Source organism: Aethalodelphis obliquidens, unplaced genomic scaffold (genome assembly GCF_003676395.1).
Source record: "Aethalodelphis obliquidens isolate GAN/ISIS:26980383/991018 unplaced genomic scaffold, ASM367639v1 scaffold71, whole genome shotgun sequence".
Taxonomy (NCBI): domain Eukaryota; kingdom Metazoa; phylum Chordata; class Mammalia; order Artiodactyla; family Delphinidae; genus Aethalodelphis; species Aethalodelphis obliquidens.
Genome location: NW_020838015.1, coordinates 3,373,267 through 3,445,355, shown reverse-complemented (window position 1 = coordinate 3,445,355; position 72,089 = coordinate 3,373,267). Strand labels below are relative to the sequence as shown.

Here is a 72,089-nt window from a genome sequence, read left to right as displayed (position 1 = left end):
AGGTAGCAAGGAGGAGGGTGGGGTTCCAGGTAAAATAGATAAGACAAACAAAGTCATTAAGGTAGCAAAGATCCTTAACGTATAAAGAGCTCTTCTAATTTAAGGAAAAGAAAAAGACCAGAAACCCAGGAGTAAAAGGGGCACAGGATATAAGCAGATATCATTCACCAAAAAAAACAAAAGAAATGTAAATGGATCTTAAATATGTGAAAAGATTTCCAGACATAGAAAGAGAAAAATCCAATAAATTCCATTTTCATCTCTCACATTTTACAAAGATGAAGAAGTTTGATAATTCAGTGTGTGGCAGGCAGAATTCTAAGGTGGTCACCCAAATCCCCACCCCATGGTATACCATCACCTTCTCCCAGTTCTTCACTCATGTACTAATCTAGGTGTTGCTGTGAAGGAATTTTGCAGATGTGATAATGTTCCCAAATCAGGTGACTTTAGGATAATCTGGGTGGCATGATTTAATCACATGAGTCCTTTAAATCTAGGTATAGAGGTCAGAGACAGGGAAGGCAGAGATCCAAAGCACAAGAAGGATTTGATTAGCTGTTGTTCACTTGAAGATGGAGGGGGCCATGTGGCAAGGACTGTGGGCAGTCTTTAGGAGCTGAGAGTGGCCCCCAGCTGACAGCCAGCAGAGGCAGACCTCAGTCCTACAACCCTAAGGAACTGAATTCCGCCAACAACAAAAACAAGCTTGGAAGCAGATATTTCACCAGAGCCTCCGGACAAGAACTCAGCCCTGCTAACACCTTATTTTTAACCTTGTGAGACCCTGAGCAGAGAACCCAGCCATGCCATGCCAGACTTCTGAACTACAGAACTGTGAGCTAATAAATGGGTGGGGTTTTAAGCCACTGAGTTTGTGGTAATTTATTACACAGCCATAGAAAACTAATATGCTGTGTTTAAAAGGGCGTGGAGAAACTGGCTTATTCATTTATTGCTGGCCAGCATGTAAATAAGCATAACCTCTATGCAGGGCAAGTTGACAATATGTATGAAAATTAAAGTTGCTCGGGGCTTCCCTGGTGGCGCAGTGGTTGACAGTCCGCCTGCCGATGCAGGGGACACGGGTTCGTGCCCCGGTCCGGGAAGATCCCACATGCCGTGGAGCGGCTGGGTCTGTGAGCCATGGCCGCTGAGCCTGCGGGTCCGGAGCCTGTGCTCCGCAATGGGAGAGGCCACAACAGGGAGAGACCCGCGTACCGCAAAAAAAAAGTTAAAGTTGCTCATCCGTTTGACCCAGTAACTCCACCTTTAAAGACTCATCCTACGGGTATATCCACACGTGTACAAGATGATCGACAAACAACAACATCAAACAACAACATACACTGCAGTGTTGTTTGTAACAGCAAAAGACCATCTGCCGCCTAAATATCTAATCGATGGCAGGCTAGCCAAATACATGATGGTATGGCCTCCAAAATGAGACCACTCCAGATACACCGATGTAGAAACATCTCCAGGAATTATCGTTAGGTAAAAATGTAAGGTTTAGGTGGTGTATAGAATCCTACTATATATATGGGGCCCCCAAAATAGATACAATCAGATATGTTGGTAAATGCACAGGATATTTATGGAAGATACACAAGAAACCTGTCCCAAGAACACTTTGGGGAGTGGACCAAGTGACAAGAGGACAGAGGAGGAAGATCGTTCCCAGGTTACCTCTGTTCTCTTGTGTGTATTACCTGTTCAGAAAAATAAATACAAACAAAAGAACAAGGTTAGCTCTGCCCTTGTGGGTACTTGAAGAGAAGGAAACTATATTTCATTTGTTTCTCCTTCCTCCTTCAAAGGGAGGAAGAAGGAAAGAAGGGCAGGAGACAGGGGGAGGGAGGAAGTGAGGAAAGGAAAAGTAGCAGGAGAAACGGAAGGAGAAACTTCCCCTCTGTTCAACTGGCTACTTTTACTTGGTATGAGCGTTATGGTTCATCTTCAGGTACAGGTCCACTTGCAATTGGGCACAGAGACGTCCCCTGTGAGAACAGCGCCTGCCATTTCTTTGTGCTGGCTGTGCACCCTCCTGGCTCTCAGAGCTGCGCCATAAATATTTCCTGCAGGACGAAGCGATTGACTAATGGCTGCTTTATCCACATTCTTTCCCTCGAAACAGTAGGGTGGAAATGTGCTTTTGTTCTTACGTTTGTGAAAGATTTCTAAACTTTTGCTAAAAAGTTGGCATTTCAATATGAGCTGTTGTCTCTTTTTGCCAGCGGGCGCCAGTTGGGAGGAGAAGACTGGGTTGGGGGGCTTGCTTATGGTGACCCAATTTTGAAATTGAGAAAGGACTTGATGGCAAATGGAATAGGGCAGAGAGGGACCCCGCAGACTCAGAGCCCACCCCAGCCCTGGCTGCAAGGACGATCACTGGACAGCTCTCACATGTGCGTACCCTGCATCCTGGTCCTTCTGAACTATTTCCAGTTCTCCACGATTTCCTACACACCTATCCCTTTCCACTTGTTGGCCCCTCTGCCTGGAAAATAACCCTTTCTCCCTCTTTGCCTGACCAACTCAGGCTTCTCACCAGACTTGGTTCAAGGCTTTCTGTTTGGTGAAACTGTCATGACCCACCCCATCTGGATTAGGGGCCCCTCCTCTGTGTTCCCATAACCCCCCGACACTGTTCACATCCCTGTCTTAGTTTGTGCTCCCCCCAAAGCAAGCCAAGAGACATTGAGACAAGGATTTGGGGTGCAGGTCGTTATTTGAGAGGTGACCCCAGGAATCACCAGTGAAAGAGTGGGGAAAGTGAGACAGAGGGAAGCCAATAAAGGATAAGTTTATGAGTTGATTATCACTGAGAGCAACCAGGCTGAATTCCGCTGGGGATCGTCTGATTTGGGGGAGGGGGCGGGAAACATGCTTCAAATCTGTCCCAGTGGAGGACAAGGCTGGGGCATCTCTTCACCAACTCCCATTCCCCTTTGGTAAACACTCTCTCCCTACAATTCCCAGTTGCCCCTCCAGGTTCTCAAACTGAGAAGCTGAGAGAGGCAGGCCCTGAGGTAGAAAGCAGTTACCTGCCTAGCACAGCTGCCGGTGAGCTCAGGAGGCCCCCAGGAGACAGCATCTGTACCACCTAGCATAACACTTTCACATGGAATGGAAGGGTACATTTGTTGTTGTTGTTGTTTAATATTTATTTATTTGGCTGCATCGGGTCTTAGTTGTGGCATGCGGGCTCTTTCGTTGCGGCGCATGGGCTCTAGAGTGCATGGGCTCAGTGGTTGCCATGCCGAGGGCTCTCTAGTTGTGGTGCGCGGGCTCTAGAGTGCGCAGGCTTAGTTGCCCCACAGCATGTGGGATCTTAATTCCCCGACCAGGGATCGGACCTGTGCCCCCTGCAGTGGAAGCACAGAATCTTAACCACTGGACCACCAGGGAAGCCCAGGATACATTTGTTTTTATTTGCTCCCTCCCTGCTCCCATAGACTATATGTTTCATCTCTGCATCCTCAGCTTCAAGCAGTATATTGGCACACATTTTGTGCTCAAAAACTATTTACTGAATGAATGAATGAACTAGCTTGGAGTTTATGTTACTGACTACTGAGTGAGAAGACTGATTTTTAAAAATATTTTTTAACTAGTTTATTTATTTAGGCTGCGCCAGGTCTTAGTTGCAGCATGCGGGATCTTCGCTGCGGCATGTTTAGTTGAGGCATGTTTAGTTGTGGCCTGCGGGCTTCTTAGTTGCAGCATGCATGCGGGATCTAGCTCCCAGACCAAGGATCGAACCCGAGCCCCCTGCATTGAGAGCATGGATTCTTACCCACTGGACCACCAGGGAAGTCTGAGAAGACTGATTTTTGAGGTTCCAGGATCAAACTACAGTGGTGAATGCCAGAATGAATTGTCTACTTTAATAATTCGAGAGAACAGCTTTCACACATAAAAGTTGGCAGAAAACACAGGAGTTTCAAATCATAAAAATCTCAAAACCACTTGGCAAACAGGGCTATGCTGTATCCATGTTGTGCCATGAGGATGAATTATCGCATAAACGGTTGTCATTTCTATAATTTCTCAAAGCATCCGAGAGCCTCAGAAAATGAATCCCCACTGTTCCCTTCTCAACCAGGGCTTTGAAAAGCCATCCCCAAACTTCCCTCTGAGTCCAAATAGAGGCGCTCTTTCTTTTTAGTTTCCTTTTCCAGTTCAAGTGCTATGGAAAGTAACCACGGCACAGCTAAAATGACCCCGGGCAGGAAGAACAAGAAGGGGCAAGTCATGTGGAAATCGGGGGTTGTGTGTACAGCCACTGCCGTCCTCAGAGAGTTGCCCAACACACCCTCCTGGCTCAGTTCGGGGATCTGGACCAGGCAGGCCTGGCCACAGAAGTGACCTGCCCACCTGCCCTTGGGCACTCCCACAGCCTCTGCCATGCTGGCACTGGGATGGGGCCACCCTGCCCAGGTTGCCATGGAAGTAGACGGGGACTGAGTTGATCCCATGACCTCTGGCCTGGAGCCAGGACCCAGGCTCCCCGCTGACAGGGAGTACTCCCCTGGGCTGTCAAAGGCCCTGACTCATCTGTCCTGGCTCCAGTAGGTGTGGCCTCAGCAGGGCCTCTACCAGTAGGGGCCTGGGTGGCCTCCAGGATGCTTTCCTGTCAGCCTGGGATCCAACAAGAGCGCTCTGGTTCCCCCAGAAAAGTACACTCAAGGCCTGGACAATTCAGCCCGCCCACACTAAAATGTAAGGCAAGCATGACTATGAGAAGGATGCAGGGAATGCAACTCTTTCCACAGAGATTAGCCTCACTTGGCCGCCCAGTGCAGTGGGGGGGGCCCTGAGCACTCATGGAACTGAAGCCCTGGCCGTCTCTGGCCTCTTTGACACAGTACTTTTCCAGCTTTCCTGCTACACTGCTGGCCTCTTCGGTGACTGTCTTTCGTCCTCCCCTTAGCTGGGGGTGCTTCCAGCCTTCTGTCCTCATCTTCCCTAATTTATGCGTCTCCCCGCCCTGTTCGTCAGTGAGCTCACCAAGCTTGTTTGCAAGGATCACTTTCTGAGAGCTCAAACTGTAATTGACCTTTGCACCACTCTCTATTTCCCAGGGCAGAACTTTCTAGGGGCTCAATGGATGTGGACTCCTAAATTTCTACCTATAGCCTGACTCCCTCTTCTTAGCCTGAATCCAGCCAGAACAAAAATTTCTGTCCAGGCCATGCAGCACCATGGGACACTCCTGGATGGCTACAGCCCTGCCCTTCTATCTCACCATGCTGCACCTCCAAGACTTCCCCATGTGACCTCCAGTCTCCTCTTAAGGTACCAAAGGTGAATCTGGTCAAAGGCCTCCTGCTTCTGGCTTCCCTTTCAATTTCTCCAACTTTCCACCCTTTCCTGGCCAGAAGCCCAGAAAAGTGACCTCGGGACCCACTGCCACACCTCTCCTGGCCCTGCCTCTATGTTTCTTCCCACAATTCCTGGTGACCAGAAGGGACAAAGGCTGGGTTTTCACTTCCTCTAAATCATATCCTCCTCCTCAAAGACAAGTCCCGTGGCCCCATCGATGGTAGAAGGGGTACTGTCTGTCGATCCTGGAAGAAATACTGTGATCTAAGTTCTCCAAGAAATTCTCTCCGATTCTCGCAAGAAACCTAGGAAAACGTTCCTCACTCCCAAGCAAATGGCTCCTCAGGCTGCCCAGGGAGAAGGTGGCCTGTAGAAATGCAAGACAGAAAAGCCCATTTCGAATTCCCCAGTGTTCCCTGTTTCAAGTGGATTTTCCCAGTTACACCTCATGACAACCTATGTGGCAGTTACTATTATTTGAATTTTACTGTTGGAAATATTAAAGCACAGAGAGGTCATGTGAGTTGCCCAAGTCACACAGCCAATAGTGGCAGAGCTGAGATTTAAACCAGGTCCTGGTCTCACTCGGGAAACAGCTGTGGGTCCATGATTGTATAGCGTTCCCTCTGATTCTTTTTCTTCATTCTCCATTAGCCAACCTCGTTCTAATTTCCCCTTTAAACTCTGACTTTGCTCTTTCCTCTGCAGTCCCCCATCAAGCCCCAGGCCTAGAACCCCACCATTTCATTTCTTGATTCCTGCCCCGGCTTCTCAGTTGGCCTTTTACTGCCACTCCTTGCTTACAGTACATTTTTACACAAAAGCCAGGCTATTCCTCCTAAAACCCTGCTTTCTTCACATCATTATAATCATCTCTGGGTCCACATCTTCAGCTGCAATGCATCCTGGCATTCAGGGAGGACCTCAGCCCACTCCTGCAAAACTGCCTTCCCCAACTTCCCCAATTTGACCGTCCGGTCAGTCTGCGCAGACCCCCAATCACTCCCAGCACATGCCATGCACATTCCCAGGCCCAGTCTCCCACCTAGAATGCATCCTTCTGTCTGCATAATCCTGTCTCTCCTCTAAGGCTCTGCTCAGTTCTCCCACCCCTCCCAGGCCACCCTGACCCACAACGGTCCTCTCTCTCCACAACTGTACTCTTCTCTAAGACCACACAGTTTGACCCTGAATTGTCCCCTAAGAGACCCCTATGTTTCCCCAGTGTGACTGTGAGCTCCTCAGGGATGTGAGTGATGTTGAAACAGGAGGGAAGGGGGCAGGGCATAACCTTTAAAACAATGACATAGCCATAGGACATGACAAAAACTGATTAGAACCAACTAGAACCAAGATGGCAGAAGATTCAACTTCTAGTGGACCTTGAGCCTCATTATACGCTCATTGTAATGCATTAGCATATGCTAAATAACACACCCACAGGCGCCATGACAGTTCCGAGGCTGACCATAAAAGGCCAAAAACTGGGCAGTAGCCCAATTCCTGGAAATCCCCGCCCCTTCCTCCAAATAGTTGGAATAATCCCCCCACTCATTAGCCTGTGAAATTACCCAGCCCATAAGAACTAACCACCCCATATTTCAGGGCCTCTCGCCTTCTGAGATGGCCCACACTCGGTGTGTGGGGTGTGTTTATCCCAAGGCCGTTCTTGCCTTTTGAGAGGGACTGCATTCTGTCTATGGAATGTGTATATCTCTAAATAAATCCACTTCTTACCTATCACTTTGTCTCTCACTGAATTCTTTCTGTAACGAGACATCAAGAACCTGAGTTTCATTAAGTCCTGAGACCAGGTGTGTGATCTCAATTAAAAGATAGCAGGGAGTGAGGGGGAACTTCCCTGGGGGAGCAGTGGTTAACAATCTGCCTGCCAATGCAGGGGACACGGGTTCAAGCCCTGGTCCGGGAAGATCCCACATGCCGCGGAGTAACTAAGCCCGTGTGCCACAACTACTGAGGCAGCACTCTAGAGCCCACGAGCCACAACTACTGAAGCCCCACGCACCTAGAGCCCATGCTCCGCAACAAGAGAAGCCACCGCAGTGAGAAGCCCTTGCACCACAACGAAGAGTAGCCCCCACTCGCCGCAACTAGAGAAAGCCCGCAGGCAGCAACGAAGACCCAACGCAGCCAAAAAAAAAAAGATAGTGGGGGGAATTCCCTGGTGGTCCAGTGGTTAGGACACCTTGCTGTCACTGCCAAGGGCCTGGGTTCAATCCCTGGTCAGGGAACTAAGAGCCCACAAGCCGTGCAGCATGGCCAAAAAAAGGCAGTGGGTTCAAGTCCCAATCTGGGTTTTGGCTGGGTTCAAGTCCCAGTCTGAATTGTGCGGTTTCAGTGTCATACATTTCCTCGTAAACCACTCTCTCCCCAACGTTTAGGGTACTTTACTAAAAAGGCAGCTGGCCAGCTCCCACCTCAGACTTGCTAAAGCAGAATCTCTGAAGGTAGGCCCAGGTGTATGTGTTTTTTTGGTAATAGCTTAACAGGGATCTAGTTTACATACCATAAAATTCACCCTTTTTTCTCTTCCAGCTTTAGTGAGATACGGTTGACATACAGCACTGTATAAGTTTAAGGTCTATAGCATAAGTTTATGGCTTACATAAGTTTAGTGAATAAGTTTAAGATACAAAGAAAAAGAAAAAATTTTTTCCTTGTGATGAGAAAATTCACCCTTTTAAAGTATACAAGTCAGTGGTTTTCAGTATATTCACAGTTTTGCAAGTATCACCACTAGCTAATTTTAGAACATTTTCATCACCCACAAAGGAAATTCCATACCCATTAGTAGTCACTGCCATCCTCCACCTTCCTCCAGCCCCTGGCAACCACTAAGCCACTTTCTGTCTCTATGGATTTGCTTAATCTGGAAATTTCCTTTAAATAAAATCATATGATATGTGGTCCTCTGTGACTGGCTTCTGCACTCAGCATAATGTTTTTAAGGCGCATCTATGTTGTAGCAGGTGTTAGTACTTCATGCCTTTAAATTGCTGGATGATAGTCCACTGTAGGGATAGACCACGTTTTGTTTCCATTTGTCTTTTGCTGGATATTTCGGCTGTTTCCACTTTCTTTTTTTTTTTTTTTTTTGCGGTACGCGGGCCTCTCACTGTTGTGGCCTCTCCCGTTGCAGAGCACAGGCTCCGGACGCGCAGGCTCAGCGGCCATGGCTCACGGGCCCAGCCACTCCACGGCATGTGGGATCTTCCCAGGGAAGCCCTGTTTCCACTTTTTGACTACAGTATTATGAATAATGCTGCTGTGAACATTCGTGTACAAATTTTTGTGTGTACATAAGTTTTCACTTCTTGTGGGTAGATACCTAGTAGTAGAATTGCTGGGTCGTGGGATAACTCTCTGTTTAACCTTTTGAGGAACCACCAAAGTGTTTTCCCCAGCAACTGCACCATAGAACAATCCCACCAGCAATGAATGAGGGTTCCAGTTTCTCCACATCCTTGCCGTATGTATTTTTAACATGCTCCACAGGTATGACACAGTTTGAGCATCCCTGTGCTAAATTCTGGAAGCCCTTGCTTGTGTACGTCCTGAGAATTAGCTGGGACTACTCTGAGGTGTTGGGTGACCCTGGGTTGGATGACCTTCTGAGACAGGGGGGAATAGGGCAGGGCACAACCTTTAAGAGAATGACATAACCGGTTAGGATACGACATAAACTGGTTAGAACCGGCTAGGTCCAAAATGGTGGAAGATTCAACTTCCAGTGGACTTTGAGCCCCATTATACCCTCATTGTAATACATTAGCGTATGCTGAATGACACACCCACAGGCGCCGTGACAGTTCCGAGGCTGATCATAAAAGGCCAAAAAGTGGGTGGTGGCCAAATCCTGGAAATCCCCACCACTTCCCCCAAATAGTTGGAATAATCCACTCGTTAGCCTATGAAATTACACAGCCCATAAAAACTAACCACCTCGAGCTTCCCCGGTGGCGCAGTGGTTGAGAGTCCGCCTGCCGATGCAGGGGACACAGGTTCGTGCCCCGGTCTGGGAGGATCCCACATGCCGCGGAGCGGCTGGGCCCGTGAGCCATGGCCGCTGAGCCTGTGCGTCCGGAGCCTGTGCTCCGCAACGGGAGAGGCCACAACAGTGAGAGGCCCGCGTACCGCAAAAACAAACAAACAAACAAAAACTAACCACCTCCACAACCCCCAGGCCTCTCCCTTTCCAAGATGGCCCACACGCTGTCTATGGAGTGAGTACGTATCTCTCTCAATAAATCTACTTACCTATCACTTTGCCTCTCGCTGAATTCCTCCTGTGCGGAGACCTAAAGAATCTGAACTTCATTAAGTCCTGAGATGAGGTGTGCGGTTTCAGCTGGGAGACTGTGGGTTCGAGTCCCCCACTAAGCCAGAGACTGTGGGTTCGAATCCCAATCTGGGGTGTGCGGTTTCACTTCCAAGTGCGGATGGTGGAAATGGCGAGACTATGAGCGTGAGCATTGCAGCCCAGGTGCTAAAACTAAAGGCCCAAGAAACTGAGTGCTTAGAGATACTTAGGAGGAAGTAGCTGGGCTAGGGGGAGGGCCTGAGACCAAGCCAGTTCCCGACTCAGCCTTTGAGTTGCTGTTTGTGTGTGATTGGGTCACTTAGCCTCCTGGGGGGCCTCTATTATGTAAAAAAAAAAAAAAATGAGGATGGTATCTGCTCCCCATCCCCACCCCCACCCCAAGAAGGACGCTGTAAGGTTAAATTAGGTTAATCGAAAGCATACGGGGGACTTCCCTGGTGGCCCAGTGGTTAAGAATCCACCTGCCAATACTAGAGGACACGGGTTCGAGCCCTGGTCCGGGAAGATCCCACATGCCACGGAGCAACTAAGCCCGTGTGCCACAGCTACTGAGTCTGTGCTCCAGAGCCCACGAGCCACAACTACTGAAGCCCATGCGCGCCTAGAGCCCGTGCTCCGCAACAAGGGAAGCCACAGAAATAAGAAGCCCGCGCACCGCAACGAAGAGTAGCCCCCGCTCGCCGCAGCTAGAGAAAGCCCGCGCGCAGCAACGAAGACCCAACGCAGCCAAGAATTTTTAAAATATATAAATTTTTTTTAAAAAATGAAAAAAGAAAGCATATGGTGCAAGTTCTGGGTCACTCCTTTGCGTGATTATGCTATTATCTCCGTTTTGTCCTCAGGTGGGAACGCGAGGGCGTGGTCGATGAGCCAGGCAACGCCACAATTTTCTGGACTGATCTAGCTGTTCTGATTCCTTCCCAGTGCCACAGCCATGGTTTAAATCCCCGCCCCCGGGGCTTTAAAGGACTAAAATAAACAGGAAGTTTCCATTTCACCTCGACCTCTCTGAGGCTTGGGCTGCGTGTGACTTTTGCTGTCCAGTTCCTTATCTCTCTGGAAGGACCCGTCATGCTGAGCTGTGGCTCCTTTGTACTCACAGCAAAGCGTCATCTTTTTTGTTTGTTTTGGGGTTGTTTTGTTTTGCTTGTTTTTTTGCCTGTATAACTTCCTGTCCAGAAGTGATTCTAGTCACACACACACACACACACACACGCTTTTACAACATCGAGAGGACATGTGCTGAAATCACAGGGTTAGAATTCATAGCAAAGCCCCCCAGCCCAGATCTTGCTGCAAATCCAGACGAAGCTATTTGTGTGGGACGCGGACAGTTGCTACTCAGAAGCTCAGTTCCTGGCAACAGGAAGAGTGAAACCTTAGTCCCTGGAACAACTGAAGGCTGTTTTCTTGCCTTGCGGGGACAGACTCCCTGTGAGGTAAGTCAGAGTCCGTTGAGACCCAGCTTTTCTTTGCCCCTGGGCTTGTCATCGAGTCCCAGGCAGGACTGAGCGAGGGTCACCGCGTGTCAAAGGGCGGAGGAAGGGGTGGGTTTTGTTTCGTCTCTGCCGTGTAAAGGACAGCAGATCCCTGCAATGGGTCTACGTGGAAATAGTCATTGAGAATAAACAGCTGTTCACAGCTGACAGCCATCACTGATCAGCCTCCCTTCTCCTGCTTCCTGGAATTGTATTCCTTGGCTGGGAGATGAGCAGATGGTGTAAGTTCCTTTGCGGCTATGGAATGAAGGCTTTCCCCCACCCCTTTTTAAATAGAAAAACAAATGGATTCCACATGGGCTGCTGCCCAAGTCTTTGCTAAATTTTATGGAGCCTTTGTATGTTTCTCATGTCGCCTCATCATCTGGATCTCAGTCATAAATAAATAAGCCCATCGGAACGTCTCTCGCAGAAGCCAGTGAGAGTGGAGCTAAAGGGGACTCTGCCCTGAGGGAAAAGCAGCTGAGCCCTTTGCCCCGTGCCTACTCAGCAATCTTCTAGCTTTTGGAAAACAGAGTTCCAGTCCCAGGAGGGGGTGGGGGAACTCTGTTCATGACTGGAAGAGTCAAGACAGCTTCTCCTAAGTAGGCTGAGAAAATTCCCAGAGCTCTGAGGAAGAGCGAGCAAGGTCACCCCTGAGGAACAGAGGCCACGCAGGTGCTCGGGCTATGTCCCCAGGGCCATGTCCTAGGGATAGAGGCTGTTTGAGATAAGGCTTTGAACTGAAGGGAGACATCCACGGGAGAGCTCGTGATGTACCTTCTACTCGCTCTAGCTTGCTTAAGGCCAGCCCTCCAATCTCATCCAGCCCCAGGCCAGGATTGGGGGACATTGAGAATTTGAACTCTGAATGCACCCACACTGACCTTCCAGAAGCTTCAGCTGGAGTCACGTTCCAGACCTCGCTCCTTTGCAGCATCAGTGGATTGGAGCTGCATTGTTCCTCACCAGGCACCCTGCCCACCCAGTTTGACGGGTTGGGGGCCACTGCGTCCCTGGGGGGCAGTTTCTAGCCTGGCACTAGCACCCTCACACCTGGCACTGACAACCCTCAGACTCCAGGGCATCGTCCAGAATGTTGATGATTGGGAGATGGCTCTGGAAAATGACCAAAGTTTAAAAATAACTAAACAGTGCCTCCCAACCCACCACTCTGACTCCCTGCCTGGCTGTGTGGAAAGGGGGACAGAGCCTCCTTTTCCAGGTACTCAGTTCATTGGCTAATGATGCAAGGTCAAGATGGAGGGCCTCTCAGCCATCCCTCCGCCATGAGATTGATGAAATAAACTACACAGAAGGGCTTCCCTGGTGGCGCAGTGGTTAAGAGTCCGCCTGCCGATGTAGGGGACGCGGGTTCGTGCTCTGGTCTGGGAAGATCCCACATGCCGTGGAGCGGCTGGGCCCGTGAGCCCTGGCCGCTGAGCCTGCGCATCCGGAGCCTGTGCTCCGCAACGGGAGAGGCCACAGCAGTGAGAGGCCCGCGTACCGCAAAGAAAAAAAAAAAAAAAAAAACTAAACAGAAAAAAAAGCTCTCTGCATAGCTGAGAAACAAAACCATGATGTGAAAGTGAAAGTAAAAATACAAATGACAAAGTGTTAAAAAAAAATTGGCTACTCTTATAACAAAGAACTAATCTTCCTAATATAGAGAGCTTCTACAAATCCATAAGAAATAGACCACTAACACAAAAGAAAAATAAGCAAGAGATATTTGTAGATAATTCACAGAAGAAGAAATGCAAATAGCCCTTAAACATACGGGAAGGTGTTTAAGGTCACTCAGAAGAGAACTATTCATTAAAACCATACAGGTAAAAAATAGAATCGGTCACACTGGCCAAAATACAAGTTTGTCACTGTGTTCACAGACAAAGCTATGGGAAAAGAAGCTCTCTGATGCATTGCTGGTGGAAGTGCAAATTGATTCAACTCCTGTGGGGAACAACTTGTTCACATGGACCCAAATTTCCATAGACATACTTACGTGTACAAAGTTAATCACTGGTAATAGCAAATGATGGAAAACTACCTATGTGGTCATCAATAGGAGGATAGTTGGATAATTATGGTATAGCCACGCAATAGAATATTCTGATTATACAAATGTAAAGAAGAATGGACTCTTTCTGTGTACTGATATGTAAAAATCTCCAGTATATATTGTATAGTAGGAAAAAGGTATGGAACAATGTTTATAGTGTTCTTTCATGTAAACTGAGGAGAAAGTATATTCATACATTGCTACTTTTGTATATGGACACTCTGTAAGGATATACAAGTAACTAATATGTGGTTACGAGTTGGGATGGGGCAGGTGGAAATAAAACTTCACTATAACTTCATATATCACATGAAATAAGTGAATGTATTATCTACATAAAACATTAAATAATTAAAAGAGATGATAGCCGAGGCCATAAAGATGGATGAAAGCACTTAGGGAGAGACTGGAGACAGAGAGGCTGATTAATGACTGCACCCTGGGGCCCTCCCCAGGTAAGTGTGAGCTTGTGGGAACCTTAGGACAAAAGGGTCAACGAGACAGCGCTCAGTGTCAGCGCTGGCTGCTGAAAGGCCTAGTAAGATGAGGAAGAATAGGCGACTGTGACTTCAATAAGAGCCACTTCAGTGGAATGATGGAGAAGAAAAGCTGATTAGAGTAAAAGAAAAATACAAGAGGTAAGGAAGCAGTTGCAGTGAATTTGAGGTTTTGTGGAGACAGGCTGGGGTGGGGGGGGAGAAAAATGGAGTAGCAAGCAGGAGAGGGACATGAGATCAAGAGAGGGCTTTGAGATGGGAGATAATAAAGGAATGATCTGGGAGAGAGGGCAATATGGATGATGCACTAATAGATGAGAGAGTACCACAGCACTAGGTTCTTGGGAAAGGCACGAATAGAAGATTGGGCCTTAAACAGGAACCCTCCATGCTTCCTCACTAGGAAGTAATGGAAAACATGTGAGAGGAGAAAAAGCATGATAGGGCCAGGGGTGATGATGCTAGTTCCTTTCTTAAGCTTTTTTTTTTTTTTTTTTTTTTTGTACGGGGGCCTCTCACTGTTGTGGCCTCTCCCCTTGCGGAGCACAGGCTCCAGACGCGCAGGCTCAGCGGCCATGGCTCACGGGCCCAGCCGCTCCGCGGCATGTGGGATCTTCCCGGACTGGGGCACGAACCCGTGTCCCCTGCATCGGCAGGCGGACTCTCAACCACTGCACCACCAGGGAAGCCCACTTAAGCTTTCTAAACGGGGCTGTTACCCAAACATAACCTTATCTTCTGGTACTACACACCTTTAAAAACACCTTTATTTTGGCTGCTTGATCATTAAAACATAGTAAGCCTGTAGCTATGTCCACCTTATTGACGCTACCATTCAAAACAAATCACATCAGTTGTTTGATCTCCCCTAGTATATAACACATTCATAGGAACCATCCAGGACTGAGCCTCTGGAAAGCCACAAGACAGGAAGATAAACCCAACTTCCCGCTAGAGATAAAATCTGAAGAGTTGTATCCCACCCAATTCCTAAGCAGGAAATGAATAAGATTACTTGAGTTGCTGTGCTGACAAATTTTAGGAAAAATTTTTTTAATTCTTAAAAAGTAATTTTTATTATCATCATTAAATCTAAATTCCTGTCCTCAAGATATTCCTTCTTGTTTGGTAAGAAACCAAAACAATACACTAAAAAAAAAAATAGTGCTAAGTTTCATTTTATATATTTATACCTTATCTCTAAAATTTGGAGGCAACTTATAAATTTCCATGCAAGAAAATGAAAAAAAGTTGGAAAAGAAAAAATGAGTAGGTGAAGATTCAACCAGGGATATTGTCAGTAAATGCCATAGACCTGGGGCTCGGTGGGGTCGGGGGGAGGTGGCAAGTGAAATCATGTACAGCTTCCACAGTGTTCAGAAGAGAAAAACATGTTTCTTAGAAGCAAAGCCTATTTGTTTTACACTAATACCAAGATAAATTTATCCCACAGGTCCTCTTACAAGATAAACTGTTAACACTGTAGATCTCTTTGAAATCTACAGAATGAACAAGAGTGTGAATTGCACATGGCAGCTTCTGTGCCCCTTGTGAAAGAGAAGGCTCTGCCTGAGTGTATGCCAGCAAAAGAACTCCTACGGGAAGTCTCCACAGTACATTGCAAGGACACAGTTCCTTGATGAAAACTGCCATTAAAATTTTGTGTTATTAAAATTCTGGAACACTATGGTAATTAAGTTCGAAGCATGCTGAGAATTAATATTCAAGGAAGACTCCAAAGTACTCTCAAAATAATGAGTTTTAAGAAGATGAAACTGAAAAGGTGTAAGATTTCTTCCAAGTTTGGGATTAGCTGAATGTTGCAATTTCTGCACAGGCAGTTACTAATTTACTTAATTGGCTATTGGGAGACCTCTGTCTCTCTGCCGACCCTTCCAGGAGGTGCTTACCGGCTCAGAAAAGGAATGACTGCATGAAATTTACACTTGCATTTTTATGGTAATCTTCAACAGGAGGGTTGGTCTGAAATACCCAGGCTGCCATGACTAGCAGCTGGACTCCTTAATATTCCTGCATGAACTTTCTCCACAAAATGTGGCATTTCATGGAGACACTTGCACCATGGACATGCTCCAAAAGAGAAGCATGATCCTAGGATGAATTAATGGGAGTGTTCCATGTGAAAAGTACCAGATAATCTCCCTGTTGGCTGGATATAAGTTTTAGCACTAATTCAAAAAGATACATGCACCCGGATGTTCATAGCAGCATTATTTACAACTGCCAAGATAAGGAAGCAACCTAAGTGTCCATTAAGATGAATGGACAAAGAAGATGTGGTACATATATACAATGGAATACTACTCAGCCATAAAAAAGAATGAAATTTTGCCATTTGCAACAACATGGATGGACTTGGAGGGCACTATGCTAAGTGAAATTAGTCAGAGAGAGAAAGACAAATAGTGTATGATATCACTAATAGGTAGAATCTAAAAAATAAAACAAACTAGTGAATATAACAAAAAAGAAACAGACTCACAGATATAGAAAACAAACTAGTGGTTACCAGTGGGGAGAGGGAGGAGGGGGCAAGATAGGGGTAGGGGATTAAGAGGAACAAACTACCCTGTATAAAATAAATAAGCTACAAGGATATATTGTACAACACAGCCAATATTTTATAATAACTATAAATGGAATAGAACCTTTAAAAAGTGTGAATCACTGTTGTACACCTAAAACATATAATACTGTACATCAATTATACCTCAATTCAAAATACATATATATATATGTTTTCAACATAGTAAAGATGTCAGTTCTCTCCCAAATTGATCTATAAGTTCAGGACAATAACCATCAAAATCCCAGCAAAATTTTTTTGTAGATGTAGAAAAGCTTATTCTAAAATTAATATGGAAAGGCAAAAACTAGAATAGCTAAAACAGTTCTGAAAAAGAGCAAAATGGGAGAAGTCACTCTAGCCAATTTTAAGACTTACTATATAGCTAGAAACATAATTGAAACTCTGGTATTTGTGGAAGGATAGACACATAGATCAATGAAACAGAACAGAGAGCCCAGAAATAGACCCACACAGGGATAAACAACTGATTTTTGACAAAGTTGCAAAAGCAATTCAATGGAGGAAGGATAGTCTTTTCAACAAATAGAGAAAGAACAATTGGACATCCATAGATAAAAAAGTAAATCTCAATCTAAACCTCACACAGTAAAAACTGAGTCAAAATAGATCATCAATTTAAATGTAAAACAATAAAATTATCAGAAAAAATAGGAGAAAATCTTTAGGACCTAGGACTAAGTGAAGAGTTCTTAGACATGACACCAAAAACAAGACCCACAAAAGGAAATATTGATAAATTGGGCTGCATCAAAATTTTAAACGTTTTAAAAAAAAATTAAAAGTGTTCTACAAAAGACCCTGTTAAGAAGATAAAGGGGGGCTTCCCTGGTGGCGCAGTGGTTGAGAGTCCGCCTGCCGATGCAGTGGACACGGGTTCGTGCCCCGGTCCGGGAGGATCCCACATGCTGCGGAGCGGCTGGGCCCGTGAGCCATGGCCGCTGAGCCTGTGCGTCCGGAGCCTGTGCTCCGCAACGGGAGAGGCCACAACAGTGAGAGGCCCGCGTACTGCCAAAAAAAAAAAAAAGATAAAGGGACTTCCCTGGTGGCACAGTGGTTAAGAATCCGCCTGCCAATGTAGGGGACACGGGTTCGAGCCCTGGTCCGGGAAGATCCCACGTGCCACGGAGCCACTAAGCCCGTGCGCCACAACTGCTGAGCCTGCGCTCTAGAGCCCGCAAGGCACAACTACTGAGCCCGCGTGCCACAACTACTGAAGCCCGTGCACCTAGAGCCCGTGCTCCGCAACAAGAGAAGCCACCTTAATGAGAAGCCCGCGCATCACAAGGAAGAGTAGCCCCTGCTCGCGGCAACTAGGGAAAGCTAGGTGCAGCAACGAAGACCCAACGCAGCCGAAGGGGAAAAAAAGACAACGAAAAGACGCACTATAGACTGGGAGAAAATCTTTGCAAATCCAATATCTGACAAAGGACTTGTATCTATGATATATAAAAACTCAACAGTGAAAAACAATAATTAAAAAATGGGCAAAAGACACGAACATGTATTTTACCAAAGAGAATATAAGGATGGTAAATAAGCACATGAAAAGATGTTCAACATCACTAGCCATTAGGGAAATGCAGATTAAGACCACAATGAGGTATCACTTCACACCAATTAGAACAGCCAAAATGTGAAAATACCAAATGTTGGTGAGGACACAGAGAAACTGGATCTCTCATATGCATTGCTGGTGGGAATGTAAAATGGTACAGCCACTCTGGAAAATGGTTTGATGGGTTGTTAAACTAAACATAACTTACCATACAATCTAGCAATTGCATTCCTGGGCATTTATGCCAGAAAAGTGAAAACTTATGTCCACACAAAAACCAGTACACAAATGCTCACAGCAGCTTTAATTTGTAACAGTCAAAAATGGGAAACAAGCCAAATGTCTTTCAATGGCTGAGTGGATAAACAAACCACGGAACATCCATACTGCTCAGCAATAAAAAGGAACAAATTATTTGCAAAAACCTGGATGGCTCTCAAGGGCCTTATGCCGAGTGACAAAAAACCCCAGTCTCAAAAGGTCACATACTGAGCAATTCCATTTACGCAACAATTTTGAAATGACGTTTTAGAGATGGAAAACAGGTGAGTAGTTGTCAGGGGTTGGTGACAGGGTGGGGAGGCAGGAAGGGGACAGGTGTGACTACAAAGAGGTAGCATGAGGGAGATCTTGGTGATGATGGAACACAAATCAACACATGATAAAACTGCATAGAATTATATAAATCCATGTAAAACTGGTGACATCTGAATAAGGTCTGTGGCTTGTACCACCATCAATTTCCTAGTTTTGATGTTGTATTACAGTTATGCCAGATGTAACCACTGGGGAAACTTGGGGAAGGGTACTCAGGACTTCTCTGTACTATTTTTGAAACTTCCTGTGAATCTGTAATCATTTCAAACTAAAAAAATTTTAAAAACCTAAGTTTTGGGAGTTCCCTGGCAGTCCAGTGGTTTGGACTCAGCACTTTCACTGCCATGGCCCCCGGTTCAATTCCTGGTCAGGAAATTAAGATCCTGCAAGCCATGCAGTGTGGTGAAAAAAAAAAAAAGAAAAAACAAAAACCTAAGTTTTATTAGAATATATATTCTAGGGCTTCCCTGGTGGCGCAGCGGTTAAGAATCCGCCTGCCAATGCAGGGGACACGGGTTCGAGCCCCGGTCCAGGAAGATCCCACATGCCACGGAGCAACTAAGTCCATGCGCCACAACTACTGAGCCTGCGCTCTACAGCCCGTGCTCCGCAACAAGAGAAGCCACTGCAATGAGAAGCCCGCGCACCGCAAGAGTATCCCCCGCTCGCCACAACTAGAGAAAGCCCACGCACAGCAACGAAGACCCAACGCAGCCAAAAATAAATTTTAAAAATAATTTTTAAAAAAGAATATATTCTAATTATATAAAATTTGTTCAATAAGAAGCAACAGAAAAGCTTTTAGTCAGAAGCAAGTATTGTCATTATTTTAGCAGATTCCCTTCTATGTATTTTCAAAATAGTTGAGATCATTCTACACTAACTGTAACCTACACTTTCTTCCACCCATTAGAGAAATTATTTTCTCCACATCCGTTATAATTGCAAATGGCAGCTTAATATTCTGAGTACAATACATAAAATTATTTTAAACATTAATATAGCGCCAATTCCAGCTAGAAGGAACAGGGTGAACAAAAACTAAGTCAGAGGCAGAGTGTGGGACGCATATGGACAACAGCATACTCGGCTACTGTTTAAGGCCTGAGAAATAAAAGCTGCAAAGGTAGACTAGTACCACACCATAGGGGCCACTTAATAGACTGCCATTAATTTGGTTGTATTATAATTTGGAATATAGTGATGCTTCTGCCATGAACTACCTGAAGCATGATAATGGTATTTGGAACAAATGATAAAGGGTAGAGAATACTGGACTCCATTCTAATTTTGCTGCATCAGCATTAACTAGGGAGCTTTAGGAACAAAAACAAAAGCAAAAGCAAAACACAAGATCCCTGAGGGAACCCCAGAAATTTTATTAGGACAGTTGCCCCAGAATCACTTCCCAGGTACTTCTGTTGCAACCCAGCGGGGAAACCACAAAAGAAAAACTAGGTTCCAAGAAGACAAGGACTACACCTGAGTTCACTGTTACATTCCCCAATGCCCAATACTCAGCAGACCCCAAATCAGTTTTTGAATGAAACTTAAATCAACCTTTGCCTTGCAAATGTCTACTAAATAACCCACTAGAGTCTATCAGGTGACTGGGTCAGAAGTTGAGGCTCCGAGACCTTTTGGCATACCATTAATCAACTGGTATTAGGTAAATGAGATAGACTGTTGAAACCCTAGGTGTGGAGTGCACCCACACTAGGATGAGTGGAAAATGAAGAATGAGAATTTCCAGCCCAAGATGGAAGAGGTATTTTTTATTCTACTTTTCTCTTTTAAAAATGTCATCTTCAGTGTTACAAGAGTGGCAACCCCAATTATAAACCATGACTGTATCTGCAAAATACAATAAAATCAGAACTGAAACAGGGCATTCATCCACAGAAAACCTAAGTGTCACAGTGCTATCAGACCCACCTAGTGATCCTTTGAAGAGTAAGGAAATTAGGGATGTGGTTGGGTGCCCAGATAGAGATAACATCAGTACTCTATTCTTCATCCATCCACCAGTTCATTAGCATTTGGGTTGTTTCCACTTTTGGGTTGTGAATAATGCTATGAACATTCACATGCAAGCCTAAATTGTGGATTCTGTCTCCTGGGTAGAATTCTCCTAGGAGCAGAACTGCTGAATCATATATAATTCTGTTTAAAAAAAAAAAAACCAACCTCCATGTTTAACTTGTTTTGAGACACCACCTCTTAAATGTGTTGACCTGTTGTTTCCTCCCGAAATAAACGTTTCCATGTCATGAAATTTTCTTCCACAATACAACTAAACATAGTGCTGTGTCAAAATAATCTTACTTCTGGAATTACTCTAAACACAACCCAGTCAGATCTAGGTAGGGAAAATGGAGATAGAAAAGAATCAAAAAGAAATGGAGGGCTTCCCTGGTGGCGCAGTCGTTGAGAGTCCACCTGCCGATGCAGGCGACACGGGTTCGTGCCCCGGTCCGGGAAGATCCCACATGCAGCGGAGCGGCTGGGCCCGTGAGCCATGGCCGCTGAGCCTGCGCTCCGCAACGGGAGAGGCCACAACAGTGAGAGGCCCGCGTACCGCAAAAAAAAAAAAGAAATGGAAAAGTCACTATAGGAGAGCCGCATTAGAATCAGACTAAACATGCTAAAAAGTAGACTATAAACTGACATGAGAACAAGCAGCAAAGCAGTTTAAAACATACCCAGAATCGTGTTCAATGAGAACAGAAATGTTGAAAAAAAAAAATCCCAAACTGAACCCCATAACCACAGTGAATGAAATCTCTGCAATCTGGTGGAGAGGGGGATTAAGAACAGTCAACACCCAGATATCTTAAATTACTGAACTTCAGAATGCATCTGTGACCACTTCAACCAGGTCACTTAAAAAGGGCAAGAAAAAAAGCCATCGGAACAAGTTTATGTCTAAGCATCAAGACATTGGATATTTTCAAACATAAGCCCTGCAAATCGTTTTTGGAAAAATATTATCTGATGTTGAAATTCATCTAAGAGATGGGAGGAACGAACCCAGGAACGCTTTAAAAGTGGGGAAATTATGAATTTATGTATTTAAATATCTACAGAAATGTTAATAAACTTGGGTTCATCTGCTAGAGTAGAAATAATCTCAAGAATTTAGGCAGTTCTTCCAGAGCAGTTTTCTTAAGTGTTCACTCCTCATAATTTACATAAAAGGGCCAGTGAACCACACTTAGACTCCAATTTCACTCTATTTGAACCACCTTCAGCCATTTGACTTTTTTCCGTCTAGCCATTCTAAGTCAACCTCTTTCCACGCTCTCGATTAAGTTGACTCAACTACCTTCCTATCTCCAAAATCAGTATAGCATATTATGCTCCAAAATTCTGCCCTACAAATTTAGGCTTGCTGCTCTGAAATTACAACTGATGAGCTCTGAAAATCTAACTATCCAGAACCAAGTATATCTTTACAATGCAAAAAAGTTCTTAATCATACTGTAAAATTAGAACTCAAAACTGCAACGAAAGGTGAATACATGTACTTTCACTAGGTGAAGACATACCAAATTGCCAACATTTGACCATTTTTGACCCCCCAAACCAGAATAACCGTTTCATTTGGTTCATCACAACTTGTTAGAAGTCATCCAGTTATGGCTCTTGTATCATCTCCTGTTAGCTGGCAGCAGCTGCCTGCAGCAATGTGTTAAAACAGGATGTCAGCAAATAAAACTAAAGGTAGAGGGCACACCCAGGCCATCTCTATCAACCTGACCCCAAATACATTATCACTAAGTACTTACACTTGTCAGATTACTAATACATTTGATTTTTACCCAATTCATTTTTCCACTGTTCAACCATCCTTTGGATCAAGTGCTTCCAAGAACAGAGATTTCCCCCCCCCATAAATTTCAACCTATAATCAGTGAGGACCTTTTGGATTTCTATTACAAAAATCCTTTTTTCACTGTACTCCAAACACACACCATCTTCATCATTTATTAAAATTGCACCAGAGTAATTCTGTATCCAAGAGGCACTTCAAAATCAGCACTGGATGGCAACCCAAAAAAATTACATCTTACAACTATTCAGGCAAGAGCACAACTTTATTTTCACCTCTAATAATAAACCACAATTGACAACAACAAAGGAGACTGTGCAGTTCAACTTTTTATTTTAATAAAATCAGAATATGCACAGCACATGCAGTGCTAGCATCTAAACTAATACAATAAGCAATTACTAAAGCTACAGTGACTTGAGGTTCAATCTTCACATTCAGCAAGTTTAAATCCACTCATGTGATTTTTGAAACCTTATTTATTAACTGAAAATATTGCTTGCTGATAAAACTTGCTCAAATGCTAACGCTGAATGTACAAGTCACTGATTATGCCAATACAACAAAGATAACCACATGTTTGAGGATTGCAATGAGCCAGACATTCACTGAAAAAAAAAAATACACACAACGAAACAAAACTCACACAATATCTGAGAATCTGGACACTTCGTATCAGTGTTTTGAAGTGTTTCATTAATATCTTAAGACAAGTGTATCAAAACCTTGGCATGATTTAATTTAAAGTCGCCAATTTTATTTTTACTAACATCAGAAAGTTATGGCTACACTGCCAATGCCGGGTCTGCTTAATTTGACTTAAGAGTTTATTATGACTTAACATTAAAAGCTCACACTACCCCGAAATATATAATTTCACGCATACGGTGACATTCAACATTCAAGTGCCAGTGTTTTTGTACTGTCTTTTGGTCAAGTTTCTTTAAACTTTCAAAGAATCACTTTTAGGCTTACAAAAATAAATATTTGTCAAAATGTTCAATAAATATTACATAAAACTAGCAGCAAAAAGTATCTAGAAATCTGTCGTGTGCAAATAGTTTTCTTCCCAACTATCATTCCCATGGTCCCAAATAAATTTTAGAATCTAGTCCCATCCCCTTCCTAGACAAGCTGCGTTCAACAATCTCCAAGAGACAAAATAAGATTGGAAGTTTAAGGACACGCACACAAGACATATATATAAAATTCTCTGAATGTGCAATAAAAGAAGTACTTTGTAAAAAGTTATGGGCAAAATGTACAAGGGCCTAAACCTAGACTAATTGAAATAGCACCATAACAAATGACCTCAATACTGTCAAGTGCACCTACTTAATAAAAGTTTTAGAACAAGGCACAATACACTTGAAAATCTATTGCACTTTAGGAAATTTTTGCCATCTTCCTATGCCACTGTAAAAAGATTGAGCGTTTTGATCACCGCATTCTGGCCACAAAATTAGCACAGAATTCAAAGTGGCAGAGGCATTTTAGTGGTGGACAATGCTCATCTTTGGCCAGATTTAGCATAAACAGACTATAAATACAATGGAAACCTATGCAACTAAAACTGACTAAAACTGCACTGTATAGCAGAATTGACACCTTGTGCAGTTATGTACATATTTCCAACCTGTGTGATCTCAAAAGATTTCAGTTTGTTACTCTTCTGGAGCCATTTTTACAAAGTCTATAGTAAGCCAGTTTAACATCTCAACGCAGCTTGAACAGAGTAATGTAAATCGGCATTTAAAATAAAGCCTGCTGCATTAATTCTTCCTGTTCATACCCTCTTGACCAAAAAACATCAACACTAGCATGCGTTATTAGACCAAAAATCATCCAGGGCCCTAAATGAGGGCTGGTCATTGCTGTGGTCAGCCATTCTACCATTTCAATTTCACTTATGGCAGGCATTTATAAAGTCTAAGTAGATGAATTCTCCTAAAAACCTATCTCAAGTTATCAGACCTTTATACTTTCCCTGTAATAGTATGCCCACATCTGGCTAGCTCATAATTAATGATCTGCCTAAACATTGAAAGAGGAATTGCTGTATTTACTTGCATTAACTTTGAAAACAGTGCTTTGAATGTATGCATGTATTCATACATCACCTCATCATGACTGGAATGGCTTGTTTAAAGACTATCAGGTTCTAAATACCTATCCAGGATAGAGTGAGCAAATCAGAACTTTAACTTAATACAGTTTGCCACATTAGAAACTAATTCCATTAATATGCTTCAAGACGTTTGTTGTTTGTTTCCCCCAATCTGCAAGTATCAAAAAGCCCTAATGCAGGCTACCGCATAAGTTTTTTCCTTATAATATTTATGGATGAATCGATGATTCCTGTTAAGTTGTATCACACCTGTGTGCCAAGGTTTGATTTTAGCCCAAGTTCAGTAAATTTATTTTGTCAAAACAATTGGTATCTTGAGCATTACTGAGCCAACAGGACATCAAAATAAAAAGTTGTCTAAAGTTAAAGGCACAGTACATTAACAAACAAATGATCCTCAGTCACAAAATTATAAATGCAGTTTGGGATGGGGGTTGGGAGGGGAGTTAATCCAAACTACAGCAATGAAGTCTTCAAACCACCTTCTGAACAGGGCTGCTGATTGTTCCTTTCAACTCTTCATGTGACCTTGAGCTCCCTTAAAAAAAAAATTTCAGTGGAGAATCACAGCTGGTAATGTACTGCGAGTTCTTGAAGCTACACAAGGTATAGTCTGGCTAAGTTACATGTGGTTTCCATATTAGCTTGTTTGGCAGGGTGACCTACTGCAAAGCAGGTTCAGTTACCCCACCAGTCAACCCCCTGGGAGTTATAATTTCCTCCATATCCATCACTGTTGTAAAAGCCTCCATAGCCACCTAATGAAAGATTTAAAAAAGAGAAAAATTAATTAAGTCATCCACTGTTTAATACAATCTTTCCCTTCTTTAAGTATTTTGATGTAAAATTATAGAAAGCAAACTACAGGGCCGAACTTCCCAATATTTTTAATTATGCTTTGAAAAAGATGGAAAAGAAAAAAAACCCTTCCCAAAGATATGAGGTTAAAAATAAACATTACCTCCACCAAACCCTCTGCTGCTGCCATGGCCGCCTCCACCACTGCGGCTGCTGCTGGCGCGGCTGCTGCTGAAGCTGGAACTGCTGGCACCACTACTCTGTCGATAGTCTCTGGCACCAAATCCTCCACTGAATCTACTACTACAAGGACAAAATGTGTTAGTTCACATAAAGATGAAATTTCGACCACATAACCCAAATCTTGTTAAAACTTCCCAATGACCAATTTCTGATTTTCTAATTCAAACAATTCCATCCAGCCCTATCTTCCCTAATAGTGATTTTTAAAAGGCCTTAGCTATGAAAAGGCTCACATCAACTTAATGTCACTTAAATAACCTTGAAAACTTAACCTTGGACATAGCACCCATCCCCATCATTATACACCATCTGTAACTCACCTTTTGGATCGTCCACGACTGCTACCCTTGTAGTGATGTTCATAAGCCATGTTTTCTAACCAAGATGGCACTTCTTGTTTAGCTTCAACAAGAAGATCCAACAAATCCTTGGTAATATTTACGTTCCTCTCATTAAAGAATGAGGTGGCAAGGCCTAAAACAGTTCCAAAAAGTACATAAATTAAGGTCTTCCATAAAGTAGCACAATATTACTTTCATACTAGAGTATTAAGTAGAATACTAAAAAAAGAGGTAACTATTTGCTATTTAACCAACTCAAAGTTCTTTGAACAAACCCTGACGTTTCCTGCCACTTCTGCTAAGATATATCTTAATCGCATTCCTTGAAAATAGGAGTTCTTCTAATAAGATCCTGAAAGTTCTTTGCTGCAAGAATCACACTGAAAACCAGAAACCACCACACCATCAAGTAATCACACACTTACCAAGGTTTCCTACACGTCCTGTACGGCCAATGCGATGTACATATTCTTCAATATCACTGGGCAAATCAAAATTGATAACATGTTTCACATTTGAAATGTCCAGTCCTCTTGCTGCTACCTAGAAAATAACTTCTGTTACATATGGTCCATTTAAAAGAAAGCAAATAGTTGAACATAGCGACCTTGAAAATAAGATTATATTATACGTACTGCTGTAGCCACTAGAATCGGGCTTTTTCCTGAGCGGAACTGGTGAAGAGCCTCTTCTCTATCTCTCTGAGATCGGTCTCCATGGATACTCGTACAGGCATATCCTTCATGGTACAAGAAATCCTCTAGAGAATCTGCACCCTTTTTGGTCTCCACAAACACTAAGGTCAGTGAATCTTTGCCTAAAGTAAAATATTACAAGGTTTCTGTCACTAAGAGTGGCTTGGTTCTCTTTGCACTTAGTAAACTTGCAAATAGAGGCAATTAAAATAGACCGTTTTCAAGAGAATGTTTTGGATGACGAGGAAAAGCAATAAAGGTGATCCAAATGGATTTATTACCTAAGCCACCAGAGTGATGCTAAAATTATACCTGTTGCATTTAGAAGGTCAAGCAGAAATGACCGTTTGTCTGACTCTTCCACCCAGACTACTTTCTGTGTGATGTTCTCAGAGGTAGAGCCAACTCTTCCTACGGCCAGAAAGATATACTCATCCAAGAAATCACGAGCAAGCATCTGAAAGAAAAAAAAATATTTTATTATCTATTGAGATAAACAAATTCCTAAGTAAATAAGATTTGCAGCATCAAACAATACCTGTATTTCCTTCGGGAAGGTAGCACTAAACATCATAGTGTGGCGAACTCCCTTTGGTGGCATAGTATCTTGTTCAACGATTCTACGTATTTGAGGCTCAAACCCCATATCCAACATCCGATCAGCTTCATCTAACACCAAGTATCTGCCATGAAAAAAAAAATCCAGTTTAGAATTAGAGGAGAAAAGATAGTTTTAATATAGCTGTTTCTATAAGCACAATTAATTACTCATTCAGGTAGTTAAATTCCTCACACCACACAATTTGACCCATGTACGTGAGACAGAGCACAGGATCTTTGCCACTAAATAAATGGTCCAAGATAGTACACACCCAAATTAGCTCTTATACTTGACTCTGGTCCCAAAGTCTGGTCATTCTCAGACTACTAAAATGTCACTGATTTTTCAACATTAAAATTACAAAGAGCAAACTTTTTGGAAAAGCTGGAAGACTAAAATAAATCTCTTCTCCATCTTAAAATTTATGGACAAGTTCCAGAAAACTAATGGCCAGTAATTTTTTAAATTAATGCATTCCACACATTTAAAAATTAACATACTTGCAGAAGTCTAATCCAATCTTCCCTCTTTCCATCATATCCACTAGACGTCCTGGAGTGGCTACTAACAAGTGACATCCACGTTCTAAGTCTCGAATTTGCTGACCAATATCAGCACCACCATAAACCACGCAAGGACGAACTCTAGATCGGTATGAAAACTGTAAGCAAAGAAATTTTATCAACTTTAAGGCCAAGATTTTTACGTGGTCATAAAACACTGCATCAGAATCAATGAGAAAGCCGATAATCTCTGAAATGCATACTTACTTTCCTGGCTTCCTCATAGATCTGTACAGCCAATTCTCTAGTTGGTGCTAACACCAAGGAGATTGGGTATTGTTTGCGGCGCCCATACCTTCCATTTTCCTAAGAAATAATTTATAAGTTAAACTCTTAACATCCTTTTTTGAAGGTCCATTACACATAATTCCCTTCTGTCATTCACTGATTATACGTAAAAACTGTTTCTAATTATATAGGTTAGAATACAAGTCTTACTGTCATTTAGAAAGGTTTCTCAACAGCTACCTACAAGGTTCTACAATCATTTCCCATTTTATATAGAAATATTTACCTTCATGGCCCTCAAAGCCTCGCCTGGACCATCAGAATAAATCTGACTCAAGATGGGCAAGAGAAATGCTGCAGTTTTTCCAGACCCTGTTTAAAAGAAAACATATTCATTTAACCACAGAAAAACCTGCTTATTATTTTTGAATATATATTGGTAGATGACTTTTTTAACTGCCCAACAACTTAATTAGCAATTTTACTTTATTCCCAAATTAATTTTCTAAAAATTAATAGCTAATTTAAAAAATACCAAGTGACGACTTTGATCAATCTGTAATAGGAGTTAACAAACTAAGGCCCAACCTATATCCTTGTAAATAAAGCTTTATTGGAATATACCTGTGACCAATAATTTGACATATCATCTATGGCTGCCTTCATACAACAGCAGAGCTGAATAGTTGCAGAGACCACATGGTCCATAATCCAAAAAAATATTTTGTTCATTTACAGAAAATGTATACCAAACTCTGGTCACTCACAATGTACTGGTTAGTATTCACTTCTTCCCATTTGTGCAAAGAGAGCAGGAATTCTGTCTCAAAACTGGTGTCAATTTCAATTTCTAACACTTCCTTGTAGGTACTGTAATACTGATAACGTATAAAGGATGACATTCTCACCCTTCCATAGGGAAAGAAAGATACCAAATTATTCAAGTGCCATATATTTTTATTGGGAGAATCTTATCTCTCTTTCAAACTGGCCAAACTCACACAGATATAATAAAGCCTGTTCTCAACTGAGAGGCTGTAACTATCCCCATTCCCGAAAGATGGGAGGTTAAGGACCCTTCCCTTGGCCACATTCCCAAGGATCACAAGCTATTCTCTAATCTTATCCTTCTTATCCCAGATACAATAATGTTATATAGTGCTAACTTTCCCACCACCGCAATCACAATAACCTATCCCTGTTGCACCAATATCAGGGTCATGACTTTCTATAGGCTATCCCCAAGACACCCTAATGGAAACACTAGAGGTAACACAGGATCCAAAGGGCTAAGACAAAAGAGATACCATCCAGCTACTCCTTATCTATATCAAAGTATACCAGTCAGGCTACAAACAGGACTCAAGCTTCCTCGTGAAACTTAGATACTCCATGCGTATTTTTTTGGTATTGGTTTTATGAGAGCAAGCAGAGTTAAGGTATTCTGGACAACTTTTTACTTTATCAAGTCTGCTTACCTGTTTGGGCACAAGCCATCAAGTCTCTCTTCTCTTTGATAATAGGAATAGCATGCTTTTGCACTGGAGTTGGACGAGTGTAGCGAGTAAGCTCAATGTTTCCCATAATAATTTCTCCCATCTCAAGATCACTGAACTGTCAAGAAATACATCAGGGTTAAATAGGTAGAAATACGACCTGGAGCCATTTTGCTTTATACAAATGCAATGGGGGAAAAAACCCTATCAACCAACTTGTACTTTAGTTTACAGCTGCTTTAAATAAAAGTTATCGTGTTACATTTTGAGGGGGAGGGGGGAAAAAAACAACAACACCCCCTAAGCTTAACCTACACTGGAAAAGTTTTCAGTTCCTCCCATGTCTGACCCATTTTCTATTTCAAATATTAGTAATGGTAACATTGAACTCAATCTCCCCCTTTCCACAAACCAACGAGGCAGGCTTTTAGAGTAACTTTAAAAGATTGTTAACACAACGCAGGCATGGTCTATATAGGCCTTTAGGAAGCCCATCTCATCTTGATGTGCTGTGAAAATACTTACACTTCCCTCTGTCTTAAAGTATTTTGCTGTCAAGCAAAAATACTTACACTTTCAATGTGTGGAGGACAGTTGTTGCCTGTTGCCTCAACTGGAATGTCATCGTATTTTTCAAAGTTAATCCCGGTGTTGCCTCCAGAAAAAAGTTCTCTGCAATCAGAAGATCTATAAGTTTATTTGTTATAGTAGCCAATAAGGCTTCATCACAATTAACATACATTTCAAAAACTTACTGTTCCAAGCGTTCACTTGGCGGGAGTGGTTTTGACCAATCATCTTCATCTGATTTGTCACACCAGCGACTGTTTCCACCACGTTCATATTTTCCAAAGCCACCTCTCTCACCACGGCTGCCAATGCTGTCATAGTCACCTCGTCCACGATCATCAAACCTGAACAGCACAACCAATTAATCAGAATCTTATCATTTAACCATTATCAGATTCCTACCACTACTCTAGAACTGTGCCTAAAGAGAAGTTCATTATGGCTGATTTCAAGGATGTCAACAATCCAGTTCAGGCTTACTCTTACTTGACAAATGAGGTCCTCTAACCAGATTGTATCATTTACATAACTTTATTTTCTAAATTCAGTATTCTTCCTTATTCTTATTACACAGCCTACACAGGCCTCATACATGTTGAAATTGAATCACGTCTTTATACCTGAAACTAACAGAGTATTATAGATCAACTATAGTTCAATAAAAACAAACTACGCTTGGGAGGGGCGGGGGGGGGAGAATCAGTCTTATACACATGAAACCAGCATATAACTTACACCTTTAAATATTCTCATCCAAATATTTCTAGTGGTAGGGAAAAGAGGAAAGTATCACACCAAATATCAATTGTCCCAGTTATATCAGGATGCTACTTAAAGGACAATTCACCTGTGTGACAAACTTTGGATAAAAAGGTAGAAAATAATCCTTACCTGAATTAAGATGTTTTTAGTTTTAGGCCTGTTTTCGAAAAATCAGGACACAGAGGACTAACCACAGCTATTAGGCGCATGAGGTCAGTTCACCACACTTGTGTAATCAAAAATATAAGGTGTTTAAAAATTGTCATATAGAATATCCATGAAAATGTCAACCAAATTAGGCCATTCACTAAAACTCTTTTAAGTAGAATATGTAAAACTAGAGAAATATAAAAACAACTGATTTCATTATGCCAAAAGGAAAGTTCTTCTAATCTAATTCTTGAATAACAAGTTCAATTTAGTAGACCTCTTACAGTTAAAAAAATACATAAATACGATTAAACAGACAATACTTAACATCCAAGTAGGTGGTCTACTAAGGGGAAAAATATCATGCTTAATGGTCAGAGTACAAATTAAAGACCAATTTCTAAATTGCTGTATTGTACACGTAAAAAAGGCAAGAAAATAAGAGATCACTCACCTTCCCCTTGATCCACTTCCACGATCACTGAAGAAACTAGACTTCCCTCTTGAATCACTACGGCAACCAAAACTGCTGTATGCATCCTTATCTTTACTAGAACTCCACCCTGAACTGTCTTTATCATAGAATCCTTCAAAAGAAAAAAAACGCAAACCCATTTTATTATATTATTTAGAAAGTGACAACACTTTAAAACATGTTTCCGAATCTGAAACCCTCCACTGACTATCCCATCTCTGGACCAGAGGGACAATGGAAATATTCCTACCACGGCACTAGAATATACTGTGCACTAACCAAAGCAATTGACAGTCTGAAAATGTTCTGAATGAATACCACTTCTAAAAGGTCAATAGCTTTGCCTGTAACACAATTTTTACGGTATTGTTACATAACCATCACAATTTAACTTCCATTCATTTTATAGGTGAGTTTACTAGGAGTTACCATTATTTCAATGTCTCTTAGAAGTGACATTCATTTAAAACATTAAGAATGTCAGTTTACTTGGTTTAATACAGTATTTCTTAGTTTCAATAGTAAAAAGTTTTAAGAACAGTGCTCTGTTCTCATGAAGTACATACTACCAGATGAGAATTAGGAATATAATAGAAAAAAGGAAAATCCTCATCCCTACACAACTCAGTGTAGACAGGTTCCTAGGGTACAGCTATAAACATTCAGTAAGAGGGGATGACAAAGGTGTAAATTATCCCAACAGGTAGACAGTTTAAAGACAAGTAGAGGGTTTAACTAGCTTCAGTGACACTTTATTAAACAGTCAGAGATATAGTTTGTAAGTTAAGCTACTTTCCTTCCACCTCCTGCCTCTACCAGCCAGGTGATCAACAGTCTTGGCTACCAATAAAGAGCTGAATTAGATTTCTAAGATCTCTTTCAGCTCTAACTCCTATATGATACCGCCTCTCCCCCTGCTTTGATTCCTGTCATTGCAACAAAGGGAGAAAAGCACTAAATATACATGGGAGTCAATTTCAGCTAGTGCATTCTAAGGAATGAGAACCCATGACGATTAAGACTCTACAGTAAATAAAAACAATGATATGATAGCTAAGAAATTATAATACAGATTTTATATTCCATGTATTGCCAGGGACAGTGAAGCTAACACGGACTGCATATGGATATGGAGAAACGACAGCAAACCATGTGCTTCTGTGGACTCTCCACCCTTCCAATCCTGCCTTCTTTATCCAGTACCTTCCCTCTTCTTGACCTTGTTTTCCTGACCTTCCCCTTTTCCTCCAAATCTCAGATCACCTATTTTATGGAATACACAGCACCCAAACAATTGTCCCATAATACGAGCCATCTACTAGTTCTCTGTCACTTATTTACAAAGTTAACGGGAAAAGACCAGCCATTGTGATACCTTTTAGATAAGACCTTTCAAATGAAGCGGTTAAGGCAAGGAGATGAAGCCAGAGAATCACTCCCATCTATTGGGAGCGTGCCCAATGCTTGTTAACTATTCCCCAATAACCCCATCTTCATTTTGGCACCTCTGTAAGACAGAAATAACTGGGTTGTCATCACTATGCAGCAGTTTGGTTTACACAGTAATGGGTGCCCAATCACCTTTTTCAAATTGAAATCATGCTGTGAATGATTACAAACACAGGTTAAGCACAAGACTAGTGAAATCGTACAAAACCATGCCCTTGGCCTCAGAAGAGTTTGACATAGGAAATGCAGTTTTCCACTGTCTGACATTAGATGAGTTTTTCCAAAATGAGTAAACCCTAATACCTGAAACAGTTCTGCCAGTAGCAGGTGGAGCACAATGTTTACAGACTTCTCCAGGTGTCTCATTTTCCCTAGGTTCCAACTTCTAAATGCAGCATGAATTAAGTATACCAAGTTGTTCAAAGAACTTACCTTTAGTAGCTTCTCTGTTCCTTAAGTGAGGAGGAATATAGCGCCCTTCTAAAAGAAATTAACAAAGTTAAAACTTCATATTCCATAAAACTTTAAGTTAAAGCTTTCTGGCCAAAATTTGTGCTATTAAAAAACAGTCCTGGAAAGAAATTTTTTAAATCTATAGTCCTCCAGTCTGACTATGTAGTTGGAAATTGAAGTGGGGAAAAAAACAAGCTACTTTTAAGGCTTCCCTGGTGGCGCAGTGGTTGAGAGTCTGTCTGCCGGTGCAGGGGACACGGGTTCGTGCCCCAGTCCGGGGGATCCCACATGCCGCGGAGCGGCTAGGCCCGTGAGCCATGGCTGCTGGACCTGCACGTCCGGAGCCTGTGCTCTGCAACCGGAGAGGCCGCGGCAGTGGGAGGTCCGCGTATCGCAAAAAATAAATAAATAAAAATAAATTTACTTTTATTTTAAATGGGTTATTGCTTTAATAAGTAGAATTTTAAAAGGGAAAGGAGAACAGGTTTGACTTGGAACCTAATAGTTGAAATCTACAAATACATAAATTTAACTTGTCACTAGTGGTTAATTTAATACAATATTTTAAAAGGCCTGCTATGATTTCAGAGAATTGTTACAAACTAACAAAAGAGTTACACCGTTAAGTATTACTACAACAACGTAACAAACATTAATAAATTATCTAACATGTAGCAAAAGTGCTACTGTAACAACCTAAAAGTAATAAACGTGTAACTAGCCACTAAAAGGCTTTTTTGTTTCTACCCTGGTTAAGTTCCAAGACACAGAATACATATGTAACATGGGAAAGTTGCAAGAGGGAGAATGATTTCAAGGAACTGAATTTTAATTCGAGACCTGCAGAGTTTAAGGGAAGTCAACTGTTTTTCTGTATGCACAAGAATACAGCCTAGACAATGGATGAGAATCAAAAGCAAATAATGTATATACCCACCAAGTAAAGACAACTTGCTTTAATCTGCAATTTAACTTTTTCACTTCTGGGTTGAATTATTAAAGATCTCTATTAGAACGGTTAAGTCCTAAATGATTCTTAGCATGCCAAATAAAGTGAAATTTAAAACAAATACCAAGTAACTGTGCCCAGTGAGGCCCTTCTTGCCTAAAAATGAAGACATGCCCTTTACTATGCAACAAAGAGAGCTTGAAGAAATGGTGCTTTCAGACCTTACATACAGCCGATACACATTTTTTCTTTTTGGTTAATAGGGTGGGAAGAGACCTGAGCTGAAGCAGGTCTATTGCCAATAATAAACCACCAAGATCCCATACACCTTAATACTAATCTCTACCAAGTATCCAAGAAACCCTTTTAAGGAAAAAAAAATTAAATAAAACTTCTATATCTAACTTCTTTTCAACAGAATACAACAATTCAGCATTTAAAATCCTAACCACCACCCCAAGATTCATTATGGCCTCGTTCTATTATTTTTTAAAAAAATATTTATTTGGCCTCACCAGGTCTTAGTTACAGCATGCGGGATCTTTAGTTGTGGCATGCAGGATCTAGTTCCCTGACCAGGGATCGAACCCAGGCCCCCTGCACTGGGAGCAGGGAGTCAACCACTGGGCCACCAGGGAAGTCCTAGCCTTGTTCTATTATTAAGTCTCATGTTCTTCATGGGAAAGGGATAGCTGTAGCTGATGAATGTGAATGTTCCCTTTATTCAGTTTAATTCTGGTAGATTCACTCTAATAGTGATATACACATTCCCATCACCTTTAAGCTGGGCTCAGGATTCATAATGGACATAATCAAACCCTTCTAGAGATAATTTGTGTTTTGTATAAGGTCCTTAATGATTGTTTTCATTCAAGAAAACTACTCTGTTTTGTTATCAAAAGACCACAACACAGGACTTCCACTGCAAGAGGCATGGGTTCCACCCCTGGTCAGGAAACTAAGATCCTGCATGCTGCGCAGCGCGGCCAAAACAAAACAAAACAACCCTCCCCAAACCCCCCCACAATGCTACCCACCTAATTCTTTACACAGTAAAGATTGGCAGGGAAATTCTTAAATTTTAAACAAATCCAACGAAATATTAAGGTATTAAAGCTCTAATACTCAAGTAACAGCATTGTAAATCAACCGTATTTCAATGAAATAATTTTTTTTTAAAAAGCCCTGATTATTCACAGTAAATCCATAAAATGTTTTACTTACTGCTGGCGGTACTTCCTCCACTCTGATTATCAGAAGAGTTCAGGTCTAGGCCAGCAAACTAGAAAAGAGTTATTAAACTTTGGTTAGCAGCCCATGTGCAGAAATATTACACTAAGAGAAAACTAGTCTTGCTCTCTAGCATTTACTAGCACTAGTTGTCCTGTCTGCCTCACCGGGGATGTGAAACTCTTAAGGAGAATGTGACTAAGAATGTGCTTCGAAGACAACTAAGTTGTAAGCAAATGCAAAATACTTTACTACAGTACTACTGTATATACTGCAGAAAGTACCACACCAAGATGGTGGTGCTATCCAGGAGAAACTGGGTCCAAATTTAACTCATTCATTCAAAATGAATCTTCCCTGTAACGTTTTCCATAGTAAAAGTTCAAGAAATTTAAATTATTTTAAAATGTCAAATAGTCATTGGATTCATTTTAGCTCCAAACATTTGGAGACAAATGTTTTCAATGCCACCAACTTTCTACTTGGAATTATTTTAAACCTACAAAGCACACCTGAAAAATGTCAGAACAAAAATTTTATCGACCATGTCATAGTTCCTTTATCCCTAAATACTGCACAAATATTTTAAATTAGGGTAGCACGCTTCAGAACAAAAATTAATATAACCACCACTTACTGAGCACTACTAAGCACAAACCTATGAAGTAGGTACCTACTTGTTCTCCCACTTTCACAGTTAAGTTCAGAACACTTCGGACATAAATGGCACAACTGGCATTTAGTGTCCCTAATGAGTAGGACACATTTTACTGCCTTTATCTCCACGTCTACCCGTCCCTTTACACGGGTAGCTCAAAGTCTCAACATTCTAAAAAAGAGATCTATCTTCATCGCATTCTGCAATAACAAACTATTTACAAGCAATAGGGGGAAAACTGTATGTGCCAAAAGCAGTTTCATTTTTTTAATGTACCCAGTCACAGCACTATTGCCACCTGTTTGCAAAGGTGATACGCTATACCATAACGTTTAAGTCCTCTGTTAAAAGCTCAAGGTTATACTGTCAAATTGCAAGCATCATCAGTGGAGGCACTGAAAATTGGAAGCAGATGCTAAACCTTGAAAAAAAAATGAGTTATGGTAAGGCAGCTCATTTCCTAATTTCTATCAGCAAAAACGCTGTCATGTTTTCTCTGCACTAGTTATCTCAGCAATTGACTGATACTTTAACGCACAATAGTAACAAACTTTCTTTTTGCACTTGTTGCCGTACGTTTTGTTATTAATTTTACACTTGGCAAACGCTAAATGCTACTGTAAACTGTCAGGATTACGTTATTGTAATTTTCTCAGTTGTGAATTAGCTTGCTGCTTAATTCTAACGACTCTGCATACTTTTACCAATTACTTCGATTACAAATTTCATTCCTACCTAGAATCTTAAATACAGCACTACCTACATGGTAAATGTTAAAACTGGGAACAGCCTATGCTCTTGATAACAGATTTTTTATGTCTCTGCTCCATTTAACATGACGCGTCAGCAATTTGGAGGATTCAAACTGATTCATTAATGGAAAAAATGCTCCCCCCAAAACAGGTCGTTAAGTCCTTAAAAACTTATTACACACGACTACATTAAAGTCTATTGACAATTCATTTGCGTCACTCGACTTCGTTTCAGAATTTCGGAGCTCGTGGTAGGCATAAGTTTACTTAAAGGCTACAAACATCGCACTGAAGAGCTTCTCTGAAGCGCGCTGCCACTGTTGCTGAGGGATGCAGACTTCCTGCCACCTCAGCCCAGAACCCCTCCTCTACCTCTAAACCCTTAGAAAAGGGCGTTCCGGTTAAGACGACAGACCCGGAGCCTCTGACTTATTTCAAAATTTCAGTCCACAAGCAGCAACAAGTCAACAACAAAATTGTTTATTTCTCCCCAAGCCACATTCCGGGTGTTTTTCCCCTGGCCGAGTCCCTAATCAAACGCCCGCATCAAAGTGTCCTAACCCTGAGGACACTCGTACACTCCGTGGCACCCCCCCCCCCCCCAAACGACGCGCGGCCCTGGGCTAAATCGCCACACAGTGACTATGATGAGCATGTGAAGCGGGGCGGCCGCAAACCTCCCTGACGTCTCCCCACCGCCTTCAACCACGAACTCCAGAGCCCGGCGCCACCGCGACGCAGCGGCCCATTCTTCCCTCCCTCCCTCCCTTCCCCCCTCTCCCCCCTCCCCCCCCTAATCTGCGTCACAAAACTTTCCACTCCGGAAACGCGGCCTCACGGGCCGTGGCTCCCGGCCTGCGGAAGCCGGGCTGGAGCGAAAAAGACCTGCGGAAGGAAGCCCGGGAGGAACATGATGCCCATCCATCCCCGTTTCCGGGCCCTCGGCGGCCCGGCCTCTCCCGCTCGTGGGCCGCAGCGCCGCCCAGCCACCCGACACCACACAAAGGAGGCCGCCGCCATTACCCCGCGCGAAGGCCACCCCCCGCGCCGCCCCCTCCCACATTCCAGGGCCGCGTTCCTCCTCCCGCTCACACGCGCGTACACACACACACACACACGCGCGCGCGCCAACGCCGCTCGGCTCTCTGACCGGAATCCGAGCCGCGCACGCTGCGAGAGCCAGAGCCCTCAGGACCAGAAAGGTCCCCATTCGTGAACCACCGCGCCGCGCCACCCTCCCCCCACCCACCCATGGGTCACCAGTCAGTCGAGGTTCGCGCGTGCGCGCCTCCGCGAGAGCGCGCGCCCCCTCCCCCTCCGCCCGCCTGCGCACGCACACACAAAAGCCGCCATTGTGCTCGGGCCGGGGACAATACCGCGAGCCAAGTAGGGGCCCCAGCGACAACCACAACTAGCATTCCTGTCACCTTCCCGTTCCCCCACAGCCCTGGGGCATTCACACTCGCCAGCCCGAGGGACCCAGCAAATGCGAACTGAGGATACCAGCTAGCACTGCGCCACAAACCATGTTAGGTCAGGGGAGGGAATTCATGCAGCAACAACCCTGGTAGGCTCCCTGCGGCTCACCTGCTGGTCCAGCCCGAGCGCATTTTCCACCGCCACATGACTCATCCCTGAAGAGTACCGAGAACTCGGAGTCTTCCGCTGCTGAGCTAATGTGTTTGGCTCACCGCAAAGGCCCTCTCACGGGAGAACTGCGGCTCTAAGGCGCACGGCGCGGCCACGGATCTAATATACCCGCTGGAACGGCTGCTACGTCAGCACGTAAGACGTGTGCCCTCCCTCTCACACCCACACTCCTGCCGCCGCTACGACTTCTGCCTAGCTACTGCGCTCTCGTTTAGTCCTAACCTCGCGGGATTTCCTAGTCGGTCGCGTCCCCGGCTCGTCGTCCTACCTTGGCACTGAGAGCGCCAAATACTGTCCTAGTTCGCTTGAGTTCCACTTCCCCTGTCCTCCGCTATTACCCTAGCCGAGGTCTAGGAGGTCTCGAGATCTCGCGAGAATTCCTCGCCTCCCGCTTTCCGCCAGCTGGGATACCTTAAAATCTAATCCATGCCTTTTCCCTTTTTCTTTCCGTAACGTCCCCAGCGTTCGCTGTTCCATTGTTTCTTGGGAGCGCTCTCTCAGCCCCCCGGACTTGGAGATGTTGTGAGATTTCTCCAAACTAATTGGCCCTAGCGTTTTCGCGGGCAGACTCCCCGAAATCGGAGTTAGGCCGACAGACCCAAAGCCCAGGGGGCGGCGGGTCACGTGACTGCAGGTGTCGCACGCGGAGGCCATTTTGTGGAGCAGGAAACTGGTTTTAAATAGAGTGCTCGGAATCGGGGGAGGAGAGGGGAAAGAGGGAGGGAGGAGGCGGGAAGAGGGGGAAGAGGAGGAGGGGAAAAAAGAGGAAGGAGGAGGGAAGAGGGCGGGATGGTGACCAGGGGAGCGGGGAGAGGAGTGGAGGGGAGCTGGCGGCGCGCGCAGGTGGTGAGACGCTTTACCGCGCGGTTGCCTAGGCAGCGGGGGCACCGCCTAGGAAAGCCAGAGCCCCTCAGGTTCTCTACACCTCGTTGACCCCGCGCCCCCCCCAAGCGAGAGCGCTCTGGCGCGCGCGTCCCCGCCCCCCGCGGTGAGGAAACAATGAAACAGTCACGCGCTGAGCTAGAGTGGGTGGTAGCGCACCCTCCTGAGACCCCAGCCCTTCGCCGGTACGACCGCTGAATTAGGCCCGTAGTTTCCTCCTGCGGGGCCGTCCAGCGGCTCAGGGCCGATGGCCACCGGCGTGGTGCTGCCTCCCTCAAAGCCAGAGGACCCTGGGGATGGAGAACGGCTCTCCTAGGGAGTCGGGGGTGTTTGCGGCTGGGCGCAATCTGGGCGTGACTAAGGAGGTCTACAGCATTATCGGCCTGGGTTCGGGGTGACCCTCAGGCCACCGCAGTGGATGGGGAATGGGAGGAAATGGGTTTTTGCCATCGGAGGAACCCCTTCTTCTGATCCCCTCCTAAGGAAGTGACCCCTAGTCCCAGCCTCGGTTCTACAGAACCTTAAATAGAAGAAGTGTTGACTAGTGGATCCGTGGCTTTAAGCGAGCGGCCTCACAAACGTGGTTCTTAAAATCGTTTTCCCCCCTCTCCTCTGACCCTCAGCCTGACAGAAATAATATACAGAGTTTTCCACCATCCCTTAAAGGATCTTCTGTTGCCAGAATTCAGATAGCTAGTTCTCATTACGTGATCTACCACTTACCTTCTCTCCCTTTCCAATTTTTAAAATTGGAACTGAAATTCTAACGAGATAAGGAGATAATATAACACTTGTGTCCTGGGCAAGTTGCTTAACTGCTTTGGGTCTCAATTTCCTCATCTATAAAAGGAGCTGGACTACATGACCCTGTGAAAGACCCAACTCCTTTTTATAACGAGTATTTTGTAATGCACCCTTTAACCATACTGAAATAACAAATCATAGATAATATAACCTAAACTTAACACACACTTTCAAAAAACAGGACCTAACTGGAGAATAAAAGCAGTTATAATAAAGCGATGTATTTTATGTGGATGCTCCCACACAAGGACACTAAATGATGATATCTCCCTAGTGCAGTCACAAATGCAAACTGAAAAAGTGTGTTTTCACAACTCAAGTACCGTAAGCAACGTTGCCATTGGTGACCTTATTTTCCAAAATGCCGAATTCTTGGTAATGTTTGAAACAAAACACAATAGTCTTCCCTCAGTTGATACAGTAGTTACATTCCTAGAGAATTCAGTGTATTTATATCGAAACTGGGTAAAAATACTTTGTTTATATGTAAAATAGTGTTAGTTCTAGGCTTATATAATGATGAACTAGTTTTTCACTTAATGTGAGTATCTGGCGGGTCAATTCTTCGCTGTATGGTACTGTCCAGGATTGTAGAATATCTAGTATGCCTGGTCTCTGCTCACTAACTTCCCGTAGCCCTTGCTAGTCATGGCAACAACCAAAAAAACATTTCCACAGTGCCCCCTTGAGAACTATTAAGCTTAATGATCATTAAGATCCGTTTCAGCCCTAAGATTCATGGATTCTTACAGAGTACGGGTGAGGCGTGTTTTGGTTTTGCTTCCCTTTCATATAGACCAGGGTAAACAGTCTAAAGCTGTGAGTTCTGGCAGTTCAAACTGCATATAGCAACGATGGGATGTACCGAGTACCCAGGTTCTGGGCTTTATTTTGCTTTTGAGTAGAGCCGGTTTACAGGGTACTGCCATGGGAGTACCTAAAAAAATTAAAATACATAGCCGTTTCCTATTTTCAGTTACCCCCTGCTCATAGGCTTACTAAGTTCAAACCACCGGGGTGTTTTGTTATTTTGTTATAATTGGAATATCAATTTGGAAAGGAAGCAGGGTAACATAAAGCTTTGTCTTCAAACACATTCATTCTGAAAAAGGTTGGGCGCACTTGAAGTAGCTAAATGAGCCAACTTTCACAGAGCTCCGAATGACTTTACATGCCACTAAGCAGTCATTTGTATATCTTTTCCACAAGCCCGCCTTTGCAAATTTTTTTTTTTTTTTTTGCAAATTTTATTTGAAGGGACCTAAAAAGAGGAAAAGCTGAAACCACGGAAACTCTTTTCACATGCTTCTTTTCTTACATTCCCAGGCATTGTTAAGCTGAGCACCCATGTTGAAGCAAATATACTATTTGCACCACCCCCATTCCCATCTTCACCCCATCCCTCCATCAAGAGCTCACCAGAGCCTAGGAACTGTAGATCCTTGAACTAGCAGTTCAAATCGCTGCTCTACTGCTTACAAGCCGTGTGACTGGGGGCAACTTATTTGACATCTTAGGGTCTCAGGTTCCTTGTCTATAAAGTTAAAGTAAAAATATTTTCTGCCTCAAAACATGGTTGGGATTCAAGGGCTCATGCATGAAAGGAGTGAGACTTTAGTACATGGTGGATATACTTACACGTGTATCTCCCCATCGTTTCAACTTCCCCAGCAGAGTGGGTTGCTCTGGCACTGGGCTCCCAGAGCACTCGCTGTTCAAGTCTCCACTGTAACACTCACTGTGTTATACTGCAGTTCTGTGTGAGCCCATGGAGGGAAGGGAACTTGTCCCACCCCAGGACTGTACAAGGTGTGGCACACAGAAGCCCAGTAGATGTTGAAGATCAGTGAATAATGCAGATGCCCGGCCTCTGCAAGTTGTAATGTGGGGCATGTTAACAGGTCTAGATCCATTATTTTGCTTCCACACGTGGCTTTAAGTAAATTTCATCACCACTCTCTGAGACTAAAATAGGCTGAAATCACATTATCGTGATGCAAATAATGTGTCCAAGTAGCGTAAAAACTTGTAGAAAGATAATTATACTAGTCTGCAACTTGAAGAAGAGCAGTAATAAGAGGAATTCCTCAGAATTCCTCAGAGCCTTTAATCAACTTCATGATTGCCAGTCGTTTTTCTGCAAGGTCCAGGGAGCCTTCTGGGTTCAACTGACCCACACTTCCCTTTAGTGTGGATAGGGGATAAAGTTCAAGGAGGGCGGAACTCCCCTGTAATCAGAACGATAATTATAGGTGTGGAGGTAAAAGCAGTTGCCTACTGAGTCTCCTTTTATGTTTTAAAGTGTAATTGCCTTTTTGAGTGTTTGTTTGTTTGTTTGTGGCTTAAGATGCAGCAGGTTAAGCTTCCAATGCCAGGTAATTTACAGTAATTAGGAAGATGTTACTATGAAGGTTGATAAAAGTTCTAAAGAGAAAAGAGGAGTCTTAGGCACTAGGATATTGCTGTACACTTTTATTCTCCAAGGACAAGAGCTGGTACATACAAAACCAGGTTTGTTTTAGACAATTATTATACTCCCAAATAGCAGATCTGGCCTGGAATCTGCTTTCCTCTCACAAAGATGGCAAGGTGAAAAACAAAATTATATTGGAGGGCATCTTCTCTACCACTAACGTTGCTAAAAATATTTTCAAACAAAAATCCAGTGTCCTTCTGCCTTCGTTCATGCAAAGTGACCGGGCAGTACAAGGAATAAATAACAGGGAAGCCTTGGGTAGAGGCTCTGAACTGGAGGGGATGGGGCATGGAGGCTGCCTTGCTTTGGGAGAGAAGACAAGGAATCTTGGAAATACAGCAAAGGGGGTCACACACTTTCAAGATTCCATGCTGTGTCTTAGGTAATAGGGGCATTTTTAGCAGTTTCTCAGGTGATGTAGAACTTGGCCATGACCTCACAGATACGGCCGAGTAGCTGTCCTTGTGTTGGAATTACAGTTGTCCCTCTGTATTCATGGGGAATTGGTTCCAGGACCATGCTCAAATACCAAAATCCTCGGATGCTCAAGTCCCTTATATAAAATGGCATAGTATTTGCATATAGCCTATGCACATCCTCCCGTATACAGGCCGACTTCGGAGGTATTTCGGGTTTGGTTCCAGGGCACCGCGATAAAACGAATATTGCAATAACACGGGTCACAAACTTTTTACTTTCTCAGTGCATATAGAAGTTATGTTGGGAATTCCCTGGCAATCCAGTGGTTAGGATTCTGCGCTCTCACTGCTGAGGGCCTGGGTTCAATCCCTGGTCAGTGGTCAGGGGACTAAGATTCCACAAGCCGCGCGGTGCGGCCAAAAAAAAAAATAAGTTATGTTTCCACTATACTTACACTGTAGTGTATTAAGTGTGCAATAGCATTATGACTAAAAAAACAATGGACATACCTTAATTTGAAAATACTTTATTACTAAAAATGTTAACCATCGTCTGAGCCTTCAGAGAGTCATAATCTTTTTGCAATAGTAACATCAGAGATCACAGATCACCGTAACAAATAACGAAACAGTTAGAAATATTGTGAGAATTACCAAAATATGACACAGAGACACAAAGCGAGCAAATGCTGTTGGAAAAAAGACGCCCATAGACTAGCTCGAGGCGGGGTTGCCACAAACCTTCAATTTGTAAAAAACGAAATATCTTGGAAGCACAATAAAAAGAGGTATGCCTGTACTTTAAACCATGTCTAGATTACTTATAAAACCTCATACAATATAAAGGCTCTGTAAACAGTTGTAAATACAATGTAAATGCTATGTAAATAGTTGCTGGCACAGGGCAAATTCAAGTTTTGCCTCGGGAAACTTTATGGATTTTTTTTTCCCAAATGTTTTCCATCCTGGGATACAGAACTCAGAAACGGAGGGCCAACTCTACGTACTATCAGCTTCCTAAAATTAATTCACTCTTTCCCCTACACCTTCCTAAGAATTAATTCACTCTTTCTCCTGCACCTTCCTACTTAGTGATTATTACTGTCATTAGCCTATAGACGTTGAGAGCTGCTAGGTTTAATCATTTTTAAAGTTTTTAAAATCTTTTCAATGTTTTAATTTTTATTTCTCCAAAGACTTCTAGTTTTTACTGTAATCTTGTGATTTATCATAAATATATACAGTATTTGGTCTTTGACCCTGTTCCCGGCACAGAGCTCCTAAAACCCTAGGAATTTCCTGTGACGAGAGTGATTAAGGGTCTTTTGTTATGTTAACCAGGTGGCTTTTGGACGGCAGCTAAGGATGGGGGCTGATTGCCAGAGGAGCCAACCACGTGATTAGAGGGTGGGAACTTTCAATCCCACACCCTCACCTCTAGGGAGGGGAGAGAGGCTGGGACTGAGTTCAGTCACCAATGGCCAAGGATTTAATCCGTCGTGCCTACATAATGAAGCCTCCATAAACACCCAAAAAGATGGGGTTCAAAGAGCTTGCAGGTTGGCATGGAAGCTCGTGCCCTTTTCCCATAATTTACCCTATGCATCTCTCCCATCTGGCTGTTCCTGAGTTATATCCTTTTATAATAAATTGGTAATCTACTAAGTAAAATGTTTTTCTGAGTTCTGTGAGCTGCTCTAGCAAATTAATTGAACCCAGCGTTGGCGGGTGGAGAGCTTGAAACCTCCATTCTATAGCTGGTTGGTCAGAAGCAGAGGTGACACCTGGATTTGCGATTGGCTTCTGAAGTGGAGGAGGAGCAGTCTTGTGGGGCTGAGCCCCTTAGCCTGTGGGACCTGATTCTCCAGGTAGATAGTGTCAGAATTGAGTTGAGTTGTAGGACACCCAGCTGGTGTCAGAGAATTTCTCGGTGGTATGGGAAAAAACATAACATTGTAATTAGAGCCAGAATCCTACTGTCCAACCCAGTGTTCTCTATTAAGAAGTATGGAATTGAGTTCTTAAGTAGAACCCCAGACCTTCTATGAATTCTTCCTTCAAATTGGCCATTCTAATGTTATGAAGCAAAAGACAGGGAAGATTCATCCTGGAAATACAGTTTAATTACAGACGGTCTGTGAGTGTCACCAGGCACACAGGGCAGGTGACCCCTCCTGGGATGTGGAGACCAGAAGGATGGTGCTTTGGAGCTCTTCTTGACATTCTCTGGGAAGATGAAGAGCTGCACCTTCAACTGTTTCCTGTGTCTATTTAGAAGCACTATTCTAATTACTTCAGATGTATTAGCTTGTCTAATCCTTACAGCAGCCCTAGAAGGAAGGTACCGTTCCCCCCCAGTATACAGTTGGGAGGCCCCAGGACTTGCTGTGGTTCACACATAAGGCTGGTGAGGCTAGTGAGTGGTGGGACCGAGTGAAGCCAGGGCCGTGCTGTTAACCAAGGCGTCTCAGACCCCTCAAACTCAGCCAGTCCTAAACAGGATTCCTCATCTCCCAAAATGACTTCCTCCTCTGGTCTTTATCTCAGATAATAGCGTCATCATTTCTCACACCCAAACTTAGCACCTCTGATTTTTTGACTGCGTCTCATCTCTTCTCTCCTCCCCGCTATATCCATAAACAGTACCTTCCTCCTTCCCACCTTATGCCTCTCAAATTGGTCTCCTTGTCTCACTGCCAAGTTCAGGCCTTTTTTTACCTCTACATCAGTAGTGAGCACCCTTTTTTTTTTTTTTTTGCATGAGTGTCAATTTAAGAATATACATGTTTATAAGCTGTCTTTTCCTACATAGATAAAAACTGTATATTCTCCCCAATAATTCGAGCATTGCTCAAGCCTGCTCTTGATTATCCCAGGAACTTCCTCACTGCCTTTCCTGCCTCCCTCTTTCCCCCTCTACCCCACCCTTTACATGTCTGCCAGAGTTTTCTTCTTAAAAGAGTCCTAATGTGCCACTTCCCTGCTCAGAAACTTTTGACACCTCCCTTTGCATCCAAGGTCATTCCCGACCTAGCTCCCATCAAGCTCTCCAATTACATTTTCTCCCTTTCCCCACCATTCCCCACCCCACCTCAATCGTACACAGGTCAGTACCTCCGTGGTTACACGTCCACTGAGGGCAGAGGCAGTGTCTTTCTTTTTTTTGGGGGGGGGGGCAAGTAGTTTATTTTATTTGGAAGCAGAAATGAGTAAGTTGGGAGAGGGATGGAGGACATATGACTGTGTGTTACAGAAGTCACTTCTGCAGGCAATGGGGGCCTCTATAGAGGCTTACCTCTACAGAGATCTCTCTGGAGCACACAGAATTCCACTCTAATTTGCCTGTCAAAAAGACAAGACAGAGACACTTTCTTATCTGTACATCTCCATAGAGCCCAGTGCCTCTTAAAGGTTCTGCTTCACCCAGAAAAGAGATGCCCCAAAGCAGAGACAGGAGAACTGGGGAAATGGAGGGCTTGAACAGTGCAGAAGGGGAGAAAACCAACCCAGAAAGGAAACACATGTGCTAGGGGTTATGAACTCAGATGCCTCAGGGCCAGACAGGTCCTGTGGATGAAGGAAGGCAGCCAGATAGCAGACACGGGGTAGGACGTGGTGAACTGGAGGGGCAACCCCACGCAGGACCAACCAATTATTTCCCTAGGGGAATGCAGGCCCAGTGGTGCCAGGTTTTTCCAGAGAGGCTGGCCATCCAGATTTCTATGTGAAATACCCCAATTTTTAACTCTTGGCAGTTCATTCGGATTATTTCATGTACTGTGTCTGCCTAGAAGGTTTCAGGGCTATTGGTATTGTTCTATTTGTTAAGCTGGGTTGATGGGTACATGAGGGTTTGTTTATCTTGATTCTTCTTGCCTCATAGATGTTATAAATATCCCTTTCTGTGCATTCCAAATTAAACTGAGAAATCTGTAAACCCTTTATGTGAGTTCACTTGTGCCAGCAGACCACCCATCTGCATCCTCTGCTGTATGTTAGTTTGTTGTTTTGCAAAACTCACAGATTAAATGAAGGCTTGTGGTTATACACCTTCTCTTGAATAATGATTGGATTAGTTAAGTGTTACTTTGTGCTGAAAATAGAAAAAGGCAGCAATGCTGTGTCTTCCACAAGAATTGTTCTGTGAAAGGAAAAATGTTGCAGCTCACCAACTGCCACCCACTCTTTCCTCTCTGGAATGTTTTTGAATCTATCATATGTTACCTTTCATACAACTTGATCTTGAATAGAAGGATATTAATTATACTGCACAAACCAAACTCTGACTCCGAACATATACATGTTCCTCTTTGCAATTTTGATGAAGTCTGTATGTGTGTGTAATGGGGCACAATTTGTACTCAGCATCTAAGAGAGATATCTAAATACTGGCACCATGGAGATCGCGCTGTCTTTGGTTCCAAAACTGTTCAACCTCTATTTTGAATGAAGCAACCATGACCCACTTACAGCCTGGAACAAGTTACTTCACCATTCTGTGTCTCAGTTACCTCATTGATAAAATAAGGATGATGAGAGCCATCTCCTAAGTATCATGTATAGGTGGTTGGAAATTATTTTATCTGGGTGGAGGAAGAAAACCACGGAGAGGGGAAAATATTAAATCAAATCATTATTTTAATCATTCTGTTACCAAACCAAACTTGGGTCTGCTTCCCTGCACCAGGTTATGGTGAAGGAAAGTGCAGTGTTTATTGTAAGGAGCCATATAAGTCGTCTGGGCCAGCTAGTGCTGAAAAAACCCGAACTCCCTGATGGGTTTCAGGAAAGTATTATTAAAAGACAGGTGAGGGAGGGAGGTCGCAGGTATGTGATCTGCTTGTGCACGATTCTCTGACTGGTTGATGGTGAGGTAACAGGGAGGTGTCACAGGGGTTAAGATTATCAATTCTTAGGCTCCAGTAGGCCTGGGGGGCTATGTACTCATGGTCATCACGTAGTTAACATATTCCATTTGGTGGGGAGTGTTCATATCTGGAAAACAACTCAGATATTATTATCTAGGTATCACCTCCCAAAGGCCCCACCTCCTTCAGAGAGGAGCTAAAGCTAAGGATATGGGGGAGGGGCCTGCCCCAGGAAGGCCCCATAGGGTCCTGCTTGGTTACAATTCAAAAGATGTTTGTTGAACACCATGATAAGAGCTGGGGGGTGAGGGGGAGACAAATAAGTTTAAAACATGGCCTCTGCCATCACAGAACTGGGGAGACAAGACAAACGCACAAAAAGTCATTGACCCGGACTTCCCTGGTGGTGCAGTAGTTAAGTATCCACCTGCCAATGCAGGGGACACGAGATCAAGCCCTGGTCCGGGGACATCCCACATGCCGCGGAGCAACTAAGCCCATGCGCCACAACTACTGAGCCTGTGCTCTAGAGCCCGTGAGCTACAACTACTGAGCCCCCGTGCCACAACTACTGAAGCCCATGTGCCTAGAGCCCATGCTCCGCTACAAGAGAAGCCACTGCAATGAGAAGCCCGTGCACCGCAACAAAGAGTAGCCCCCACTCACAGCAACTAGAGAAAGCCCGCACGCAGCAACAAAGATCGAATGCAGCCAAAAATTAATTAATTAATTAGATTTTTAAAAAAGTCATTGACCCAACATGAGGCAGTATGTGGTAAATACCATCTAGACTGTGAGCTCCTCTACTGCAGGGCCTGCATTCTGTTCATCTTGTTAAATGTGGAACGAATGAATGAGTGGTGCCGAAAGTGCAATAGCTCTTCTAAGGAGGAAGATACCATGGTGGGCTAGGAAGTTCCAGAAGCCTTCAAAGTTGGAGCTTGAGTCAAACCTGGAGACATGGATAGGATTCAGATTATCAGAGGGGAGGGGAAAGGCTGTTTCTGGTGGGGGTAGCTGTGGGGATGAGGGAGAAGACACTTAGTATGTGGAAACTTGTGGGCTGGGGTGTAGGAATGGCCAGGGAATTTTTGGAAACAGTGAGTTTTAGAAACAATTGGAGGGGACGGTTTGTTCATTCACTCAACAAAACCCACAAAGCAGGAATACAGTGGTGAATGAGCAAGACTACAGTCCTTGACGTCATGGAGCTGGCCATCTGTTGACTACGGTGTTTAAATGGGTGTTTAGAAAAATAGGAGGAGATTAAAAGGTAAGTAGAAAAAAGGCAAGAAGAAAAAAAGAAGGGTAGATTGAGGCTGATTGTGGAGAATGAAGCATTTGGACTTTATTTTCTAAGTGGTGGAGAGCAACTAAAGATTTCTAAGCAGGGGAGTGACAGGAGGAAGTATTGCATTTGAGATGTAAATCTATTGTTGCTATCTTAGCTGGCACTGCTCTCACAGAATGCCACAGACTGGGTAGCTTATGAACAACACACATTTACTTCTCGTAGGTGCTGGAAGCTGAAGGTTCAAGGTCAAGGCACCAGCAGATTTGGTGTCTGGTAAGGGTCCACTTTCTGGTTCACAGAAGAGACCTTCTCACCATGCTTTCACATGGTGGAAGAGACAAGGGAGCTCTTGGGTTTCTTTTATAAGGGCACTGATCCCATTCATGAGGGCTCCACCCCCAGGACCTAATCACCTCCCAAAGGCCCCACCTCCTAATGTCATCACATTGTGGATTAGGCTTCAACATATGAATTTGGGAGGACACAAACTTTCAGTCTAGAGTGTAAAGGATGGGATGGGGCAGAGAAGCTGAAGGTGGGCAGCTGGATGTCAAGTGTCCCCATACCAAACTGCGGTAGGAATAGGAAGGGAGAATATAAGGGAGCAACAACCCCGAGGGAGAACTAACAGAATGAAGTATTGATTAGACATAAGAACAGAAAGCATTCTCACGTTTTGAGCCTCAAGTATTTGTCATAATGATAATTTGATCAGGTCTTCTACTTAAAAAATTCTTGGGGGAAAACTGTAGCCTAAACCACGGGTTCAATCCTCTCTTCTCACTTAAGAATCACTAGGTTCCTCCCAAATGTGTCACTGGACATACTCTTCTAGGTACCTGGGTAGGGAACATCATACTTTACTTGGAATATAGGCCACTGCATTTCTTCGAAGAGTCAGTGCAAAATGAGGCAGCTTGGCATGTGAGTCAAGTCCTTTAAGCTTCTCAGATGAATGTTGCTATATTAAGACCAAGGACTGTTATGCAACAAGACCCAGCTACACCTTTCCTTGATGCCTGAACTTCTCAGTGAAGACCACCTGTTGAACTAACAGGTGTCATTTTATTTTTGAAAAATGTTCACATCCAGGGGTGAATTCTCCATTAATCTCATAGGATCTCAGTTTGAGTATTAGTCACTGGGGGATATAGAAAGAATATTCTAGAAAATGAACCAGTGGTAATTTTCACTAGAAGAATGCATGGAAATGTTTTTACAAAATACACTATGACCTGTATATAGCTAGAATAATAGTAGGATTTCAACTGGTCCATAACTGACAGTCCCTCAGAAACTATATGAAAGAGGCATGCAAGGATCAGCTTTCCCACCTCCCCCCGCCAGAGCACGTGCTCTATCTTGGGCTCCCACAGCCTGCTTTCCATCCCTTACCACATGTCGATGGAAGGCATGTGCTCCATGTCACCATCCCCACTAGACTGTGAACACTTGAGAGCAACTGTACTTTATACCTTTTCAGATCACTAGTACCTGGCACTGAACATGGAACATAGTAGGTGCTCAATAAAAACATTGGATGGATGGATGGTTGGACAGACAGATGGATAAAATATGTACATGCCCTTATTTGGCATGGAATTCAGGGCAGGCCAGGAGATCACTATATATATTTTTTAACTTTAAAATGAAACCACATCAAAATTTCAAACTTTGCTCTGCCAAAGACCCTGGTAAGAAGAAAATGAGACAAGTTAACAACTGGGAGAAAATATTTACAAATCATACATCTGACAAAGTACTTGTATCTACAATATAAAGAACTCTCAAAACTTAATGATAATAAATAATCCAATCAGAAACTAGACAAAAGACATGAACAGATATTTCACTGGAGAGAGTATACGGATGGCAAATGAGCACGTGAAAAGTTGTTCAACATCATTAGCCATTACAGAAATACACATTAAAACCACAATGAGATAGTACCACACACCTATCAGAATGGCTGGGGGCTTCCCTGGTGGTGCAGTGGTTGGGAATCCGCCTGACAATGCAGGGGACACAGGTTCGAGCCCTGGACTGGGAAGATCCCATGTGCCGTGGAGCAACTAAGCTTATGCACCACAGCTGCTGAGCCTGTGCTCTGGAGCCCACGAGCCACAACTACTGAGCCTAGAGTAGAGCTCCGCAATAAGAGAAGCCACTGCAATGAGAAGCCCGCGCACCGCAACAGAGAGTAGGCCCCGCTCACCGCAACTAGAGAAAGCCCGTGCGCAGCAACGAAGCCAAAAATAAATAAATAAATTTATAAAAAAGCTTATGTATCAGAATGGCTGAAATTTTAAAAATCATCACAACACCAAGTGCTCGAGAGGATGCAGGGAAACGGAATCTCTCTTATGTTGCTGGTGGGAATGTAAAATGATGCAGCCACTCTGGAAAACAGTTGGGCAGGTCCTTTTAAAACTAAAACTGGGACTTCTGTGGTGGTCCAGTGGTTAAGACTCTGCGCTTCCACTGCAGGGGGCATGGGTTCTACTCCTGGTCAGGGAAGTTCCAAATGCTGTGTGGTGTGGCCAAAAATTAAAAAAAAATAATTTTAAAAATTAAAAAAATAAAAATGGGCTTACCATACTACCCAGACCTTGCATTCAGGCATTTTTCCCAGAGAAATGAAAACTTGTTTTCACACAGAAACTTCTACACAAACATCATAGCAGCTTTATTTGTAATAGTCAAAGACCGAAAGCTACCCAAATGTCTTTCAATGGGTGACTGGTTAAACTATGGTAATCCATACCATGGACTACTACTCAACAATAAAAAGAACAAACTATTGAATTATGGACTCAATGTTTGTGTCCCCCCGCAAAGTTGATATGTTGAAGCCCTAGTCCCCCCCCACCCCACAGTGAGATGATGTTTGGAGGTGGGGCCTTTGGGAGGTCATTTGGTTTAGATGAGGTTTTGAGGGTGGGACCCTCATTATGGGATTGGTGCCCTTATAAAAAGACCAAGAGACACCAGAGTGTGCTTGCACTCACTGTCCCTCTCTCTCCCTCCCTTCCCTGCTGTCCTACACACAGAGGAAAGGCCTCTTGAGGATATAGCAAGAAGGCAGCTGTCTGCAAGCCAGGAAAAGGGTCTTCACCAAGAACTGAATCTACCATATCTTGATCTTGGACTTCCAGCCTCCAGAACTGTGAGAAATAAATGTCTATAGTTTAAGCCACCCAGTCTGTTGTATTTTGTTACAGCCACCTAAGCTAAGACATATTGGACATATCACAACTAGATGGACGTATATTCAGGGAATTATGTTGAATGAAAAAAAAAAAGCCAATCTCAAAAGGATACATACTGCATGGTTCCATTTGTATGACCTTAATGGAATAACATAATTCTAGAGATGGAGAATGGCTTAGTATTGCCAGGGGGTTGGGATGGGGGAGGTAAGAGGGATGGGTGTGGCAATAAAGGAATAACCTGAGGGAGACTTGTGGAGATGGTAGAGCTCAGTGTCTTGATTGCAGTGGTGGTTACACAAAGCTACACATGTGATAGCTTTGCACAGAGCCATACACACACACAAACATGCACACACACAAATGAGTGCATGTAAAACTGGTGAAATCTGAATAAAATCTGTGGATTGTACATTTCCTGATTTTCATTTTGTACTGTTATGCAATTTCCTGTGAATCTATAATTATTTCAAAATTTAAAGTTTTTATGCACCTGAAACTAATATAAAATTGTAAATCAAACTATACTTCAATTAAAATTTTTTTCTAATTTAAAAAAGATTGTTTTCTAAAAAAGAAACCAGTTAGCATTTCTGACTTGCAACTTTGTTTTTCCTTTATGTACTCCCTCTCTTTTAAATACTGCTTCTTACGTGTGATTTGTGAGAACCTTGAGGCAATTAAAATATACCTAGAGGCTTCAAAGGTGCCTTTAAAGATGTAATCGTTTTGGGCTTCCGGGAAGATGGCGGAAGTGTAAGGCGTGGAGATCACCTTCCTCCCCACAGATACACATCTATACGTGGAACAACTCCTACAGAACACCTACTGAACGCTGGCAGAAGACCTCAGACCTCCCAAAAGGCAAGAACCCCCCCCCCCCCCACGTACCTGGGTAGGGCAAAAGAAAAAAGAGTAAATAGAGACAAAAGGATAGGGACCGGACCTGCACCAGTGGGAGGGACCTGTGAAGGAGGAAAGGATTCCACACACTAGGAAGCCCCTTCGCGGGCGGAGACTGCGGGTGGCGGAGAGGGGAAGCTTCAGAGCCACGGAGGAGAGCACAGCAACAGGGGTGCGGGGGGCAAAGCAGGGAGATTCCCGCACAGAGGGTCAGGGCCGACCGGCACTCACCAGCCCGAGAGGCTTGTCTGCTCACCCGCCGGGGCGGGCGGGCCTGGGAGTTGAGGCTCGGGCTTCGGTCGGAGCGCCGGGAGAGGACTGGGGTTGGCGGCGTGAACACAGCCTGCAGGGGGTTAGTGCGCCACGGCTAGCCGGGAGGGAGTCCCGGGAAAAGTCTGGAGCTGCCGAAGAGGCAAGAGACTTTTTCTTCCCTCTTTGTTTCCTGGTGCGCGAGGAGAGGGGATTAAGAGCGCTGCTTAAAGGAGCTCCAGGGACGGGCGCGAGCCGCGGCTAACAGCGCGGACCCCAGAGACGGGCATGAGACGCTAGGGCTGGTGCTGCCGCCACCAAGAAGCCTGTGTGCGAGCACAGCTCACTATCCACGCCCCGCTTCCAGGGAGCCTGTGCAGCCCACTACTGTCAGGGTCCCGGGATCCAGGGACAACTCCCCCGGGAGAACGCACAGCACGCCTCAGGCTGCTGCAACATCACGCAGGCCTCTGCCGCCGCAGGCCCGCCCTGCACTCCGTGACCCTCCCTACGCCCCCCACCCCCCACCCCCCGCCCCGGCCTGAGTGAGCCAGAGCCCCCAAATCAGCGGCTCCTTTACCCTGTCCTGTCTGAGTGAAGAACAGACGCCCTCCGGCGACCTACACGCAGAGGCGGGGCCAGATCCAAAGCTGAGCCCCTGGAAGCTGTGAGAACAAAGAAGAGAAAGAGAAATCTCTCCCAGCAGCCTCAGGAGCAGTGGATTAAATCTCCACAATCAACTTGATGTACCCTGCATCTGTGGAATACATGAATAGACAATGAATCATCCCAAATTGAGGAGGTGGACTATGAGAGCAAGATTTATGATTTTTTCCCCTTTTCCTCTTTTTGTGAGTGTGTATGTGTATGCTTCTGTATGAGATTATGTCTGTATAGCTTTGCTTCCACCATTTGTCCTAGGGAATCTATCCTTCCTTTTTTTTGTTTGTTTAAAAAAAATTTTTTTTCTTAATAATTATTTTTTTTATTTTAATAACTTTATTATATTTTATCTTACTTTATTTTATTTTACTTTATCTTCTTTCTTTCCTTCTTTTTTTCTTCCTTCCCTCCTTCCTTCCTTCCTCCCTCCCTCCCTCCCTCCTTTCGTTTCTTTCTTTCTACTTCTACTAATTCTTTCTTTCTACTTTTTCTCCCTTTTATTCTGAGCCATGTGGATGAAAGGCTCTTGGTGCTTCAGCCAGGAGTCAGTGCTGTACCTATGAGGTGGGAGAGCCAACTTCAGGACACTGGTCCACAAGAGACCTCCCAGCTCCACATAATATCAAACGGCTAAAATCTCCTAGAGATCTCCATCTCAACACCGGCACCCAGCTTCACTCAATGACCAGCAAGCTACACTGCTGGACATCCTATGCCAAACAACTAGCAAGACAGGAACACAACCCCATCCATTAGCAGAGAGGCTGCCTAAAATCATAACAAGTCCACAGACACCCCAAAACACACCACCAGACGTGGACCTGCCCACCAGAAAGACAAGATCCAGCCTCATCCACCAGAACACAGGCACTAGTCCCCTCCACCAGGAAGCCTACACAACCCACTGAATGAACCTTAGCCACTGGGGACAGACACCAAAAACAACGGGAACTATGAACCTGCAGCCTGTGAAAAGGAGACCCCAAACACAGTAAGTTAAGCAAAATGAGAAGACAGAAAAACACACAGCAGATGAAGGAGCAAGATAAAAACCCACCAGACCTAACAAATGAAGAGGAAATAGGCAGTCTACCTGAAAAAGAATTCAGAATAATGATAGTAAAGATGATCCAAAATCTTGGAAATAGAATGGACAAAATGCAAGAAACATTTAACAAGGGCCTAGAAGAACTAAAGATGAAACAAACAATGATGAACAACACAATAAATGAAATGAAAAAGACTCTAGATGGGATCAATAGCAGAATAACTGAGGCAGAAGAACGGATAAGTGACCTGGAAGATAAAATAGTGGAAATAACTACTGCAGAGCAGAATAAAGAAAAAAGAATGAAAAGAACTGAGGACAGTCTCAGAGACCTCTGGGACAACATTAAATGCACCAACATTCGAATTATAGGGGTTCCAGAAGAAGAAGAGAAAAAGAAAGGGACTGAGAAAATATTTGAAGAGATTATAGTTGAAAACTTCCCTAATATGGGAAAGGAAATCGTTAATCAAGTCCAGGAAGCACAGAGAGTCCCATACAGGATAAATCCAAGGAGAAATACGCCAAGACACATATTAATCAAACTGTCAAAAATTAAATACAAATAAAACATTAAAAGCAGCAAGGGAAAAACAACAAATAACACACAAGGGAATCCCCATAAGGTTAACAACTGATCTTTCAGCAGAAACTCTGCAAGCCAGAAGGGACTGGCAGGACATATTTAAAGTGATGAAGGAGAAAAACCTGCAACCAAGATTACTCTACCCAGCAAGGATCTCATTCAGATTTGATGGAGAAATTAAAACCTTTACAGACAAGCAAAAGCTGAGAGAGTACAGCACCACCAAACCAGCTCTACAACAACTGCTAAAGGAACTTCTCTAGGCAAGAAACACAAGAGAAGGAAAAGACCTACAATAATGAACCCAAAACAATTAAGAAAATGGGAATAGGAACATACATATCGATAATTACCTTAAAGGTAAATGGATTAAATGCTCCCAACAAAAGCCACAGATTGGCTGAATGGATACAAAAACAAGACCCATATATATGCTGTCTACAAGAGACCCACTTCAGACCTAGAGACACATACAGACTGAAAGTAAGGGGATGGAAAAAGATATTTCATGCAAATGGAAACCAAAAGAAAGCTGGAGTAGCAATCCTCATATCAGACAAAATAGACTTTAAAATACAGACTATTGGAAGAGACAAAGAAGGACACTACATAATGATCAAGGGATCAATCCAAGAAGAAGATATAACAATTGTAAATATTTATGCACCCAACATAGGATCACCTCAGTACATAAGGCAAATACTAACAGCCGTAAAAGGGGAAATCGACAGTAACACAATCATAGTAGGGGACTTTAACACCCCACTTTCACCAATGGACAGATCATCCAAAATGAAAATAAATAAGGAAACACAAGCTTTAAATGATACATTAAACAAGATGGACTTAATTGATATTTATAGGACATTCCATCCAAAAACAACAGAATACACATTTTTCTCAAATGCTCATGGAACATTCTCCAGGATAGATCATATCTTGGGTCACAAGTCAAACCTTGGTAAACTTAAGAAAATTGAAATTGTTTCAAGTATGTTTTCCGACCACAACGCTATGAGACTAGATATCAATTACAGGAAAAGATCTGTAAACAATACAAACACATGGAGGCTAAACAATACACTCCTTAATAACGAAGTGATCACTGAAGAAATTAAAGAGGAAATTAAAAAATACCTAGAAACAAATGACAATAGAGACACGATGACCCAAAACCTATGGGATGCAGCAAAAGCAGTTCTAAGAGGGAAGTTTATACCAATACAATCCTACCTTAAGAAACAGGAAACATCTCAAATAAACAACCTAACCTTGCACCTAAAGCAATTAGAGAAAGAAGAACAAAAAACCCCCAAAGTTAGCAGAAGGAAAGAAATCATAAAAATTAGATCAGAAATAAATGAAAAAGAAATGAAGGAAACGATAGCAAAGGTCAATAAAACTAAAAGCTGGTTCTTTGAGAAGATAAACAAAATTGATAAACCCTTAGCCAGACTCATCAAGAAAAAAAGGGAGAAGACTCAAATCAATAGAATTAGAAATGAAAAAGGAGAAGTAACAACTGACACTGCAGAAATACAAAAGATCATGAGAGACGACTACAAGCAACTCTAGGCCAATCAAACGGACAACCTGGAAGAAATGGACAAATTCTTAGGAATGCACAACCTGTGAAGACTGAATTAGGAAGAAATAGAAAATATGAACAGACCAATCACAAGCACTGAAATTGAAACTGTGATTAAAAATCTTCCAACAAACAAAAGCCCAGGACCAGATGGCTTCACAGGCGAATTCTATCAAACATTTAGAGAAGAGCTAACACCTATCCTTCTCAAACTCTTCCAAAATATAGCAGAGGGAGGAACACTCCCAAACTCATTCTACGAGGCCACCATCACCCTGATACCAAAATCAGACAAGGATGTCACAAAGAAAGAAAACTATAGGCAAATATCACTGATGAACATAGATGCTAAACTCCTCAACTAAATCCTAGCAAACAGAATCCAACAGCACATTAAAAGGATCATACACCATGATCAAGTGGGGTTTATTCCAGGAATGCAAGGATTCTTCAATATACGCAAAGCAATCAATGTGATAAACCATATTAACAAATTGAGGGAGAAAAACCATATGATCATCTCAATAGATGCAGAGAAAGCTTTCGACAAAATTCAACACCAATTTATGATAAAAACCCTGCGGAAAGTAGGCATAGAGGGAACTTTCCTCAACATAATAAAGGCCATATATGACAAACCCACAGCCAACATCATCCTCAATGTTGAAAAACTGAAAGCATTTCCACTAAGATCAGGAACAAGACAAGGTTGCCCACTCTCACCACTCTTACTCAACATAGTTTTGGAAGTGTTAGCCACAGCAATCAGAGAAGAAAAGGAAATAAAAGGAATCCAAATCGGAAAAGAAGAAGGAAAGCTGTCACTGTTTGCAGATGACATGATACCATACGTAGAGAATCCTAAAGATGCCACCAGAAAACTACTAGAGCTAATCAATGAGTTTGGTAAAGTAGCGGGATACAAAATTAATGCAAAGAAATCTCTTGCATTCCTATACACTAATGATGAAAAATCTGAAAGAGAAATTAAGGAAACACTCCCATTTACCATTGCAACAAAAAGAATAAAATATCTAGGAATAAACCTATGTACGGAGACAAAAGACCTGTATGCAGAAAACTATAAGACACTGATGAAAGAAATTAAAGATGATACAAATAGATGGAGAGATATACCATGTTCTTGGATTGGAAGAATCAACATTGTGAAAATGCAATCTACAGAGTCAATGCAATCCCTATCAAACTACCACTGGTATTTTTCACAGAACTAGAACAAAAAATTTCACAATTTGTATGGAAATGCAAAAGACCCCGAATATCCAAAGCAATCTAGAGAATGAAAAACAGAGCTGGAGGAATCAGGCTCCCTGACTTCAGACTATACTACAAAGTTACAGTAATCAAGACAGTATGGTACTGGCACAAAAACAGAAATATAGATCAATGGAACAGGATAGAAAGCCCAGAGATAAACCCACGCACATATGGTCACCTTATCTTTGATAAAGGAGGCAGGAATGTACAGTGGAGGAAGGACAGCCTCTTCAATAAGTGGTGCTGGGAAAACTGGACAGGTACATGTAAAAGTATGAGATTAGAACACTCCCTAACACCATACACAAAAATAAGCTCAAAATGGATTAAAGACATAAATGTAAGGCCAGAAACTATCAAACTCCTAGAGGAAAACATAGGCAGAACACTCTTTTACATAAATCACAGCAAGATCCTTTCTGACCCACCTCCCAGAGAAATGGAAATAAAAACAAAAATAAACAAATGGGACCTAATGAAACTTCAAAGCTTTTGCACAGCAAAGGAAACCATAAACAAGACGAAAAGGCAACCCTCAGAATGGGAGAAAATATTTGCAAATGAAGCAACTGACAAAGGATTAATCTCCAAAATTTACAAGCAGCTCATGCAGCTCAATAACAAAAAAACAAACAACCCAATCCAAAAATGGGCAGAAGACCTAAATAGACATTTCTCCAAAGAACATATACAGACTGCCAACAAACACATGAAAGAATGCTCAACTTCATTAATCATTAGAGGAATGCAAATCAAAACTACAATGAGATATCATCTCAAACCAGTCAGAATGGCCATCATCAAAAAATCTAGAAACAATAAATGCTGGAGAGGGTGTGGAGAAAAGGGAACCCTCTTGCACTGTTGGTGGGAATGTAAATTGATACAGCCACTGTGGAGAACAGTACGGAGGTTCCTTAAACAACTACAAATAGAACTACCATATGACCCAGCAATCCCACTACTGGGCATATACCCTGAGAAAACCAAAGTTCAAAAAGAGTCATGTACCAAAATGTTCATTGCAGCTCTATTTACAATAGCCCGGAGATGGAGGTAACCTAAATGTCCATCATCGGATGAATGGATAAAGAAGATGTGGCACATATATACAATGGAATATTACTCAGCCATAAAAAGAAACGAAATTGAGCTATTTGTAATGAGGTGGATAGACCTAGAGTCTGTCATACAGAGTGAAGTAAGTCAGAAAGAGAAAGACAAATACCATATGCTAACACATATATATGGAATTTAAGAAAAAATAATATCATGAAGAACCTAGCAGTAAGACAGGAATAAAGACACAGACCTACTAGTGAATGGAGTTGAGGATATGGGGAGGGGGAAGGGTAAGCTGTGAGAAAGTGAGAGAGAGGCATGGACATATATACACTACCAAACGTAAGGTAGATAGCTAGTGGGAAGCAGCCGCATAACACAGGGAGATCAGCTCAGTGCTTTGTGACCGCCTGGAGGGGTGGGATAGGGAGGGTGGGAGGGAGGGAGACGTAAGAGGGAAGAGATATGGGAACATATGTATAACTAATTCACTTTGTTATAAAGCAGAAACTAACACACCATTGTAAAGCAATAATACTCCAATAAAGATGTAAAAAATAATAATAAAATAAAGTAGATAACTAATAAGAACCTACTGTATAGCACAGGGAACTCTACTCAATACGCTGTAATGACTTATATGGGAAAAGAATCTAAAAAAGAGTGGTTTTATGTATATGTATAACTGATTCACTTTGCTCTACAGCAGAAACTAATACAATATTTTAAATAAAAAAAAAGAGATGTAATCCTTTTGTTATTGTTTTGTGGTGGTAAAAGTGGGAGCCGATTTCTTTTTTTGTTTTTTTTAATACCTTTATTGAGATATGAGATATACGCACATATGTGCGTGGGTTTATCTCTGGGCTTTCTATCCTGTTCCATTGATCTGTATTTCTGTTTTTGTGCCAGTACCATACTGTCCTGATTACTGTAGCTTTGTAGGGGAGCCGATTTCTTTTAAAGGCCTAATACCAATCCCCTCTCCTTTCCTTTCTTCCTGGTTAGTGAAATCATCATCGCCTTCCTCCTTGATAAACTCTTCTGACAAATGTTGGGTGAAGTGTTTTCTGAGGATCCTGGAAGATGAATAGAGAGTGTCCAGAAATGTAAACTAGTCAGTAACATACATGCTGAACTTTCCTCTTGTCATTTCCCCCAAAGGTTTATTGGACAATCATGCTCTTCAGTTAACCTAACTTTAATAGCAGGCTGGGCTCCTTACTTGGTGGTTAATTAACCATCACAAGTTTGTATTATTTCTTGACCTCATCACAAGGACAGCTGGAGAACTGTCTTAGTCCTTTCAGGCTGCTATAACAAAACGCCACAGACTGGGTAACATAAACAACAGACATTTATTTCTCACAGTTCTGGAGCCTGGAAGTCCAAGATCAAGGTGCTGGCAGATTCAGTGTCTGGTGAGAACCCATTTCTTAGTTCCCAGAAGATCATCTTCTTGCTGTGTCCTCACTTGACGCAGGGGGCTAGGGAGCTCTCTGGGGTCTCTTTTTACAAGGGCACTAATCCCATTCATAAGGGCTCTGCCCTCATGGCCTAATCACCTCCCAAAGGCCCCAGCTCCTAATTTCATCACCTTGGGAGTTGGGATTTCAACATTAGGAGGAACACTTCTCCTAGGTCCTCCGGTTGAGGGGACCTAGCAGTGGTTGGATGGGGAAGCAGAGAGAAAAGAAAGGCAAGTCCCCTTAGGAAAAATGTTTCTCGAGAAAGATCTGGGAGTCTGTGGCTGTGGGGGCGGGATCAGGCCTTTTCTTGTTCTGCTTCTGGTGTCTCTGCCATCGGCCATTGGGCCTCCAGCCCAACACTGCTGGGGAAGGACTGGAGCCATGTAAACCCTTCCTAGTGGGCTTCCGTCTGCCGGCTTCTCTGGCTGCCTGCCTATACCCTCGTCATGCCCGTGGGAGCCCAAGAGAAGCCATCTGTCACAGTCCAGCTCACAAGCAAGCACCTTTGTCACTTCTGAGTCTCTACTCTGTGCGAGGCCCCTTGGCGGTGCTGACAATAGGGTTTATGCCGCACTGGGTTTTGAACAAAGCCTTCCAACACAGAAAAAAGATTTGTTACATCCTCTGAGATCAAACCAGTAAAAGATCAGAAATGTTTGGTGTTAATATACCGGGCATCCATAAAGTCTGGAAACAAAGATGCTGGTTTTTTTTCCTGATGATGTCCTGATGACATTCTATATTTTTGCTTGTTTCCATCCTGGTTGAATACCCTGTATAATTAGCTAGGGTGTGACTCAATTACAGTGTGAATGGAGCTGTTTTCAGTCCGGCTATTTATAGTATCCCTGTGGGTTACCTGACTCCAAGCTACTCAGTTTCAGGACTTCTAAGTCATAGATTCATTCATTAGGCAGACATTTTTGAGCACCATCTGTGTTTCATGACAGCATTCCAGGTAAAAGGAGGAAAGCAACTCCTGTTGATTACCTACCCTGTGGGGGCCGCTGACCCCTGGACAAATTCTTTGTGTCTTATCAGCTCCACTAAGGTAATCACATGTTTCGTTTGTTCTTCTGAGAGGAGGGAATCGGTGAAACTGGGATCTCTCAGTCAGCTCGGTGACTGTGTTGTCCTGACTGCCTTCATTTGTGTAATTGTTCAACGATGAGTGTGCCAGCCTCGTCATCAAAAACAACAACCCAGTGAAAACTCAGCAAGAAAATGACTGCTCTGCTAAAGTCATTTCCGTAGCTCAAGGAATCTCAGGCAGTGTGCCCAGATGGTCTTTCTTTACTCAGTTCCTTAAGCCAGTATCTGAAAAACACATGTACTGCTCTATGTCTCCAGAAGGACCCAGTTCTTAGAAAGAGATCCTGGAGAAACATGATTTTAACTAATAGCGGTGAAATTGTAGCAACAGGAAACTGTTTTTCCCGTCAGCTCTGGAACATTGGCCCAGAGTTACTTCCGGGGTTCCACCAAGGCTGCCCTACCAGAACGCTACCAGTAGCTAATGTTACCTTTATTCATTCAAGAGGTTCATGGTTGTTATTACCTAATTTGTTTTCCTTAACTGTAATCACAAGAATTCCAACCTAGCAAAGGGCCCACGGGTACGATCTAAGGCGAAACTAATTGAGGTCTAAAAGCCGAGGTATAAATGCTGGGGAGATTCTTGATGTTCCCTTGTGCTTAGCATGTGGAAGGATGAGTCAGCACATCCTCATGGGAGGAGACAGTAGTTTGGAACTGAAATGTTGGTGCACTTTGTAGGAAAGTAAGTTTTGGGCTTAATCGGGGTGCTGATTTTCTATTGCTGTGTAAAAGACACCCCAAAACTGAGTGGCTTAAAACAACCATTTATTTATTATTCCACGCAGTTCTGGGGGGATGATAACAGGCTCAGCTGTTCGATGCTTCCTTGAGGTTCTGAGTTTTGTTGCAGTCAGATGATGGATAAGGCTGGACTTAATCTGAATCTTATTCACGCACGTCTGGCCCCTGGGCCGGAGTCGCTGGAAAGCAGCTGTGAGCTTCCTTACAGCATGACAGTCTCCAAGTACTTGAGCTTCCTGAAGCCAGCATGGCAGCCCGGCTTTTCCCAGAGCACATGTTCCAAGAGACCCAGGTGGCAGCTGCAAGACCTCCTAGGACCTAGCATCGGAAGTCACACAGTGTCATTCCACAGCATTCTGTTAGCCAAAAAGCAAGTCCCAGGGTCAGCCAGGATCTGAGAGCATGAATACCAGTCCATTGCAGCACTATGGAGCAGGCGTGCTCTCGGTTTCAAACACCAGTATTAAAGCAGGTCTTATTTGTGAGTGGTGGGATATACATGGTGCCTTCCATGCCTTTCCCAGCACCAGGTACAGCACCCAAGCTCTCAGGCCCCGAGGAGCCATTCTGTAGACAAGGGCACTGGCGGACCCAAGCTTTCTTTCCCTCAGCATTCTTTTTTCTCACCGCCGTCCATTACCATGCCACACAAAATAATTCCACCTCAGACTATCTTTTTTCACTTATGTCCTCCCTCACCTTTTACCTAGAGCTTCTTTCCTACTAGTACATAGTGCAGTAACATCTCTCCCTCTTTTAATTCCATGTACCAGCCCAAACCCCACCTAACAATGGCTGATGTTAAACCATAGCAGTTTTAGGGCTATGATTGTACTGAAAAAAAAAAGGCCATAAATTGTGAACTAAAATTAGACAAAAAGAACCAGTGACTTCAAGTCCTTAAACTCTTTGAAAGTTCCCAGAAGTACCTATTAAAATCTTCCTAAAAGTTAATGGCTTCTTTCCTACTTTCTATTAAGTCTGTTTTTTGTTTTGTTTTTTTTTTAAAGTACTAGTGATTCAGATGAATAAAACCTGTCCTATTTTCTGTTCTGAAATTGTTTTTTCTTCGTTTTTTTTTTTTTTTTTTTTTTTTTTACGCGGGCCTCTCACTTCTGTTGCCTCTCCTGTTGCGGAGCACAGGCTCCGGACGCGCAGGCTCAGCGGCCATGGCTCACGGGCCCAGCCGCTCCGCGGCATGTGGGATCTTCCCAGACCGGGGCATGAACCCGCGTCCCCTGCATCTGCAGGCGGACTCTCAACCACTGCGCCACCAGGGAAGCCCTTTTCTTCGTTTTATTTTTAAAAAATTATTATTGTAAAATGACATTTTGTTTCCTACTAATTTTTAATTATAAGATATGGGTATTTCAGCCATAATATGACTTATATAGAAGTTTGAGGTCTAGCCTAGAAATCTAACGACCATTTTAAACATTGCTTTGTTTTCCTCTGGGAAAAAGAATTCCAGCTCAAAACCACAAACTTCAAAATGGCATTTTTTGGACACGCCCCATTTGTTTCTGACCTCTGCCTGCTCATTTGCTTCTTTCCATGGAGTTATATCATGAACTTGGATTTGGTTGTATTACATTAAGATACTGAAAAGCAGGGCTTCCCTGGTGGCGCAGTGGTTAAGAATCCTCATGCCAATGCAGTAGACATGTGTTCGAGCCCTGGTCCGGGAAGATCCTATACTCCGCGGTCTGCAGGGAGCGTGGGTCAGGGGACTAATACCCCACATCCCACATGCCGTGCAACGTGACCAAAAAAACCGAAATAACAAAACAAAACAAAAAATGGCCGGTTAACATTGCTGGCCAGTTTTAGGATAGTACTGTCTAGGATGGTGACATCTGGGGTCATTTTCCACATTTATCTGCTTTCCCTCAGCTGTGCCCTTCCAGCTGCTGGTGCCCAAAGGTTGAGAAGACAGTGGGAACACTTGTGACAGTAGCAGTGGCCCCAGCAGGAAGGAGGGACAGTAGTAGACCCAGCCTGTCAGGGACCCTGCTACACTCCTCAACAGAGCCCAAGGCACAGGACTGAGACCCAAAACTAAAAGCAGAATCCTTCCCACAGGTCCTAGCATAATGTTGTTCACACATTAGGCTCCTGGTAAGTGAACTGACTAAGTGACTTGCAGCCCTCCAGCTAGACAAAAATGTGGATTTGCAACAAATGTTATTATTTACTTTACAAAGAGAATCACCCTGGGTAATCCTAGAGAAATTAGAAATAGGATTTCAGCTACACACAATTTTCTGGAATCCCAACATGTCTGTTACATAAAATAAGAAATGCCTTTATGCAGATGTTTGTTAATTATGGATGGTTTTTATTTAGACATACTTATTTTTCCTCAAATTACTCAAAAATTGGTGTATGCCAGGGGGACTTTGGGATGAGCCACAGTTTTTAATTTTTCATTTATTTATTTTTTGAGCCACAGTTTTTTAAAATTTACTTATTTTTTATTGAAGTACTGTTGACTTACAATATTATATTAGTTTTAGGTATACAACATAGTAATTTGACATTTTTATGGATTATACTCCAATTTTTATAAAATATCAGCTATATTCTCTGTGCTGTACATAACATCCTTGTAACGTATTTATTTTATACCTAGTAGTTTAATCCACTTCACCTATTTTGCCCCTCCCCCCACCCCTCTCCCACCAGTAACCACTACTTTGTTCTCTGTATCTGCATGTCTGTTTCTGTTTTGTTATATTTGTTTTATTTTTTTAGATTCCACATATAAGTGAAAACATACAGTATTTGTCTTTCTCTGTCTGACTTACTTCACTAAGCATAATACCCTCCAGGTCCATCCATGTCGTCACAAATGGCAAAATTTCATTGTTTTTTTGTGGCTGAGTAATATACCACATCTTCTTTATCCATTCATCTGTTGATGGACATTTAGTTTGCTTCCATACCTTGGCAATTGTAAATAATGCTGCTATAAACATTGGGGGTGCATATATCCTTTTGAATTAGTCTTTTCATTTTCTTATGATAAATACCCAAAAGAAGAATGCTGGATCATATGGAAGTTCTATTTTTAATTTTTTGAGGAATCTCCATACTGTTTTCCATAGTGGCTGTACCAGTTTACATTCCCACAGTGCACTACAGTTCCTTTTTCTACACATCCTGTCCAACACTTTTTATTTCTTGCCTTTTTGACAATAGCCAATAGTTCTTACTGACAGGTAAGAGGCGATATCTCATTGTGGTTTTGATTTACATTTCCCTAATGATTAGTGATGTTGAGCATCTTTTCTTGTGCCTTTTGGCCATCTGTATTTCTTCTTTGGAAAAATGACCATTCAGCTCGTCTGCCCATTGTTCTTTTCTTTCTTTCCTTTTTTTTAATTTTTATTTTGACCATGCCATGTGGCTTGCAGGGATCTTAATTCCCCGACAAGGGATCAAACCTGTGTCCCCTGCAGCGGAAGTGTGGAGACCTAACCACTGGACTGCCAGGGAATTCCCTCATCTGCCCTTTTTTTTTTTTAAGCATCTTTATTGGAGTATAATTGCTTTACAATGGTGTGTTAGTTTCTGCTTTATAACAAAGTGCATCAGTTATATATACCCATATGTCCCCATATCTCTTCCCTCTTGCGTCTCCCTCCCTCCCACCCTCCCTATCCCACCCCTCTAGGTGGTCACAAAGCACCGAGCTGATCTCCCTGTGCTATGCAGCTGCTTCCCACTAGCTATCTATTTTACGTTTGGTAGTGTATAGATGTCCATGCCACTCTCTCACTTTGTCACAGCTTACCCTTCCCCCTCCCTGTGTCCTCAAGTCTATTCTCTAGTAGGTCTGTGTCTTTATTCCCGTCTTGCCCCTAGGTTCTTCGTGACCATTTTTTTTTTTTAGATTCATATATATGTGTTAGCACACGGTATTTGTTTTTCTCTTTCTGACTTACTTCACTCTGTATGACAGACTCTAGGTCCATCCACCTCACCTCAAATAACTCAATTTCATTTCTTTTTATGGCTGAGTAATATTCCATTATATATATATACCACATCTTCTTTACCATTCATCTGTCACTGGACATTTAGGTTGCTTCCATGACCTGGCTATTGTAAGTAGTGCTGTAGTGAACATTGGGGTGCATGTGTCTTTTTGAATTATGGTTTTCTTAGGGTATATGCCCAGTAGTGGGATTGCTGGGTCATATGGTAGTTCTATTTGTAGTTTTTTAAGGAACCTCCGTACTGTTTTCCATAGTGGCTGTATCAGTTTACATTCCCACCAACAGTGCAAGAGTGTTCCCTTTTCTCCACACCCTCTCCAGCATTTATTGTTTCTAGATTTTTTGATGATGGCCATTCTGACTGGTGTGAGGTGATACCTCATTGTAGTTTTGATTTGCATTTCTCTAATGATTAGTGATGTTGAGCATTCTTTCATGTGTTTGTTGGCAATCTGTATATGTTCTTTGGAGAAATGTCTATTTAGGTCTTCTGCCCATTTTTGGATTGGGTTGTTTGGTTTTTTTCATTTTTTTTAATAAATAAATTTATTTACTTATTTATTTTTGGCTGTGTTGGGTCTTCGTTGTGGTACGCAGGCTTCTCATTGTGGTGGCTTCTCTTGTTGCGGAGCACAGGCTCTAGGCACATGGGCTTCAGTAGTTGTGGCACATGGGCTCAGTAGTTGTGGCGCATGGGCTTAGTTGCTCTGCAGCATGTGGGATCTTCCCAGACCAGGGCTCGAACCCATGTCCCCTGCATTGGCAGGCAGATTTTTAACCACTGCACCACCAGGGAAGTCCCCAGGATATCTTAAGTAGAAAGAAGCAAGCAGGTCACAAAGGAAGATCTTGCCCAGATTTAGAGGGATAATATGTGTTTAATTTTGCACCAAAATGTCAACATGGTTATCTCTGGATGCTGGAATCAAGGGTGATTTTAGAGTCTTCTTTGTGCCCTTCTTTTTTTCCAATTTTACAATGAATATGGATTACTTATATAATCAGGAAGAAACATATTCTAACAAAATAGTGGTTCTGTAAGGCCTCTTTGTGCTCCTTTTCTGAACCTCATTTGTGTCACAAATCCCTTTGAGAATCTAATGAAAATTGTCAATTTTCTCCCCAAAAGTGCAAGTACCCATCATCAGATTTTTTTTTTGAGGTATGCTCGGTTATCAATAGTATTTTTTAAATTAATTAATTTTCAGCTGCATTGGGTCTTCGTTGCTGCACGCGGGCGTTCTCTAGTTGGGGCAAGTGGGAGCTACTCTTCGTTGTGATATACGGGCTTAGTTGCTCCGCGGCATGTGGGATCTTCCCGGACCAGGGCTCGAACCCGTGTCCCCTGCGTTGGCAGGCAGATTCTTAACCACTGCGCCACCAGGGAAGCCCCATCATCAGATTTTACCAAACATTTCTGGGGATTTGCCACCTACAGGTTCACAGGTCCCAAGTTAAGAACTGTCCACCCACAGTCTGAGTGGCTTCCACCCTGTGGATTTAGTCACTCCAGTGGTGCCAGGGTCTCCTCAGTCACTCCAAGAGCAGGCTGGCCATGCCCGTCAGCCTCCATGGGTTCATGGACCCAAGCAGGTACTTTGAAAGTGCCCCAGGATAGTCTCTCTGGGCGACATTAACAACTGAGAGGTGTGGGTGGAGAAGATCACGGTGTTCCGGGATCCTGCCCGTGAAGCCAGGGTGCTAAGAGTGGAGCACGCAGGCGCCTTGTGTGGCTTCCTAATGAGCCTTGGCCACTTGATGTTCCCAGGGGATTGGGGACTATGTACTCAGATGACTGTAATTTGGATGCAGCCAACATGATCCTGAGTCTCTGCAAATTAAGAGCAAGGAGTCATCGTTGAGAAACCTGTCTCCATAAAGGAATAAAATGATGAGAGCAAAAAGTAATGACTGAGGACTGGAAACCCATCAGGTTACTGTCAGAGATCAGGATTCAGGGATTTGGTGGCTAAAGTGAAGAGGGACATAGAGCTTCAAACCACAATCTCACTGGACTTTGGAGGAAGATCTCGTATGTGGGCCTCACACACAGGTGCAGGCTGAGGCTGAGGAAGGCTGTTAAGGCCGGTTTGTGAAGACTTGGATCTCTTGCTCCTGAATCGAAAGCTTGCTGATTGGGGCTTCCCTGGTGGCGCAGTGGTTAAGAATCCGCCTGCCAATGCAGGGGACACGGGTTCGAGTCCTGGTCCGGGAAGATCCCACATGCCGCGGAGCAACTAAGCCCGTGCACCACAACTACTGAGCCTGCGTGCCACAACTACTGAAGCCCGTGCGCCTAGAGCCCGTGCTCCGCAACAAGAGAAGCCACCGCAATGAGAAGCCCGCGCACCACAACGAAGAGTAGCCCCCACTCGCCGCAACTAGAGAAAGCCCGCAGGCAGCAACAAAGACCCAACGCAGCCAAAAATCAATATAAATTAAAAAAATAAATTCATTAAAAGCATGCTGATCATCTGGCCAATGAAAAGGCCACAAAAGTTTCTATCCCCAAAAGTGAGAAGACCTGAGTCGACTTGCCGAAAGATAACTAGAGAAGGGAGGTCAGACGAGGCAGTGGGGATGGAGAGATGCTTGAGACCCAGAACACAGAGTATCTGGGATGGATGCGATCAGATGGGGAGGGGAGGAGTCAGAGCCCTTAGGAAAGTCTCCAAGGTGGCTAGCCTGGGATGACTCCATCCACCGGGACCACCAATACATGAGGCAGAGCTAAGTGGGAGGGCATGATGATGATGATGAGCTGCTGCGGACTTGTTGATCTGAGGAGCCTGAAGGCATCCGAGTGGAAATTGACCAGTGGGCATTAGCAAATAGGGAGTGGGAGCTAGCTAAGTAGCCAGATGTGGCTGCTGAAACAGACACAATATTAGGCTGCATTTATAGCTGCACAGTATTTCGGCCGAGGCTGTTTGCCAGTCAGATCTTAGGTTGAGTGCGCCTCATTTGTGTCACTAGCAGTGGGGAGGGCAGAGTTTCAGACTGACGTTGGTACCCCAGCTCAGAACAGGTCTGGGTGTGGTGAGGGCTGGAGGCGACCAGGATGGTAGAAGAAGTGGAAACCGTGGTATACACACTACAGAAAACTAGATGTCATTGTCTTCCGGAAAAGGAACTCTGGGTTGAGTGGTTAGCGTATAGCAGGATATGAAAATGGAAGCTTCTACAGACACCAAGCGACGGTAAATGTGAACTTACAGACTGAGGTTCCAAATTGGCATATATCACCATAGACAGATTTACAAAGGAAATGGTTCCTGGACCTGTTCAGCGACTCTGGGGATCAAAGATAGGAAAGGTCTGAGAGTGAGAAGGGGAAATAGATGAAGAGATTTGAGATGGAGGGGGGTAGCAGTTGCCGTGTCTGAGACCCCACCTACCCCCTAAAAATGAGAGGTTATATGGGGAAGGATGTACGTGGGGAGGTGACGCCTTTTAACCCGTAGCTAAATGAGGCGTCTGTCTGAGCCTGTGTCCTCAGCGACCCCCGAAAGCAGAGCCTGAGAAAAGGGCTTCTGTGCGTAGTTGTTTTGTGGAATGGTCCCAAGGAACAGGAATGAGGGACAGGGAAGGAAGGAATGCCAGTCCCAGTTCATCATTATTGTAGCGATTATAGGGGCCTCATATCGCTGGGGACTTTCTGAGGAGCCACGTAAAAGGATTGTCTGCCTGAGGGATTGAAGAAGACAGTATTTATGTCTGGCTCCAAGCCTGAATAGGTCAAGGGTTGCACTTAGGGTGTTTGCACGGGTGTAGAATGCCACATTGGGTTCCCCCAACCTCCACCCAGCCACAAAGAAGCCCAGGGCCTGAGTGAGAGGTGCTACTACAGCAGAGGGACATGCTGCTCCCTGGGACCCTAGGGGGCCCTGTCAGCTCCATACCTGAGAAAGCTAAAGTGGGCTGTAGACTGGGGTCTGTTCCCACCCTGGACATCTAAAGGGCAAATGGCAGGCTCACTGCCTTGGTGGCCAAGACAGGGGAGAGCTGCCATGTTGGATCAGCCTACCCTGTGTTGGGAGAGAGGTTGTCTGGGTGTTTCCTGGGCCCTGAAAGGAGACAGCCTCCTTAGGGTTGTCTTAGAGACTACCCAAGAGGACTTCTGGGGTGGGGAGTGAGGAGACCTCTGCTTAAAGAAGCTGGAGGGTACTGCCCAATACCCAGGACAGAGGGAGGCGACGCTCATGCCTGTGTATCCTTTTTTTTTTTTTGCCTGTGTATCCTTGACTTCGGGAGAGGACCCCAACAGTGAGAATCTTTGAAAGAGACCATGAACACTCCCGAGGAAGAGAGAATCAGCTCTAGACACCTGCCAGGCCCAGAGAGAGAACCAGGTCAAGAGACAACACTCCTCCCCCTACTTCACCCTCCCCCAGCTGAGGAGCTGGAGGTGGGGGAGGGAAGCGGAAGTGCAAGGTGGAGAAACAGACAGGAAGTCAGCCACACAGACTTACTGCTGGAGGGTTTCAATTGGACGCAGGCCTGAGCTGGGGGAGGGGAGAAATTATGAAGATTATCTTGGGCTGGATATTCTAATTATGGAGGAAGGGGTGTATTGGTTACTTTGAGGGACTCAAAGGCTCTATGTTACCTAAGACTGAGCTGAAAAATCATGAGGTCCATTGGAGTATTTATCTAGTAATGGCATTTATTTATTCAGTATGTTTGTCAGGGATCGCCAGAGAAACAGAACAAATAGGATGCGTGTATACATATATATAGAGAGAGAGAGAGAGAAAGAGATTTATTATAAGGAATCAGCTCATGCTATCGTGGAGGCTGACAAGTCCCAAGATCGGCAGTCGGCACGCTGGAGACCCACATAGCTGATAAGGTAGTCCCAGTCCAAGTGACAGCGGTCTCAAGACCCAGGAAGAGCTGATGTTTCAGTTCCAGTCTGAAAGCTGGAAAAAAACAATGTACCAGTTCAAAGGCAGTCA

At 43.5% G+C, this 72,089-nt stretch overlaps 2 protein-coding genes across 7 annotated transcripts in view; both read right to left on the bottom strand.

Annotated features, from left to right (window-relative positions):
• NYX (nyctalopin) overlaps positions 1 to 10,082 on the bottom strand; it is a 68,990-nt gene extending 58,908 nt beyond the window's left edge. Inside the window, exon 1 of the mRNA XM_027091298.1 lies at positions 9,607 to 10,082. The gene's annotated coding sequence lies outside the window, so the exon portion shown is untranslated. The remainder of the gene's footprint in view (positions 1 to 9,606) is intronic.
• Positions 10,083 to 22,608: 12,526 nt separating this feature from the next.
• Positions 22,609 to 38,929, bottom strand: DDX3X (DEAD-box helicase 3 X-linked). 6 transcript variants are annotated; one of them, XM_027091450.1, is made up of 17 exons: positions 38,431 to 38,929; positions 35,428 to 35,485; positions 33,234 to 33,281; positions 31,332 to 31,464; positions 30,151 to 30,309; positions 29,968 to 30,067; positions 29,378 to 29,513; positions 28,186 to 28,271; positions 27,879 to 27,977; positions 27,609 to 27,769; positions 27,046 to 27,190; positions 26,820 to 26,964; positions 26,448 to 26,629; positions 26,238 to 26,355; positions 25,792 to 25,945; positions 25,392 to 25,531; positions 22,609 to 25,188 (listed from the first exon to the last, which is right to left on the bottom strand). In XM_027091450.1, the coding sequence occupies exons 1-17, from the start codon at positions 38,473 to 38,475 to the stop codon at positions 25,109 to 25,111; spliced, it is 1,989 nt and encodes a 662-aa protein (XP_026947251.1). In that variant the 5' UTR covers positions 38,476 to 38,929; the 3' UTR covers positions 22,609 to 25,108. The 6 variants fall into 6 exon arrangements, with proteins under 6 accessions (XP_026947251.1, XP_026947249.1, XP_026947250.1 ...); XM_027091448.1 differs by having other exon boundaries at positions 25,392 to 25,528; positions 29,968 to 30,082; positions 38,431 to 38,567; XM_027091449.1 differs by having other exon boundaries at positions 25,392 to 25,525; positions 29,968 to 30,082; positions 38,431 to 38,567.
• Positions 38,930 to 72,089: the final 33,160 nt, after the last annotated feature.

Excerpts from the sequence above, each read along its gene's own strand:
- DDX3X (XM_027091447.1), bottom strand. The coding sequence starts at position 38,475 with ATGAGTCATGTGGCGGTGGAAAATGCGCTCGGGCTGGACCAGCAG. Across the intron at positions 33,282-35,427 it reads TGGAGGAAGTACCGCCAGCA|AAGGGCGCTATATTCCTCCT; the intron begins GTAAGTAAAACA and ends AATTTCTTTTAG. Across the intron at positions 28,272-29,377 it reads GATGGCTTGTGCCCAAACAG|GGTCTGGAAAAACTGCAGCA; the intron begins GTAAGCAGACTT and ends TCTTTTAAACAG.